We start from the raw sequence: 72,089 nt of genomic DNA on the forward strand, positions 1-72,089 counted from the left end.
AAAGATAAAATTTACATTTTTTATTATATCAAAGTTGTTAATAAGCTAAGATTTTAAAAATACCAGGTTTTTTTTACAATTTTTGTACAAAACTCCAGGTTTTTTGCAACCCATCTTGGTATATCTCAGGGTTGCCACTTTACCTGGAAAAACCTGGATTTTGACAATTTAAGCAAAAATAACCTGGAAAAACCTGAAATTTTTATTAATTTTAACATTTTCAGTAGTAAAGTTTCGATTTGCCACGAAAAATCTATCATATGAATAAGATTTTTTTGTCATACTCAAAAATGTTTTATATTAAAAAAATATTTTGAGTAACTTTACAGTATCTTTTCAATGTTTTTATACTATTTAAGACAGTTTCTTATAAAGAAATTAACTTTAAACTAAAAATAGACCCAAAAACGTTTACTTTTAAGCCTGGAAAATTTTTTGAAAAAACTAATGGCAACCCTGATATCCGCTTTAATACTAGTTACTTAATAGAGAGTTTGTACTTACTGTTAACTAGTAAGTTGCCGAATTTGACTATCAGGGTACAATAATAGTAAGGCAGCTAGTTTTAATAAATGAAAAGAAAGCGTTTATTAAAATGAACTTGGGAAACCCTGCTATAAAAAATATTTTAAAAGCTTTATTGATTAATTTCAGTAAAGAAGAAGAGTTTTGATTTCAGATATTTTTATCTGAATCCAATATAAGATTTTAAGATGTTAGAAGATAAAATTCAAGAAAGTTAATTAAATTCGCCTCAAATGGGTTCTTGTAACCTGACTTTACACGACATTCAAAACAATGGAAATGCAAGTTAAAAAGTAATTTTATTATGTAATTTTTTTACAATTTTTGTACAAAATTCCAGGTTTTTTTGCCACCCTATTATCTTGGTATATCCGCTTTAATACTAGTTACTTAATACTGAGTTTGTATTTACGGTTAACTAGTAATTAAAGACGAACTTTTTGAACAACAAAAAAGATAAGAAACACTTATGTATAAGAACCGGATGTTTAAAATAACTTAAAACTATTGTAAAAGTGTGAATGTGAGAAAACATGCTCAGTGTAAAAATATTTTAACAGAGATAATAACGTCCTCGGGTGGGCTGGAACAGAGATGTTAAAATGCTAAAAGTTACTATGGTAATTCAGCAATGAAGTGTTTTATTTTTGGTTTGTTTTAAGTTAGTAATTTCACGCTTGAGTAAACAAAGCAGAGCTTTTTAACATGTCTGGGCTGGAACCACCAACCTTTCGATTAACAGTCGAACGCGCTAACCGATTGCGCCACGAAGACCTGTTGAGCCGGCTCATTATTAACGTTTTTATACCTAAAAACTCTTTTTAGTCTAACACTTGTTAGAAAACTAGATAAAATATTTTATATACCTTATGTTATCAAAATTGTTGTTGAAAAAAATAAATAGATAACAATACCAACTTTGATAATATTAGTATGCAAAAATCTCCCCGTCGGGGAATCGAACCCCGGTCGCCCGCGTGACAGGCGGGAATACTCACCACTATACTAACGAGGAAGAGATGTGGCCAGTACGGGGATCGAACCCGCGACATTCGCGTTATTAGCACGACGCTCTAACCAACTGAGCTAACCGGCCACACGTTAAAGCTGAATTCCTCAGCAGTATATATCTGACTAGCGTTTTATGACGTAACAATACCAAAAATATTTATTTTGATAAAACTCAGTTTATCATACAACTTTGAAGTCTTAAGGTTAAGTTAGTTTTATCAAACTTATGCTTTGGTTTAAACTTAATGTTTCACAACCCGTTTTCTTGTAGAATTATTTAATATAAGATTAAGTTTTAATAATGCTTTTGTCTATTTATATATACAAGTTTATATAAATAATATAATATTTATATATATAGTGCAAGTTATTTACCTTTTTTATATAGTAAAACTTACATTTAAAAAATTTTTATGGCTGTTTACAATTAATTGCGCTTATATTTAATTTGATAAAAATTTAAAAATACTAAAATCTAGTAGACTTTTGTTCTAAAACAATTCATTCAAAACTTTGTGTGATAAGTTGAAAATTAAATGTTTTAAAAATAATTGTATCATCACTTTACTAAACAAAAAATACTTTCCTTTTAGATATTCATATTGATTAGTTCTTATAGAGATTTATATTGTAACTATATGTGAAAAAAAAAGTTAGCAACAAATAGTAAGGTAGTAATTTAAACCAGCTAAACTAATTTAACTAGAGTTAAAAGTTAAAGTTATTGCTTTCTTGATTAGTTTGTAGTTACAGCTAAATGGTTTAATATGTACTTATTGCATTTTGTTTTATAAGTTATTTCCAATGTAGAATGATATTCAAAAAAAAAAGATTTCTTTTAATAAATCTAATTTTTAAAACAAATGGATAATTTTTCATAAGTTATCAAATAAATATATACCAGTTAAGTTTACTTTAATTACAAAATTTGTATTTTATTATTATTTTATTGATCCTATAAGTTTATTAAAATTATACTGATCATCATGAATTAAATACAAGTAGAGCTAACTAAGACATTATATTTTTGTTTATTTAAAAACTACAATATTATTTGAATAAAAATCTTAATTTAATAATTTTTATAAAACAAAAGAAGCCTGACAGGGGACTTGAACCCCTGACCGTTGGATTAAAAGTCCAACGCTCTACCGACTGAGCTAGCCAGGCTCTTGCTAATAGTTTGATTATTGTGAATATATAACTGATTATCACGTCATAATGCAGAACTGTCGACTTATGAGTTTATAAAAGCTGAAATCTTAACTGATGTACCATTAAACTAAGTATACCAATTTGTTGATAGTTTTGTAAGTTAATATAACTTATCTTTAACTCTTTTTTTTTTCCATTCTAAAATAGTTCAACACTATATTTCAACATTAAACTTGGTACTCGATTATAAACACTCAAAATAACAACTACTTTACTACTTAAAATATGGGGACGAGTTAAAGGTGCACGAAGACCTTTTTGCACGAGTGACATTTTTGCACGATCTTAAATAAAAATAACAAAAATAGAAAAACGACCAAGGGTAATAGTTATGGGTAATATTAAAGTAAAAAATAATAAAAAATTATAATAAGATGACTAAAAAAAAAGTGACTGACTAAGGGTAAGGGTTGGGGGTAACAGTGATAATTTCAAAGAAATGAGAAATAAATAAATAAATAATTTAAGTTATCGACCATGAGTAAGGATTTGGGGTAAAAGTGATAGTAAAAAAAAAGAAGAAAACTCATTTATATAAAAAAAAACGACCCTTGCAAAAAAGTCTCTTCGTGCATTTTAGATAACAAAGTTAATTTTAAAATTCACTGGAAAATATTAACAAGAACGAAAAACAAATACAGTTTAAAAAATAGATTCAAATTATGCAATGCGGAAAAATCTAAATTTTAAACTTTGAAAAATCAGAATCTTTAAACAAAAGAAATAAATTACAAACTGGCTGCATACATCACAAAAAACAATTTGTTTAAAAACTATGTTAATAACTTTGTTTGAAATCAACTATTCTGCTATGATGTAATACGTAATTTTGTATAATTTCATTGCTGTTATGTTTAATTTAACTTACTATTAACCATAAGACACAAAAAGCAGTTTTTGAATATATTAGTTTATGACTAAAACGTATTCAAAACTGCTTCTAAATTAGTTTTAAGAGTAATTAAAATGATTTTTCCTTTAAAAATATTTAATCTTTTAACACTAGTGTGTCATTTTCCCAAACAAAATCCATTGAATACAGTTTTAATGGTTAATATGTTATTCAATTTTAAAAGCAAAAATTCTTATTAGATAAATTCAGTAACAAGTAAATGTATTGCTACAAAAATCAACCAAAAAACAATTTTAGAGCTATTATTAAATGATAAAAAGGTGCGCCCAACGTGGGGCTCGAACCCACGACCGTTGGATTAAGAATACAACGCTCTACCGACTGAGCTAGCCGGGCACGTTTGAAAGTGACTGAATACATTTTATCAAACCTCTGTGACGATGTACTGACGTAATAATGCTTTCACTGCCTTCAAAAAGGGCTCGCCCGGGAATAGAACCCGGGACCTTTCGCATACAGAGCGAGAATCATACACCTAGACCAGGGGTCGGCAGGCAGTTGGTGCTCGCGGGCCAAATTTCAAGTTTCCAAAGTCTTCGCGGGCCGCAGTTTTATTTTTAGTGACATTTGAAAAATCTTTTGGTTTTAGTTATAGTTACATTGAAGAAATTTTTACTTTTTTTCACTTTATTAGTTTTAAATATATTTAGCTACACATAGAATACCTACTTTAATTTTAAATATTTATAGGAGTAAAATTTACATTGACAAATATACTTAAGTCTTAATTAACTGTGTACTTTTTTTAACATAATTAATGCTCAAATACTCTAATAAAGTACCTTATTAGTAACTAAATAGCTTTTAACATGGTTTCCACTTAAGAAAAAAGTGCAAACACTTGCAATTAATCAAGCTCAGATACCTAACTAAAATATCATCAGTATAAAAAGTACAAAATGTATAGATAGACCAGAAAAAATTACAGTTAGTAAACTACACTATAGTCATAAAAAATGTTCTGAGAATTCGAAGATTTATTTAAAGTGTTTGAAATAAAAGTTTACCTGAGTTTCTTTCAAATGTCTCAAACAGGTTTAACCTAGTTTCAATTTTTCAAATTTAACTAGACTGTATGTTTAGCAACACGTTTTAAAATAAAGTCACAAATAAAGAAATAACGAAGTTTATTAGCAGTGAATTAGATATATAGCAAAAATAGTATCATAAGTCAGTTTGAATGGACAATTACGTTTCTTAAACATTTTAAACAAAACTTTAAAATTTATTAAGCCATTAATAAAGTAGAAAAACTTAACTTTTTATTGAACATTATAGCAATTATTTATCTGCAATAAAGATGTTGTATTTAAAGAGTAAATGTGAAATATAAGACGAGCTATAAAAACTAAAAACGTTAATTAGGAGTTATTGCGAAAAAAAATTGAAAATAGCTATAGTCAGTTTCAACAAAGCAAATGATTATATTCAGTAACTACAGACTGATCAGAAAAAACTGCTAAGGCAAGTTATAAAGTAGCAAAACTAATTAATAAAAAGAAGATACCGTTTAGAGTTAAAAACTGTTTTTAAGAATTTATGTTGGCGGTAGTAAAATATTTTTGTTTATTTCTTCAATGACAAAAAGAAGTCGTGTTTAGTAAATCTCTAAAGATTATAAAGCAGCATAAATCAAATTAGAACTTTAATCAATCTGTTAAGATGAGAGAACTGGTACAACAAATATTGCTCATCTGAGAGTTTAAGCTACTTTTAATGTGTTCAAAAAAAGTATCTACATAGTAAATTTTTTGTGTGAAATGGAAATTTCATTACTTTACACGTAAAAATTGTTTAAAATTCGAGTTTTTTTCACAAATTCTCAAATTCAAGATTTTTCCAGAATGTTGAAGCATAAATTTTCAAATTCCAAGCTTTTCCGGAATTCAAGTTTTTTAGCATCAATAATTGTTCACACCTATATGTATACAACTAATATAAATAATACATATTTCAAATTTTATCAGCTGCAAGACTTAAAGTTTAACATATATCATAATTTAAACCAACACTGTAATTTGAACAAAACATACATCCCCATAAATTTAATTTGCCACTCATAAAGCAAAAAAAACAGCCTAAAAGACCAAAAACTAGCCTAATATTTTAGTATACAAATAATTTTTTAAACTAAAAACTGAGAAAATGACTAAACTGACTTAAGATTTGAAATCTAGAGGTAGTTATAATTTAAGTGTGTGACAATGTTTAGTTGTTTATTAGCTTGAATTTGAACTATTTTGATTAACAAAATACAAACCTTATAAATTTATCATCTCTAAATTTAGTTTGTTTTAAATAGCTAGTTCAAAAAAACAGTAACTGTGTATATTAGTGCATAAAAATCAACTTAGTTTGTCAAAAAAACATTGATTAAAAAATTAAAATGTATACCTATCAAGAAATATTTTAATTTATATCATGTATTGTTTTAAATGTGTCTTTACACACCAAGATACTACATGTATAAACAATAATTTTAGATAACTATGAATTAACTAAACTTAATCTAATTTAAGTATTGAATAAAACGTCGTTTTAAATGGGAACCGCTCATTTCCAACCCGCGATCATTTCCCACCCGATCAAATCCGAGAACCGCTTACCAACCAAAGGTTAGGGGTAACAGTGATAGTAAAACGTAAATTAATAATAAGTAAAAATAAAACAAAAATATTAGAAAATAAAGGAATGAATAAAGAAAGTTAAAAATATTTTTGAGTGGGAATTGAGCGCGGATGGGATTTGATCGGGTGGGAAATGATCGCGGATTCGGAATTGTCAGTATGCCGATTAAAATATGACCATCTTTGTACATTTGTGTGCATAGGAGTTAATTTAAAGTGCTAAATAAAACTTATAAAAAAATCAAAATGTGTAAAAATCAAAATTAACCTTTTTTCTTACTAAATTTTTTTTTACATGTTTTTGTGCACACTCAAACATAACTTTTAGTAATAAAACATCTATAAAAGAAACTGAGTTTTTAAAAACATGTAAAAAATACCTAAACTTGCTGTTGTAAGAAGAAAGTTATGATGAAACTGAGAAAAAACCTGGTGGAATGCTAATCTGTTTTTTTTTTACATTTTTAAGCTGTTACTGTAAAGTTTTTTATTGTTTTAAAATATTATACAGGGACATAAAACGAAATTATTAAATTAAACAAAAAAACAAAATAAGTTTAACTTAATTTTTTTTGCCCAGCGGGCCACGTTTACATGCTCGCGGGCCACAAAATTTTCTTCCGCGGGCCGCATTCCATTCAAAAATTAAACGTGCTCGCGGGTCGCAGATTTACCCTTCGAGGGCCGCATATGGCCCGCGGGCCGCAGTTTGCCGACCCCTGATCTACATAGTAAATTTTTTGTGTGAAATGGAAATTTCATTCATAAATACATGTTTAATGAATAGAATGCGAACAAGATATGGTCACATAAGTGGCTCGTTGGTCTAAGGGTATGATTCTCGCTCTGTATGCGAAAGGTCCCGGGTTCCATTCCCGGGCGAGCCCTTTTTGAAGGCAGTGAAAGCATTATTACGTCAGTACATCATCACAGAGGCTTCATAAAATGTATTCAGTTAATTTCGAACGTGCCCGGCTAGCTCAGTCGGTAGAGCGTTGGACTCTTAAACCAACGGCCGTGGGTTCGAGCCCCACGTTGGGCGCACCTTTTTATCATTTTATAACAGTCCTGAAAATTGTATTTTGGTTGAATTTTGTAGCAATACATTTACTTGTCACTGAATTTATTTAATAAGAATTTTTGCTTTTAAAATTGAAAAACATATTAACCATTAAAACTGTATTAAATGGATTTTGTTTGGGAAATTGACACATTAGTGTTAAAAGATTAAAATTTTTTTAAGAAAAAATCATTTTAATTATTCTTAAAACTAATTTAGAAGCAGTTTTGAATAAGTTTTAGTCATAAACTAATATGTTCAAAAATAACTTTTCATATTTTATGGTAAATAGTAACTTTAATTAACATAATTTTCCAAAAATTGCATCGTCCAGGAATCGAACCCGGGCCTCCCGCGTGGCAGGCGAGAATTCTACCACTGGACTAACAATGCTTGTGGCAATAAAGGCATTATTGCGTTTATAAACTTTAAGTACTTATAAAATTGGAATTCGTCCACGAAACGCTTCTAAATACATAAATAAATTTGTGATATAAAATTTCAAGTTTTCCAACAATGTATTATTTGTAAACATTTGTAATAGCTGGTGTACATTTCATTGTTAAATAATTTAAAACTTCTTCTATTTACTTAAGTTATAGTATTTAAATATATTTTTGATATACATTACATACAATCAGCCCACATGGTTAGAATTAAACAGCGGTACATCATGGCTGTGTCTGCTTAATGAGGACAAAACCAGGTCTAAGAATGTCACATAGACTGTTATTTTGATATTTGTCTGCTAAGTCTAGTGCTTAATAAATGATAGCAGCATCTTATTTTAAACAGCGGTTTTAAAGTTACTTTCACATTCTGATTTGATTTTTTATCTGTAAGCTTTCTTTTATTAAAGTATGCGTACAAGTAAAAAAATGTTACGTACAATTTAAAGCAAAAAACTCAAGTTCATCGAAAACTTGCAACTAATTTGCATACATCTAAACATAGCTTTTTTTAATTTGAATAACTAATTTTTAAGTCTATCAATCCCACAATCAATATCCCACAACACCCAAACATATAACAAATAGATCAAAAAAAATCAAACTTGATCATTGTAAACTTACATCTTGTTGTTATTAGTCTTGTAACAATATGTGCAAATTACTGGTTTTTAAATACACACAATTATCCAGTCAAGTGACCAAAAACTAACATAACAATAAGAAATGACTTGATTACAAAACTTAAAAATAAAGTATAAAGAGCCTAAAACTGAAAAAAGTTACTGTTAATAAAGCTGGAGTATGTAAAAATGTAATAATAATAGTAATAATAATAAAATAATCTACCAGATTTTAGTATTGGGATTCGAATCATAATTTTAAAATAAGATGTTTTATCTTATTCATTTATCCTCTAATTCTTATATTATCTAGTCTAATATATGTATGTAATATTAGTGATTGTAATATTAACTAAAACTTATTTAATTAAAAATACGCACCTTGGACCTAGAGAAAAATGCTTACCTTTACCAAAATAAACTATAGTAATTTTCACTTAGTTTCATTTCTTTTTTAATAGAAAATATCAAACTAATTTTTAGTCTATTTAAATTAATCAAGTAAAAGTTTGCTGTTCAACAAGTAATTGAATATTAATTGTAATTCTCCTTATATTGATTTGAAATACATTAAAAATTAACTATAACATTCCTTAAACTAAAACCAAGTTAAATAAAGTTCAAAGAACAACATTTGAAAGGTGAGAACAACTTTTAGTTTTTTTAAGAGTAAAATTGTTCTGTGTATTTCAAGTTCCATGTATTGTTTACAATAAATTTTAACTCATAGTTTTAATATATGTTTAAATTGATCAATGTTTTACTAAACTTTTTTAAGAAACTTAAAAAATATGACAAGTCTGATTTTTTTACGAATTAAACTTACACTTTATAACTTTTTGAAGCAGCATTTTCTTTTTGAAAGTCAAAATATTCATCATAAACAATTTATAAGTTAACAAAGAAAAATATTTCTAGAAACAAACATAAAATAACTAAATATTGGTTTACATCGGGTTTCATTTTCACAAAACAAAATACTTAATACAAATTTTTCAAGGTAATAGAATAAAAATCAACAACACTTTATTATTCGTTTTTGATTGTATTTAAAAAACTAATGAAAATAAATTTGTTAAAATATATGAGTGTTTTCAGATTAATATTAGTTAAACTGTTGACTTAAAAGAAGTACAAAAAGAGAATGTAAAATTTAATCATACATTTCTTGTAATACAGCAAACACTTATTTGCATTTTAATTAATTTGAAATTTACGTTTGCATTTTATACAGTCTGTGACTGAACTTCTATGATGAAAAGGATCAATATTTAAATTGCATCATAAATTCATAAACTTCTTTGTTTCAAGAACTACTTATCAATAGCTTAGTAATAAAAGTTGAGTAATATATAATTTTTTTTAATGGATATTTGCAGACTAAGGGCATAGGGAGGGGGGAAAAATAATTTTTATTGTTGTGTTATTTTTTATTTAAATAACTAAATTATCAGTTCCTTTTTTATTGTTTTGAAAATTTAATGTAACTTATGAGATAAAAGCTAGCAAAGTAAGAGAGATAAATAAATTCTTTATGAGAGGTGCAAACTAAAAGTACAAAATAGACTGTTTCACTATAAATTTAGCTCTTCCTATCTTTTTTTTGAGACGTACACATCAAATTTTCAGGAAATGTTTCTTGTAATATTAAAAAAATTTTCGTAAAGATATAAGTATAAAATTAAACTTAAAATTAAAACTTTACAAAAAAAGATCAAGTTGTAAAATAATTAAATTACCACCATATGACTTAATAATTCTACTGATAAATCAGTACTAGGGTGCATCTGTTGCCCCTCAATAAAAATGAAAATTTAGTAGTAAAACTTAGTCTAACTTTTTGTGCGTGGCAAACTTCATAAATAAACAACAGCAAAAAATCTAGCTTCCTAGCTTTTACCACCGATGAGCAATTTACATTTTTCTGAAAACAACCTTTATGTAAATTGTATGGGACCATAAAACTTTGGTTTCTTCAAAAGAACTTAAAATAATAAAAAATGATTAAAAAAACAGAAAACATAAAAATACCTCAATGAAACTTTTTTCAAATGGTCTGAAAACGCGTAGAATGTGTTTTTGTGATGATTGCTACATGTAAAAAAAATTTCAGTAAAATACACGAAGGTAAAAATTTTAAGATCCAATACAATCTATATAGAGGGGGTGGTTTTCAGAAAAATTTAAATAGCGTAGCGGTGGTAAAAGCTAGCAAGCTAGTTTTTTGCTGTCTATTTATGTGATTTCCCACCTACAAAAAATGGACTAAGCAAAATTCTAATGTCAGGGCAACAGATGCAACCTAACCAGCACACTTGTAACACCTAAGCTATTAAATTTATAAATTGATGCTTAAAAATAAACTTTTAAGTTATACCACATAATACAAATATTTTAATTATATTTAATAAGGTAACTACTGAACAAGACAAACTGTAAAAAAATCAGATGTCAAAAAATTTAATTATTGTCAAAATATTAAAATAAAGTTTTGAAAACAAAAACTGAGTGTTTTTTTATTAACTTTGGTCAAATATATTGTAGTAAAAAGTTTAATACATAAGTTTAAAAACTTTTCTAAATACTAAGAATTTTTTCTGTAGACTAAAAGACTAAAAATAAAAAAACTGTGGTCCATACATTTGTAATGTTGTATTTTTACAAAACTAAATATATCTCAAGAAATTATTTTAGTGTCTAAATTTTATAAAATTTTACTAATAGTTCATGTATTTATCTTTTGTACAAAAGTCAATGTTATTTTGGTTAATAAATTGTTTTGAACCTCCTATGGCTTTAATTTATTTGTTTATAGGTTTTTGAAGAGCTGTTTGAAAAATAATGTTGTGTACTTGTCAACTATTGCAGATTTAAGTATATTTTAAGGCTCTACTAGTTTAGTTTAATACATGGTTTCCTAAAATAATTTAACAAACATTTACTTCTAAGGAAAAAAAAAATAATTGCTCTTGATTAAACTTTTCTTATTTATACGCATCTGTATTGTTATCCTATTATAAGTTTTGTAATATTATTGTATATAAATAAATAGAAAATAATATGATTAGATAAACTAAAATCACCCTAAAAATATTTCGTATGAATTTGTTTTTAGATATAGAAGCTGTAATTTTAGTTAACCTAACTTGAATTGTCATGTTTACTGATTTTAACATATAGTCCTGTTACTGGGGCGAGGATAATACTAATAAAGTTTTTCTTTAACTCTATGTTTATAATGATTCCATATTTATAATTATAAAAAAGATAATTATAAAATGGGTCCATTATAAAAAATAGGCTTTAAAAATAGTTTTAAAACAAAACTAACTTTTGTTAATAACTTTTTATACTAGCTTTCAGAAAGTAGTTGATATGCTCATTTTAAACAAATTAAACTAAGATTTTGTTTTTTTACAGTTACCAAAAAAAAAGATACAACCTTATTTAATGGAAATTTTTAAAGACAATATTCTCTGAATTTTAAAAAACTCTCTAAAAATTTATCTTCTCCTTCAATTTTAAAGCAATTTACATCAAGCTATTAAAAAATGTTATTTTCAAAACTAGAAACAACTTGTAGAAAGTAAAATAAAAATGATAAAAATTTAAAAATCTATGACCAAATTTTTTTAACTATCACATTATTATATTGTTTATTGTGCAATGTTGGACTCAGGCATCAAAACTTGAACCACTAACCAAGGCAAAAAAGAAATAAAAAAAAACTCATACTCAACAATTTAAGATAAAAAAACAAAAAAAAAACAATTCAACAAATTTAAACTCATAAAGAATTAAATTATAAAATCTAAAGTTATTTGTTTAAAATAAAAGGCAAAGACATAGAATATACAAAAAAAAAATCATAGTAAATGCACATAAAAATGCTAAAAAACTAACAAACAACAACCTAATTTTGTAGTCGTAAGTTTTTATCAATGATGTTGTAATTTTTAGCATGTATTAGTCTTAAGTTTTACACATTATAAACGAACGCTGTACCTTCATATTTATTAACGTAAATGTTCAAAAGTTTTCTAAATATGGTAGAGGAAGAATGATAGAGTGTTGACAAAATCAAAGTTTTTAGTTTTTAGTAATAAAAGTAAAATAAAGCGTATAACTCTACTTTAATAATCAAAAGGTAATTTATATTTAAGTTTAATATCCGATGTGATTAAAGTGTCCTCGTTATAAGGAAAAAATTTAAACTATAAAAAATAATCTTACTGTATATAAAACTACTATTATAGGCAGTAAAATTGACTTTTTTGAACGTGATGTTCTTGAAAACATGTATAGTAGTGTAGCTTGTGGTATTTTTGCAAGTTTGGTTTTATTTATTTTTAAATTTTATAAAAGGCTCATAGTAGCTTTTCATAATTGTTTTTACTATGAGTAAATTTCATTTCTGCTCTAAACACTTATAAAGTTATAAGCTCATTCCAAAGTTTTTTAAATAAATTACTTTTGGGGAAGTTACAAACTGTAGAATTAATTAATTAAAGTGTATTGTACTGAAATTTCTACAATCATATAGAATTGCATGATTTTTACACTTTAAACTATACGTTTATAGAACAATAAATACTACCAGCTTCTCAAATTATTTAACTATTTATACTATATAAGAGATATAAAAAGCTTATAAACATAACAAATATAAAATTTGTTTAGTTTGTTTTTTTTTTCAAAACATTAATGAAACACCTTAAATTTTTTTAAATCAATTTATTTACAAAAAGTAAATAGAGCCATGATAATATTGCTTATTGTTTGACTTTCTTCTGACTAAGTCTACAAGTTTAATATTTTTATCGACTTCAAGACCATTATTTTAATTATATCATTTGAAGTAATTTAAAGAACTATAACATTTGCATCAAATTTTCAAGTATCTTAAGAGTTCATGTATCTGAGAATTCTATTACTAAGAGAAGTAAAATAAACGATTATTTCAATAAGTATATTTTTTTAAGATGATGCTTCGTAAACGTAAATATTTGTTACCTTGGTGTAAAAGTACAGTATATCTGTTTAAATGGAAACAATTTTTTAAGACTCTATTCTACAACTGTCAGGCTGTAATAATTAGTTTGTATTGAAAATACTAATGAAACTTGTATCATACTTTAATAAATAATTTTGACTTCTAACAACGATGAAGTTTGAATTATTTTTTACTAAACCTTATTTCATTAAATAACTATAATATTCTAATGGCATCATATATGATAAGAAGGTAAATTTCTGGCAAATAAAATTATCAATTTAAAATTTTAATACTTGAATAAATTACACACAAATGTTCGCTTATACAACTTTGTTTTAATTAATTTTTATATAGTTTATTTGAAAAAATTTACGTTTTAAAGTTTGTAGTTTCTTTAGATAAAAGTAATGAATTAAAAACAACACTTAAAGTAATAACAGATTTATTTATGGTATCACAATGCACCTATAGGCACTTTTTCACGAAGTGTACCTTTTTGCACGAAGACACTTTTTCACGGGTAAAAATTTTTTGATTTAGTTCTTATTCTATTTTTCTAATATCTCTTATGAATGAGAATTTTATAATTTTTTTTTAAATGCTACATTTAAAGTTCAAAAAATTTTTGTATTTTCTTGTTTTTTACAATATTTTATTAATTAGAATTCTATTTGAATAAGATTCAAATTGTAACTGAAGATCCCTTAAAGTTTTAACTGAGTTTTACAAATAAAATTTTGACTTATTAATTTTGTTCATTTGTCACCTTATTTTCATATAAGTTGAGTACTATTTCCGTTCATTTAAGAATCTCAAACATAAACCTATTAATTATAAAAGCTAAATTTGAGTAGTCCTTAAAGTTTGTAGCTGTTATTTAAATGAATTAGTTAGAGTTTTGTAAAATTTTTTAAACATGTTAACCAGTATAAACATAAATGTTATTTTAAAAGCCATTATTTGAGTATACATAACGTTATTTTGTTTGTTTAAAATTATTTTTTAACTTTAAAATTAAAATATTATATAAATATATTTTACAAAGTTAGTACAAATTGTGAGTAATTTTTTTTTATGATATACTATAGTTATACTTTTTAATTACAAAAAAAAAAAGTACGATTATCAATTTCAAAACTTTTGTTAAAAATAAATCGATCACTTAAAATATGCATGAATACAAACTAATTTGTAAATTACCAATCTTTTTTTCAAGCGCAGCATTTTTTGTATTGGATTTGTTTTTCTTAGTCGTAATTAAGTATTTTAGAAGTATATTTTTAAAACTATAAAAGAAATTAACAATACTTTTGCTTAAAAATCTACAACTAGTTTCGATAAGTCATTTTCAAGTAGATACTATAACTATAAAGACACTTATAGATCTATCAAATGACACACTTTAAAAAAATAGTATAAGATGTAATACACAATAAGTTTAAAAAAGATAGAAAGTACTAATAAATCAATCACTTTTTAGAAGCATTGTTTTTTAGAAATAACACATTTGTACAAACTTAATAAAAGTAAATTAATAGTCTGTCGGTGGAGATTTTAGAAAAAAATAGTATTATAAATAGAAAAAAAAGAATCAGTAATTAAATTAGGTGTGATAAAATTTTATAATTTACTTTTTTACTCTTGTTTTTAGTGAAAACTATTGAATTTCACTGAAACTTATTTAAACTAAATATTTTTAGTTTTAAAGGAAAATGTTCTACTTCCCAAACAATACCACATCTTGTGGTTCCAAATAGTTTATGGTCTGTGAAAAAATGTACCTTGCCTCTACTGTTGTTGAAATTATGTTTAAATTTTTATTTTCCTTCTTAATTGATATTTATATGAGAAAAACTGATTGAAAAAACCCTATATTTGACATGAATAATTTTATAAACAGTTTTAATAAATTAAATTCCCATCTTTTATATTTTATAGATATTGAGCCAAGTTTTATTAATTTATTATCATATCATGTATTAAATATGTTACAACAACTACATAAAATTCTAGAGAAAATCATAAAAAAAAATTAAAATTATCTGTTCTACAAATTGTTTAAAGTTCATTAAAGATAAGACTGAGAAAATTAAAAACAAAAAACTCAAAAAACCAAGCTTAAAAACTGAAGGAGGAGATACATTTTTAATTAAGTAGACTATTTTTGCCTTTTTAGTTTGCACCTCCCATAAAATTTGCACAAATTTATCTTAACTCTCAAACTTTGATTGCTTATATCTCAAAAGTTATTTTAAATTTTTGAAAACAATAAGAAACATCAGTTAGTTTAGTTTTTTATGTAAAAATGACTATTTTTAACATCTATTATGTCCAAAATTAGGTAAACTTACACTTTTTCAACCTCCATAAATTGTTTTATAATTTCTTACCTAAGGATAATTGTAGAATGAAAATCTAAATATGAACCTTATTTTGGCTTTGTTACTGCACATATAGTTATAAAAATTTATATTTATACTATTAAACATCTTTATAAAACACTTTATAAACTTATTTTAAACCAAGAAATCTTTTATTGTTATTGATCTACTGATATTGTATTTTCAATTAAAATATAAAAAATAGCTTGCTGGACCTTTTTCTTAGGTTTATACTAGATTAAAAGATTGTTTTAAAAACTTAATTAATAAAGTTGCTATATTTTATTAACTTTTTTAGTATATATCTAGTAATTTAAAAAGAATTATCTTTTTTGAAAAAGCTAAGAGAAAATTAACTATATAATTAAACTAACAACAATCTAAACTTACTTGTTAGATTTGGTTAAAACTTGTTATCCATTGATATTTTGTTTTATCATCTTTATTTCAACTCATATCATTGAAGAGCATAGTTGCCAGAATTTTTCTGCTATTTTTGCCCTCATTCAACTTGTATTGGAAAATTGACATATACAGATTTTTAACCGTTAAGTATCGCCCAAGAGCTAAGTTTGGCTTTTTTTGAATTTCAGTAAATGAATTAGTCTACAACTAAAACACTATACTATAGTGCTATTCTTATTAACTTTCAGTTTACGGAAAATAACTTCTTTATACTAAAATGCTAAAAGAATAATTCTTGCTAACTTAAAGTACAAATTCCGGTATCATTCTTTAGCTGATTTGAAAGTTGCTCGCAGTTTTTTGTTCATACTTAAAATTTTCAAATGCAGAAGTCTATCAGTTAGGTTCGTGTTTTTTGAGTTCGCACAGTCGCTTAAATTTGCAAAATTTGAGTTCGCACTGCTGTTTAAGTTTGGATTTTAAATTTAAAATATTTGTTTAGTATGTAACTTTTTCAATTTTAAGTTAAGTGAATTTGAGTTTAACATAAGCTTCAAAATATTATTTTTAATTGAGTAATTTTTCTCTAATGTATTTAAATAAATATATAAAAACTTTAAAAAAAACAAAACGTAAAACTTTTAAATGTACTTTAGGTTCTAATCAAGGAAATAAATTTAATTCAAAACTTAAATTTTATATTTCTGTAAACTCAGTCTGGAAATAACAGTAATAAACACTTTTATTTGAAAAAAAGTAAATTATAAGATTGTTTTTCAATTTTTACTAAAAGACGATTCTTTTAAAAATCTTTAAATGAAATTGTACTTAATGTTTAGAATATGATTTTTTTTATAATTTACAGTAACTTCAAAATATGTAACCTTTTTGTAATAAATGTTGGTTTAAATTTTAACGATAACAATGGATAAAATCATTTTTTATTATTAATAGATTAATTTATAAAATACAGTAATTAAGAATTGAACTCTAATATTTATATAGCTTTAGACTTTTAAACTGAACACAAAGTGAAATTTAGTAAGTGTATTTAAAAAAAAGGTTATTTATCAGTTTTATAATAAATATTATAAAAAGAAACTCTTTAGTTTATTAAGTTTGCATATATTCCTACAGTGAACAGGATTTTTGGATAACCTTAGAAAAACAAATGATATCATTTCTAATAATTGGACGTGTACAAATTCCGTGCATTTACCAATAGGATACAGAAAACTTTTAAATGTAAAAAAATCATTAGTTTAAAGTTTAGTTTTTAAAGCTAATTTAAGTATTTTTTCCAATACTTGAAATATATTAAGTTATTTGTTGAATAAATTTGCGATAAATTAGCTAAAAAGAATATATTAAAAACTAAAGCTTTATCATAGTCAACATATAAAAATTACAAACAATAAAAACAAATCAAAGCAATTGCAGAAATTATTAATTGCAGAAATTGTAAATGTTTCACTGTCTAAAATCCAGCAAAACTATTTACATAACTAAAAAACACCTTAAAAAACATCTTATAAACAGTAAAACTTATTTTACAATAACTTTACAATATAAAACACCTAGAAGAACTTATTTCAAATTTTATGCTGGTTTTTTAATCTTTTTTGTTCATCATAATAATGAAAAACAAATGGATTAAAGCTATTAGAACTAAATTGCTTCTATTGGTACTTCTTAAAACTAATTTATAAAAATAATAGGTATTAATTTAAGCCTCATAATTAATTGTTTTATGTCATTATTTTAGGTATTGATTTAGAAAATTCATAAGAAATAGGTCAAAAAACATCATATAATCTACTGTGAAATTAAAAAGACTAATCAAATAGATTTAAAATATTTTCTACACTATTTATTCTTAAAAGGTAGTTTTCACATAAAAAGTAGAGCTTACTTTTGTAGTTTCAAAATTTCGTTTCTATAAAAGCTTTTGTGATTAAATAATTATGAAAAACTTTAAATTTGGTATAAAGAAAATTGATAAAAAGATACAGCTTAAAGTGCATTCTAAGATCAAAAATACTGAATATCAAAATGTTCTATTAAAAACAAAACTTCCAAGGTACAAGGTAAAAATTTCACTTAGTTTTAAGCATCTGAACGAAAATATTGGTTTAATAAAAACACAAATTAAATTTAAAAATAATTTGAAATGTTACATAAGCTTGGTTTATACAACTAATTTGTTTAAGCATTTCTAAAAAACTAGTAAATCAGTAAATCAACAAGACAAATAAGTTTTAACAAAACCAACAATTCATAAGTTGACACACTGAATAAAAAACTGTTTACTATTTCTAAAATTTTTAATAAAGTTAGTATACTAAATTAGTAAATTTTTACATTTAAAGTAAAAAATAGACTAAATAGACTAAAACTAAATAAACTCTTATTTAATTAAAATAATCAGAAAAAAACATCAGTAATAATATTGTAGACTGTAAAGTTGGCTTAAAACATAAAGAAACTCTAAAGCAATTAAAACAAATTGCTTTAAACAGTAACTGTTTTTATTTTTAAGCCACGTAATTTTTTATTTCAGATTGAAAAATAACACTAAAATGGAACAAAACTACACAAAGGAGAAATTTTCTATTGAAACCATTAATTTTTAACATACATCACTTTAAAAAGTCAATTGCTACAGTATATAACTTTTAAAATGTTTGTTCTTTTAATAAACATGACTATAAATAATAACCAGAAATTTATGTTTTTGTTCAAAATTAAATAAATTTAAAAGATCTAATAAAACAAAAAATATTTTTTGAACACATTTTAATTAAAAAACAAGTAGTTTATATAATTACTAAAGTTGTTTTACAAAACAGTTAGTGATAAAACTATTAGTTCTATAACTTCAAAAAACACAAGAACAACATTTTGTGAACATATTTAACACAACTAAATTTACTTAAGTGCAAAATTTGTTACATAAAACTGTTAGTAATAAAAAAATAAATATACACTGAACTAATTAAAAATTAAAAGAGTTATATTTTTTTATTAATCTGAAAAAACATTTAGAACAAATTACTTCAAGTTACCCTAGCAGTGAAGTATGTTATTTTTAATGTATAACAATTAAAATTGCAAACAATTAGGAAATGAAATAACTGGCATATAACAAACATTTATTTATTTATAGTTACAGAACATATACCTTTTTATATATTTATTTAAAACTTATTTAAAACTTTTCTTCTAGTTCAAATGTTTATCTAAATCATTTAATTTTTTATCATTGTAAATTTAAATTTTTTTAATATTTTAAAAATTATTGTGCTCTCAATTTTAAACAGTTATATTTCAAAATTTGTTTAATAAATTAAATAAACAACATAAAATTTAGTTAAAAATCTACAAAGTAAGATCGAGCTATACATTGTTTTAAAATTCTTTAGAATCTATTAAACTTCAATTCAACTGATACAGTATTCATGAAGTAATACTTAAGTTAACCAAAAATAAAAATTACAGTTCTTTTGATCAGAAAGTTGTATTACATGACACAAAGCAAGAGCAAATTGTAACAAAAATAAAGCACTTTGAGTATTTTTAATCTCTAATGTTTACTTAAACTTGGATTAGCATTCTAATAAAAATCTTTATACAAAAGTTTTAAAATTTGTTGATTTTTGAGTAAATTTATATCTAAGTTTAATTGATAATTTTATGTTTTTCTTCATTGCAAAAAAAAAAAAAATAATTCAAGGTTTTTTGCTTAAGAACATAAGAAAATTTGTGTAAATTAGTTAAAACTTTTAAATATAACTACAAAAGCTTTGTTTTACATATGTTTGTATTTGAAACTTTTTATAGAGAAGTAGAATTTCAAAAACTTGTTTATCACTCAAAAATATTTTTTTAAATATTTGAAAATCCATTGTAGTTAAATATAATATTATTATACATTTTAAAACGAAGAGTTAGAAAAACAATATAGATATTATGAAGTGGAAAAATAGGAATCATACTTTTATTTAAGTTGAAAAAAAACTTTAGAAAGGTAAAAATCTTTTTTTTTTAACTAACTTAAAGACCAAAGTATCTTTTTAATTAGGGAAGATGGTCTAAAAATAAATAAATAGATAAATTACAAAAACTGATGAGTTATATAGAATAAATGAAATATTAAAACAAAAACTAACTTAAAGAGATGAGTGCTCCTGGGACAATTAAAATCCTACTTGTTTTACAACTTTGACAGGCACTATCAAATTGAAAAATTCTCTTGAAATCTTAACTAACTTTTTGCGGTTGGCTTTACTAAAATCAGTGCTTCAAGTGATATAAATTCCTGTTTAGTCAAAAAAATTTTCTCAAATAGGTTGAACTAGAACAAACACATTTAATACTAAACAAAAAATATAATTAAAACTAGAAAGCTATAAAATTTATTCAAGTATAAAACATTAAAAATTGATTAATTTGTACAAATATTTCAATTAAAAAGTTGAACAAAAAATAAAAAACAACTTTCATACAAATACACTTTATCAAACTTAATAGATTACTAGAAATAATTGAATATTTACTGATAATACTTTTATCATGTTTATAAAATGTTCGAATATAATTTAATTAGATTTAAATTGCTTTTATATGCAAAAAAATGTACGTGTAGTATATTATTCTTAATTACTTTTAATAATAAATTTTAAATTAAATTAAAAACTTAATATTAAACATTCTTATTAAATGAAAACTGTGGACTTAAATACTTTGGAAGAAACAATATCTCAGTAAAAAAAAAATTATAAAAGTATTGAATATATAAATATCTCATTTGTGGCCTGGGAATAAAATTAAATTATGTAAGCTTAAATGTAGCAAATTTTTCCTTTTTAAAAAAAGAAAAATAAGTTGAAAAAACCTAAAATTTTTATCAAAATTAAGGCCAAAATCAACTGCTAAAAAATACTTTAGAAGCTTTTATATAAAAACTTCTTTAGGTTTTTCGATTTCTTTGGTTTAGTGTTAAAAAATGTCAGAATTCTTTAAAAAATTGAAAAAAAAGTGTATATTTTCTCAATTTAAAACTTATAATCTTTTGAAAATTTCATTGATGATTTATGGTAATATACTACAAAGTATTTTTAAAAGAGAATATTTCAACTGCTTGGTGCTGAAATATCTTCATTTTTTTATGTTTAAGCAAATGTGATAAAAATTCTATGTACAATTTTACAAAATAAAGCAATCATTAGGAAATTAACTAATTTTAGGTTTATACAAGCAACATCCTGATGCCTATTTGCACTTTTTTTTTGAAAAAATATCAAATAAAAAAAATTAAGTTAAAAATTTTAAGTTTTTAAATAACTTATTGTATTTTCCAATACTATTTCAACAAAGTTTAAGAAAAACGCTAAAAAAGTTTCTCTAAATTAGTCTTACAGAAATTTTTCTCTAACATTCTGCAAGAAAATTTTGTCAAAACTATTAAGAATTCGGAGTAGTTTTCAAACTGTATAGGCAAAAACTAGTTGGATTTAAACTTACATAACTTCTTAAATACTTCAAGCAGAAAACAACAAAACCAATTTTAAAACAAAAAGAATCAAACTTTGTTAAACTGTGTTTAAAAATTTGTAGAATTTTTTTTTTAGCAAGATTATTTTATTATAACCAATGGCCGCTTTAACCCGTTTTCAGCTTACTGTGTTCCGGTAAAGTTTATACAAAATGATAATATTTTAGAAAACAAGCATGCATAATCTAGCCCATTTATGAAAAAAATAATGAATAAAACCTGTTATTGAAATTTTAATCATGAATATCTATGAAAACTACATGCTAATAGTAGAGCAGTATGAAAATTATTTTAGTTATTTTTAAAATCAAGAAATGCAAACAAATTTTAATAAAAGTATCAAGGGCATAAGAGGGTTAACACTTTTTTCACATTTTGATCTTATTTTATTGAGTTTTTAAGCTACAAGATGGTTTTTACTGGTTTTAATAATAAAAAAAAATTTGAGATATATCAGGTCAAAGTGGGAGGTAACAATAGGTTCCTTTAGGGAGGGGCAAACTAAAACAGCAAAAAAAAAACTACTTCACTAAAAATCTATATTCTCCTACGTTTTTTGAGATAAATACCTCAAACTTTCAGGATATGTTGTTTAAAGTACTTCAAAACTTTGTCAGAAAGAATGTTTTAAAAATTAAAAAAATAAAATTATAAAAAAAAAAAAAAAAAACTTTTTTTTTGTTTTTTTGTCACAAATTATCTATTTTTATTTGTTTAAATTCTCTTCCGACACAATTTTTTAAAAATTGCAAGGAGCATATTCTGAAAGTTTGTGGCATTTATCCTGAAAAACGTAGTAGAACATAGATTTTTAGTGAAGTAGTCTTTTTTTGCTGTTTTACTTTGCCCCTCCCAAAAGGAACCTATTGTTGCTGTCCAATATGACCTGCTATATCTCAAAAAGTAATTTTAATTTTTTAAATTTGTAAAAAGCAACTTGGAGCTTAGTTGAAATTCAATATTATAAGACTAAATTGTAAAAATGGTGATCACATCCCTATGCCCTTAATATGTTTTTAATTGTTATTCAAAATTTTTGGTAGGATGATTAATTAAAACTAACTTTTTTCAAATGTTGGCTAGTATTAGCATAGTATTTAAGACTTAAATCTCTTCTTAAAATATCTACACCATTACGTGGTATGAACTAGAAACATCAGGCATAATCCAGTCTATTAGTCAAATCATATTCTATATTTAATAGATAAGTCTTATTTATGTAAAGCAATAATCAACTAATTTACCTTTAAACTCAGGAACAGATTTCCATTTAGAAGTGTATTTTTGTTTATTCTTCCTAGTAGGTGCTTCAATTTTGACAGCTATCATTTTTAACCAGCTGTGACAAATAAATGTTTTAGTGCTTTATATTAAATAGGCTGTTATAAAGTTAACTATCACAAAATAACAAATAATATTTTTTTAGTATTTTGGATTAAATAAATATTTGGAATCATAATTGTAAATATTTTTTTAGTAATATTGTTACTTTTTTTAAATTAATCAATTTAAAGTTCTTGACTTAAATGCCTATTTCAATATTTTGTTTTTAAATTTTATTTTACTTCCATTTATTTGGTCAAACTTTTTTGTTCAAATTTGTTAACAACAACTGAGGATCTCCTATATGCAAATATAGGAGTAAAACATTGTTTTGTTAGTAATAAGCTATTAAAATAAATATTATTATTTTTTTTTTACTTAATACTTAATAAAAATTCATTAGTTAGTTAGATAGATGTTTTTCCTACTTTTTAAACAACTTACAAGTCTATACTTTGCTTTTAACTATTCTAACTACTAAGTTAATGTAATTATAATTTAGCTGAGTTAATAATAATCAGAATTGCCACTCTTTGAGACAAAATAGTCAGTCTGTGTTACCTCAGACTAGTTAGAGTTTATAATTAAATAGAAACAAAACGTTTTTGTTATAAAATTTTTGATTAAAAATAATACTAATTAAGTTTAAATACGAAAAGATACCTAAATAATTACAGAAGAATTTAAAAAATCAATATTTGTAAGAAATAAGAAATAATTAAGGCATAAAAACTAGTATGAGATACTTAAAGGATATCAGCACTAGCATGAGATTTCAAAAAAAGTTCATACTAGCCTAAGAGTGCCACACACAGTATGTATCTGAAACTTTTTTTAACTGAATATATCTTAAAAATTAATTGAAACTGTTTTTAGTTGTATAAAATATCTTAGTATAGACTTGATGGATGATACTATAAAAAAAACTAATCTACTGATGTTAAATTTTTACATGATACAAACAAACTTTAAAACTGAAACATCAATTCTTAGCACAAACATTTTATCTAAAGTCCACCACAAAAATTAAAGTACATTTTCATTGACTATTTGAATGCTTTAAAAGCCATAACTTTACTTGTTTGCTCATATATTGTAGGATATGGGAAATGTGAGCTGAAAACTTTTTTAATGAAGCAAATCCATCAAATTTTATAATGAATATTATATTAAAACTGTTCTTAATGATTCTTTTTTATAACAATTAGATGATTAAGATCAATTATTTAACTATTATTTTGTTATACTTATTACACAAAACTTATTTTTAATTTTTTTAGGATTATTTTACATAATACTTGATTAATTTTTTTTAGTGAATAAAAGACATTTTTTAGTTTTGATTTAAACACAGCTGTTTTTAGAAAAATTTGTACACTTCTAAACTTAAGCTATAACATCATAACTTCTAGAACTCTTGTAAAACATAATTTATCAAAACCAAAATTGTAACAAAACTATTTATCAAATAACAGAAGAACTTCTTTAAGAAATCAAAGAAGAGCTAAAAAGAGTAAATAAAATGATAAATATTAAAAAGAAAACATTACATAACTGTTAAGTTCTAAAATAATAGGTAAAGTGTTTTTTACTAGTCTAAAGTCATTTAGATAATTCTTGAATAATTAATAAGTATACAGTTAAAATATTTAGTTGTTACAAAAGGAGAGTCTTCAAAGATATTTTTAATAAGAGTTAGCTTATAAAACTGGACTAATTTAATAACACAGGTTAACCAATTTCATCATTTCAATGGTTAACACAATTATGCACATTTGTAGGCTACTTTGTATATGGCTCCTATACAAACAGTCCTGGACTTTATAATGCAAGACATAATTAAATTAAAATTTGCAGATAGATTGTTACAAGAAATCTTATTTACCTATTTCATTAAGACTCAATCTGTTGTTTTTTTTTTTGAGTAAAGAGTGACCAGCAAAAATGTGCAAAATTTAAGTCAAAGAGACATTTCTAAAAACTAAAAAAAAATGTTAAACCTTATTTTTGTTTTTGAAAAAATGATAAACTTATGTTTGAATAAATAGTAATTTGAATATAATAATGTTTTGGTTATAAACTATATTACTTGAATGAAATCATAAAATTTTAAATTTAAATAAGGCATTTGAAAATTCATTATAACATTCAACATATAAAAGAGAATACAAAAATTTAAATAAAAAGAAGACTTTTTGATAAAAATCTTTAAGTATTCTAAGACTTTAATCACAATTTATTATTTTATTTCTAGGATATTTTAATTTGTTATGATAGACAACAATCAGATTTATTCCACCCTCCTCTATTTTGCTTCTTAACATTAAATTGGAAACTTTGTAAATTTAAAAATTTGTATATTTAGTGTAATTAAGGATTTGGCAATGTTTCATAAACAACTTACTAAGCTTACTATTTTGCTGAAAGTCTTATTTCGTCTTATTTTTGTGAAACAATATAAAAAAGTTTAAATAAGTTTAAATTAACATTTAAATAAGTTATTTAATTTTCTATCTCAAAAAATGAAAAATATATATAACTAATTGAAATTTTAAAACATACTAAAAGTTGGCTTTTTAATACTGATGATTTTTTTTATAAAAGTTATGAGCATGAGCATTTTTTAAATATTTCCAAATTTACTTTATTTGAAGAGCAGTGTTCCTTTAGAACCTTTTACAATGATTTAACTTGTCACAGTTTAAATTTATTATTTTAAACCTTACAACTTGTAGTTACAAGCATTGTTACTACAGTTTATAAACTTTGATAAATTATTTTTCAAAATGTTTTGTATAACGGGATTCCCCTTTACGTGACGCCCCTCAAGGCCGTTCTGCTACAAAAATAAAAATTTAGGTTAAAAGAGGTTTATGCTAAGCTAACAGCTATTGTGGAAAATAGCTCATTTTTTAACCAATTTTCCGCGTTTCAGCTACATTTGGCTTCTCTGTTGAAGAGTTTTGAAGTTTTTGTAAAAAGATTGTCCATTTAGTATGCTTGTGTTTACATATTAGTTGTGCTTTTAGTATAAGAAACTGGTGTAATTGAAACAAAATGGGAGTGCTTCAAATAATTTTCTTAAACTTTAATCAAAAACATGTGATGAGCATTTGTTTTTACTTCAAAACTGAAGCTGGTAGTTTTTGCATTTTTAAGGAATTTTGAAAAAAAAATTATTTAACGAATATTTTTACTAACCCAACTAAATAAAGAATAACAAAAAACAATCTTTGTTAAAAAAAATCTATTAAAACATTTATTTTCTCAAACTTTAAGTTGTTTTCCAAAGTGTGGTCCCTTAAAAAAACCATTAGAATTAAATTTTTAAACAAAAGTTGTCGTCATTTTAATAGTCGTAACTTTAATTTTCATGTACACTGATTATTACACATAGTCATGTTACTGAGGCAAATACAATATTAATTAATCTGTATGCGATTTATTAAAATTTTTTTTTTCTTAATTCATGCTTACAATGATTACACTTATGAAATAATAATTATAATGTATTATAGATTTTTTACTAAATCAAATTAAATGCAAAAGTTGTAACAGTTTGAGAACGTTTTTAAAAATAGCGTTAGACTTTTTCTTCTAATTTACTGATTAATTTTTTGCTGATAAATTTTACCAGACGCTCACAAAACAACGTATTTTGAAGTAAAATTAGACTAATAAGCTTATTCTTTTAGCTAGTTTCAGAGAGAAAATGCTTTAATGTTTTCAAAAATTTACTTCATACGAACCCATCGAGTTTATCCTTTTTTTTAAAGTTTATTTAGAAGCTAACTTTACGGAAAATTAGATATCTAAAACCTAAAGTCATAAAGTATTATTTATCTGCCAATTGTTTTACTTTTTTTTATAAGTTTCCTAACTTAATCAATAACTAATAAAAAGTATAGTTTTAAGAATGTAACAGTCATTAGATGAAAGCATTTTTATGTTTTATAATAGATGTTTTAAATATAACAACTACATGTTTTATTTATGTTTATACAGCTATAGATTATTAGAAAAAATTACAAACTGATCTTTTTGCTGAAACTACTACTAAAATCAGTTTAAGGAGTGATGTTCTAATAGTTAAGTCATTTAGCTAATGATAACTATTAAAACACTTTTAAAATTTATCAGGGTTGCCACACACTAAGGATAACTCAGGATAATTTGAAATTTTTGTAAACCTCAGGTTGATTAAGGAACTAAGGGTTTTATGATTTTTTTAAACTCCGGCTGACTCAGAATACTTAAGTATTTTTGTAAAAAGCTCAGAAAAGTTTTAAGTTTTTGTTAATACCAAAATTAAACTTTTCTAAATTTTTAATGATATTTAATTGATCGAATTTCAATATTTTGTTATTTTATATAAGCAGTTTTGTTCAGGAATTTAATTTTAGTTGGCTTCGAAATTGTTAATTTAGATGAACAGTTTTAAATTTGTTAATTTAAGTTTTAATTTTGTGTTGTAAAATAAAAAAAAATATTAATGTTTTGTATAACGGTTTGTAAGTGTTAGACTTGACTAACCGATATACTGTTTTACTTTTTCTGCGTTCTAAACTTTTGTATACATATATATAATATTAAGAGGAACAAGTAAAACTTTTCAACTTCTATAGCTCTTTCAGTGTTTAAGCACATCCTTAGCAAGTATTTGTTTAAAGAGAACGAGACGTATATAACTAACATGCTTGTACATTTCAAAAACTATTTTCGATTATTACGTTTAACTCCATTAATTTTTTTTTCTATTCAATCAAGCTTTAAAATTTTTTCAATGTTTTCTTTATTTTTATCATATACTTAAACAGACGCTTTGTACTAAGTTTTTTTGAGTAGTTTTCATAACTTTAATGTTTTATATTTTAACAGCTCCATAGTGCACAAAAAGCATCAACTTTTCAAACTGTAATTTATAATATATTCATAAACATATCAGTTGTTGTATAATATGTTTGTAGCAAGGCCGATAAAAGATAACCCTGTTGATCCGATGTGTGTTTTAGTTATAATTTTATCAAAAAGTATTCTTATGTCCAAAAACATCTGCATTTACCTTTGTTTTTAACTACATTATCTGTGTGCGTTGATGATTTTTTTCATGTTTAGCATACGTAAGTACGTTATTTGTCTGTTAATCACTTTGTTATATGAATGATATTTTGTAATAATCTTGCAAACAGCCACTTGCTTATACTAATACAATCATTCAAAAAGGACAATTACGTATAATTCAGTTGATATCTTTCTTTTAATGTTTTTATGTCTGATAAAGTTATCAACTTTCTAGCATAATTATTCGGTATTGTTAATTGTTTCCTAGTAATTAAGTAAACTAGTATAAGCTAAGTATTTTAAGTTTAATCTGCATTATTTTTCTTTACGTATAAATAATTTTTAGGAAAAATATTTAGAAGTAGTATTCTTAAGTTTTTAAATTACGTAACAATGTATTTATAAGTATTTATATAGTGTATTTAGTAGTGTACATTATTTGTTTTTTTTTTGTATAACGCTTATATCATTGTTTAGTAAAGTTCTATTTATTTTAATCCTTACTAACTGAAGATTTAATTATAAAGCTAGGTTTGAAATGAGTTGGGCTTTGCTAAACAATGATACAAAAGCTATACTAAAAAAAAACGTATAACACTATGACGTAATTATTGAACATTGTAGATTATAAAAATTCAGTGCAAAAATAAAACCTATAGCTGATGATCTGAAAGATTTTTGTTATTTTTATGAAACGTATGTTCTGTTTTTTTTTTGCTTTTACAAAATATAAATGCTTGAACGAAAACATATAAAAGTGTAAAAAATGACTCTTATATAAAGAATTTTGAAGTGTATGTTTGTTTATTTGATTATAATCTATACGAATAAAAAAGAATGTACAATCGTGTTAACACAATTTAATATCTTGGATTTGGTGCGTTCCAAAGTGTGATATTTGCATCTTTAAACTTGGTCTTCATCACATCATCCAGATCTTTGCAGTCAGCATTGAATTTTTCTGTATATCCATTTCCTCCGTTGCACAGTGTCCCATTATTGATTGGTCTGAAGTAATATAGATAGTTTTTCAACGGTATTATCTAGTTATAATCTAAATAATGACTTTGTGAAAAACGTCATGTACTTGACTAGTATGATTAGATAAAACTATTTTTTAAGAAATTTAAAAAATATTTTAAGTAATCTGTAATTAAGGCTCTTAAGTGCAATAAAAATTAAAGTAAAAGCTTATAAATGACATTTAAAGTAAACACAATAATACTTTTGGATAACAGAAAAATAAGTAACATCTAGAAAATACACAAACGAAAATTTTACATAAATAATTTAGCAATCTTCCACCAAATCAATCTAACTCAACTAACAGTGGATTCATGCACAATCTGATGAAGTGAACTTTTTCGACTTTATCTCTCTCGCCATCACCACACTCATTCATCTGGAACCAGTCGGCCCATCCCCCGTTCAACGTGGTCTTCCTGTAATACCCGTCGTTGTCGAACGGCGCGGGCACGATGTACTTTCTCAACGGGGTCATCACCTTCCAGTAACTGTTGTCCCCATCGACGTCAGCAAATCCGTGCTGTGACGAGTTTGGAAACTATTTACTTTCTGAATTGCTTTGGAAGTGTTTTTGCAACCACATAAATTATTAAATTAAAAAAAAAAAAACGAGCACTTGAGTTAAATTGTTTGTTTATTGACTTTATTTAAGAAAAAGTTTTAAGAAGATAAGTTTAAGTTTGTTTAAAAGCGAAGTGTACATAAAATACAATTTGTTTTATTAAACACTTTCAAAAAAAAAACAGTTAAACACTAATAGCAAAGTTTAATAACGGAAATAATAAACTAGCTTGTTTATTACTAAATATTACTTTAATGAATTAAAGTGCGTAAACCTAGTTGTTTGTTAAAATAGTAATACTCTTTATTTCTTCTGTATATAAAAAGATAAACTTACAATTGTCACCCGCACCATTCCCACCCACGCACAATATCTTTGTGCTGTCACTGGTATTTCTAACCTTTAACCTTGGTTGGTAAGTGGATATCGGATTTGATCAGGTGGGATTCGTGCGGGTGGGAAATGATCGCGGGTTAGACTTAAGCGGTTCACATTTTAAATAATGTGTTCAGCAAATCAACTTACATGATCTATGTATCTGTACATGGAGTTTGTAACTTTCCGATAAGATTCAGCCGGTTTCCTAATGAAGCTGCGAATTTTATCTTCAAGTTCGAACTTTTCATGCCTCTTCCACGCTTCATTTTCAAGGATATTTTCAATAAATGACCATTTTACTTGTTTGTGAACAGGCTGCAATTTATTTAATGTATGTTTATTTATTTGTTTAAATTTATATGTTAAATACAAAAAAGAATCTAATCTTATCGGTAGGCGCAACTGCAGATGTAAAAGTTTAAAGAACTTAACATTTGTTCAAGTAAAAAAACTTTTAAGTATTATTTTTAAGATTCTTAATTTGTTTTATATCATCAAACGAAATTGTGTTTAGCATTTTTCGTTAAGTTTACGGTCCTCTGACTGTTAAAGTCAGAAAACTAATTTTTATAAACGCCCCTTTTTCAGTAAATAATAAAATTGAATACCCGCCCCACTCATTACAAACCCTAGAATGTGTAAATTTCTCGTTAATTATGCCTAAAAACCTTTTTTGCTCTTTAGTGTAATTTTGAATTTAATGTAAAACGTATCTCCAAGTTCCCTCTTGTTCACGGATCCCTTTGCAGCTTATCGCCCCTGACTTGCTAAGATGGCCCTAAGAGAGTTATATGGAGATTTTTGGTAAACCATAGTTTTAATTGTGGCATATCAAGGTTTTAAGACAATTTAACCAAGGAACTTTTTTAAATGCCCTTTCCATTTATACTTTATAACCACATCATTATGGCAATATAATGTTTCACAGTAGATTACAAAAATTATTAAAAGGTTGAATATCACTATCCTTTTTGAAAATACAACTATTGAGCTGTTAAGTAGGCTTCAAGTTATAATCAGTTATTTAACATACCAATCACAAAATCATACTTCGATCATTAAAATTTTAATGTAGCTCAAAGTTATTTGTTTTTTATAAACTTTGAAAAAGTTTTATTCTTATATTTTATAACATTGTGTTTGCAAGTACTACGTTATATCATAAAACAACAAAAACATCGGCGAAAGTCTGCAGAGCAGAAGCCTGGACTCTAGTATGCCTTGAGACAAGCTCAAGTTTACTGAGGACGAAACCGGTCTCAGCCTACCAAAGCTTGTGGTCTGATGATCGAATTCGTGTGATCAACCCTTTTATATCATAAAAGTTATCTTGTTTTAATGCCAGCTTTTATAGTTTCTACTTAAAGCTATAACTTTTTAAAAAAAAGTTTAAGCAACATTTTTATTAAAATTTATTTGAAAACTTCAAAATTTTTCATTTTTGTAAATTAGTTTGCTTACCAATTGAAATTTTGAATATATATCAAAAAAAACAGTCATAAAATCTTATTTAACAATACAATTTTCAAAATGAAAGTTAGGATTTTTGGGAAAGATTAAAGGCAGACTTTACAATACCACTACTTAAAGACTAAAAAACAGTAATTTAAAACCACTTTAACTTATTTAATTCAAAAGGTATGTTTGTATTTGAGGCTGTTTTACCAAATCTTTTTTCGAGATATAGTAAAAAAAATATTGAAAATGTACCCATTTTCAAAATGAAAAGAAAAATTTTCAACATTGAATAGTTATTGTACGCAACTCAACACAAACCCGAGAAACTCTTGAATTCCAGTTGTAAACATGATACGTCCAAAGTCTGTCTGATTTCACCGCCATTTCAAATTCATCAGTGTTGGTCGGGCAACAAGCTTCCCCAAAACTTCTGGTCATATTTCCGTCAACCACTTTGTACCGTAAAATATCGCGATGTCCCTTTATAAAGTTTGCTCGTAAAAGCACTAGATTTTTTAAGTTTTTTTAAAGCTTTTTCCGTTTAAACTATTTAAAATAAATGTAAAAATTAATCTAGTTTTGTAAAAAGTTTTAAAGTTCAATTTGTCAGTAGTTTTATAGCTTTTGATTTAAAGTTATCTTTTAATAATAATCTTATAAAAAACATTCAATGTGGTGTACGACTCGATAACCGAAAGGTTCCTTTGTAAACCAGGTCCTTAGATCAAACTTTTTAAGCGCTTTTTTTTTATCGTTCAATAAACAACATATATATTTAAAACACATAAAAATGTTGACCGCATTCAGATTGCATTTATTGGTTATTTTTTAAATCAAGTATAAAATAGAAAACAACTGTGTATATAAAAAATACGTTAATGTCTTTTTCAAGCTTAGACCACGCAGAATTTAGCAATTTTGGCCTGACATGCCCCGATTTGTATTTAAATTTTCCTTATTTGTTTTTTTAACAGGTAGCCTATAGAAAATTAGGCTTTTAAGCACATTTTTCATTTGTAAAGTTTGAAATTATTATTAAGAAATTATTTGTTCACTAAAAATTTGATAAGAATTCGAGTTTTTAGAACTTTAACCATTATGTAACACCTACATAAATACTTAATATTTTATCTTTAAAGAACTTAGTAACACACTCTTGAATTTCAAAATCTACTTCAACTACAGCCACACTAAAACGGTTACATGACAATTCAAATTCGGACAACTCAAATTCCGACATTTCAAATTCTTAAAAAAGTATTTAAAAAACTATATCCAAAAAAGTAATATAAAATTAGAAAAAATAAAAATAAATATGTACACCTTATTAAAATTTACAAGAAACTTTTTCATTTTTGCAAAACCTTTAATATTTTTAAAATATTTTAAATTTCCAAAACTAACTATGTTTTTTATTTTATTTAATAAATAATAATTATATTTGCAAAAAAAGAAAAAAAAAGACTCGTAGATATTAGTAGGAACTACATATGTAATTTTTATATTTGACAAATATACATTACTATCAATTATTTTAAGAATTTGAATTTTCGGGACTTGAATAGTCGTGCACCCCACTAAAAAACCATTAAATGATGCTCATCAACCCCTGAGTGTGAAAAATTAAAAGTACATTACTGGTAAAAAAAATTATATACATTACTGGTTTTTAAAGAAATTTAATCCTAATTAAGTCTGCAAAGCAAAAAAATAATAACATATTGTAAACAAAAAAATAACTTTCAACTTTATCCAATTTGCGTGTTTTACATTCTATAAAATTTACTTTTTTGTTGGTTCTAAGCATATAAGCTTACAAGTGTTTTATAAATACATAGTATCATCTAAAAAAGCAGTTTGTTAAAAAATTAACATTAAAAACAACTTAGTTTAAAATTTACTAGTTTTTATATAGAAAACCTGTGCAAATTTAACTTTTATTGTGCAAAACAGACTTTTCAAATCAATACGAAAGTTCATTAACAGTGCATTTAACAATTAGTTTCAATTAATATATTTATTGGCCGTTTAGTTACTTTTTTAAAAATTACAGGATTGTACGCAAAAATTTGTAACAATTTTGAATGTTGTGCAGTGCATTAATAATGGGTAGATTGAAAACTATTTTTTTTGTTGTGAGCATTTCAAACTAACTTTAAAGTAAAATTTAAAAAAAAGTATTCATTATAAATTAAACACCAGGTCCAAACATTTACATATACAGGGTGCACGACTACTTAAATTCGGACAAGAAACATTTCTTTTTTTATTAATTTTTAATAGCTTTTTTTTTATTTGTTATTACTGTTACCCTTAACCCTTACCCTCGATCGGTAGCTTTTTTCTTTTTCTTTTTTATTAATTTACCTTTTTGTTTTCTTATTTAAAATAATTTTTATTAGTAATTTTTATTATTATTTTTACTATCACTGTTACCCCTAACCCTTAATTCGATGGGTAGCCTTTTTTTATTAATTTATGTTTTAGTAATTTTTTCATTTGTTTTAGTTTTTTTTCTATTATTTTTACTTTTGTGCAAAAATGATCTATTGTGCAAAATTTTCACTCGTGAAATTTTGTCGGCGTGCAATTTTGACCCGTTCCTATTTTTTCTTATATATGTTTTAATTTTAAGTGTAGCTTATTTGATTGTAATATTTATATTAATTGAATAACTAAACAGAAGCAAAAATTATTCTTTTGAAATGATAAAAGCAGCTTTGTTCTGGCTGGCTTAATAAAAAAAAACCGAGTTTTGAATCCACCCTTAATGTTTATGCAAGTTTGAATAATGATGTTCGTTATTTAATTTGCTTTAGGACACTAATATCTTAAAATGATTTTTAACCAGAACTGCTTCGTTTGTTTTACAATCACAATAGTTACAGTTTCAATTTAAACAGTTTCAGTTATTATCCTACAAATTTGCTTTTTGAAATTCAAGAAACTTGAAGTTTGTACTGACAAACCCTGGTGTTTTGCCAACGTTGTTAAGTTTACTGATTAAGTACAATTTTACTGCGGCATGTACGCTCTATACATTTCTTTATTATAATAGATCAATTTTTAAAGCACTTTAGTATAAAAATTACTTATACAGTGTTCACAGCAGAGGCCAGCAAAGCAAAAATATGCAGTATACAAGGTACTTATCAGCTAAGAAAGTGATTTGTTAAGAAAATATTTTTTTTTCAATTACATATAGGTTTTTATTTAAATTTATTATTATTATTTACCAGTGCTGTTTTATTGCTTACTTTTTCATATTTTTGTTTTAAAGCAATTTTTATTACTACTATTATTATAACTTTTCATAGCACTGTTTTCAATTAAAATTAGCCTTTATTTCATTTAGATTTGCTGACCCTAGTATAGAGGATGGTTTCTAGTTTATCAATTCATAACATTATCAGTATAAGTATGGAACTAACATCAACTCCAATGACGTATTCATTGTGCCTTGGTGAGTCCCCACATCTTTCAGGAGCAAAATCTAAAATTATGTTAGTTTTTATTACTATAACTTGCTATTTTCAATTGAACAGAAAAAAGTATTTAATTTTTTTATGTCTATTTCACCTCATTAGAATAACTTTATATAAAATTATGAAATTATACTGATAATTTAAGATAAACTATTTGATAAAAAACACTGTTAAATTTAGTTTGTATGATTTTAAAGTAATCAATTTTGTTTGCATTTTTAGTTTCGTTTAATTTGATATAACTGTTGACAAAGTGAGAATGTTACTAAAAGATCTATATATACTCATATTTTGCAATTGCACAATGTTTTAAACATAAATACAACAAGCATATAGAAATGCTTGATTTAAAGCAGATTAAGAGGTTAATTTTGTGTGTCGCTTGAAGAAGATCATTGTTAAACAGAAACAAATTGCCAAAACAAAAGCAAAGCTATTAAACAACTAAAATAACAATAAACAACAAGCTAAGCAGCTTAAATGCATGAATTTACTTTTTATTAATTATATCAAAACATCTTAAACTGAAGTGCCATCGTTTAAATATATGTAATTCACTTTTGGATTACAGCTAGCATAATGATGAATAAAAATAATAAATAAATTCGTTTATGCAATTTTTATTTTTTTATTGCAGAACATATCTTATGTTTAAAGTTCTTCAAAATTTTTAGCACAAATTTTAAGCTAATACCTGGATTGTTAAAGGTAAACAAAAACTAATTTTTATATAGATTCATGATGTATAATAAAACATAAGCTTTGGTTAAGCAAACTTTTAGTTAAAAAATCAAGCCATACTGTATTTCAAACTATTTTTAGATTACTTTATCTGTTTTTAAAAAGAAATTATATTTAAGTTTTAAAGTTGAAATGTAGGCATACAAATATATATATATATTAGCTTAACAGTTTAAGAGTTACATAAAAAAAAACAATAAAATTTAATTAATAGTTGCAGTTGAAATTAAAAAACAATTCTAAAAATACTGATTTATTGATTTAAGATTAATATACAGTCTTAATGCCTTGCAGCTTAAGTAAATTTTGAAAACTAGGGTACAAAGTTTTTGCTGAAATAAACTTTTTTTCAATTATTTAATTGTTAAAGTACTATCTACTTACAAAAACAGACTTTTTTAAATATTAAATCAACATTTTTATACATTTATACTCAACTTATTAAAAAATACACTTACTGTTAACTACATAGTTTTCTGTTGCAAGACAAAATTCGGAAATAACTGTAGCAGCGGCTAGCAGAAAAAATTTAAGAAACCACATTTAAAAAATTAATTTAAGCTTTTTAACAATATCACATTAAATGAATTATCACCAAAAATGTATCTATAAAAATCGGTCAATAACGAAAAAATTGGCTTAACAAATACACTAACACATGAATTGTTGTCAATTATTAAAATATAGATATCAATCGTAATAACTATCAAACAAAAAACATTTTATATAAAATTACTTTCATTTAGAACTATTTAAAACTTATTTTACAACACCTACTTGTTCTAGCAACATTTAAACTAGCTGAAGGTCATTTTTATACTTTGTTACGCTTGTAATGCGCATGCGCGTTAAAAAGTCATAAAACAAAAAGTATCTTTTAGTAAACTATGTTTTCTACCAGCGATTTTGAAAAACTTCATTAAAACGAAGACTGATCATTTATATTTGTACAAAATGTAATACAGTTTCGGTTTGCTTTTATTACTAATTTTCTGTTTTTTTCTTTGAACATCTAAATATCAAAGGACATTTAAAGTATAGAATTTTTAATGATAAAAAAGAGAATGTTTATAAATTTTTACATTTATTTTATTACCAACACAAGAATATTTAAGTTTCAATATATTTCGCTTACTTGTCAAAGATATTTATAACAATTTGCATTAGTGATCTACCTTTTCCGGCCGGATAATACCTTTTTAGATTCGGATCGACCCAGATTATAATTTAGAAAAGTATATGGATTCAACCAGATACAAATTTTGTAGAGTCGGTAGATCACTAAATTTACTTTACTCTTTTCATATCCTTTTAGTTTCAATAAATAAGGTATTATTATATTGCTTAAAAAGTTTTAAGTGAAAAAGGGTTGGTAGTATTTGAGCGCCATAGTAACGAATCATTTCAAGTTAGTGTATGTAACCGTTTTAACTTTGAAAAGTTTATAATAACTTTTTATATTAGTACTGCACGACCATCTTCTGTGTATTTTAGAATAATATATTCTGAAGCTGATAACTTGTACAAGCAAAAGCGTAATCGATTTCTTTCAAAGACTGGTTAAAAGCTTTTACATCCAAAATTCAAAAAGAAAGAATAATTTTATCCGTAATTTAAGAGTTAAGATATGTCTGGCTTAATTGTAGTTTGTTTTATAATTTTTAAACAGTTCCAAAATTTAATATTCTGTTTAATTTTTTGTAACAGTAAAAATTCAATCTTAGGTTAAACGTAAAAAAATATCTTATTTTTATTTTGTTATCCAATTTAAGCATTTACTAAAGCGAAAACTTAAATTATTTTGATAATTGTTTTATTTACAAATACTAAAAATACAAGCTAATTGTAAATTTAACTTGTAAAAGTACGAAAAATCTTCAATTGAGACCTTATGTTTATAGCTTGAGCTATTTTATCTTTAGCGAGACGTATATACATATTTTTAATAAAATATTTAAACAATAACAAAAAACTTAAAAATTTTTTTAAAACCGTTATTATTAAGTTAGTAACAACATAATACGTAATACTTTTTTACACTACAAACAACTTATTAATTTTTTAGGATCCAGATCCGTCTGGATTCTAATTTTATAAAAATCGGATCCGGTAGCATACTAATTTAAACATTTTCTTTATTTAACTAACACACGTTTCTCTGTGTTAAACAACTAACACAGTTCAACGTAAATCTGTAAAAAATAAGTACTGCAAAAGAGAATAGAAAATTAAGAAGATAAATATGTGTATATACTAAAAGATAAGCATAAAAAACATATACCAGTAACTAGTAAAAAATATAATACTTGTTAATCATTCCAATAATAAAGGGCGTAAATCAATAGGCATTATTTAGATACTTTGAGCTGTAGTACTATGAAAAGTTTTACTATAATAAACAAATAATATAAATTTACATATAATTTTTTATAGTACTAAAGTTAAAACGTGTTAATTAAAGCTTATTGACTTACTTAATTTTACGTGGTGAGTGATTAACATATATTTTATGTACTATTGGTGTTTAATGTTTAATATTTATGCTTATAGTTTACTAAATACACGTATTAATGTTTTTTATCTTTGAACAACTTTTTATTACTTACTTTGTACAGAACTACGTGATATTGTGTTAGTTGTTTAAAGTAGAAGATAATGCATGAGTTAAATAATGAAAAGTAGTGTGCAAATGGATTTTATTATTTTACATTCCAACAAGCTTGTATCGTTAGCGTCTGTAATAAGAAACGTTTATCTAGTAATTTTAACATTATAATAAGAAGTTTATTCAACAACTAAAACTTTTTAAAAGCAAAACTTGTAGTAATTTCAATAATAACTTCTGCTTTACATTTCTACAAGTTTTAATTTTAAAATGGCTAGAATTATTATATTTTGCAAAACAAGTAAAAAATATTTTTTACTCTCGCTAGAGAAATATTATAGCCTTAATAATTCAATAACAACTACTGCTTATTAAGGCTTATAATACTCCTCTAGCGAGAGTAAAAAAAATCTTTTTTACTAGTTTTGCTTAATATAATTCATAAAGTTGCTTAATATAGTCCATACCGTAGATATTGTATTATCATTGTATTTGTTTACAAAGAATATTTTTTGGTGCGTTCCACGCAGCGTCCATCACAATCCTTGATGTTAAAACAACAATGTGTATCTGTGTTTGAGCTTCAAAACGGTTCTGGAGGTTTTGGTATCACATCTTTGCAAGTAGAAAATATACCGAAGTTTTATTTATTTTTTGCGTTGCATGTATAAATGGTGTAAAACATTATGTGACTGAGTAGAAACCATCTAATACCGTTATTGGAAACAATTGGTTTTGCACTTGTTAAAAATGATAAAGCTTTTGAGAAATGTAAATAAAGTTTAACTGATAAAAACTGTTGTAACCCTGATAATTTCCTCTTTTAAACTGTAGCTTCTAGTTTATTTCTGTTTTTTTATCTAAAGTGAGAAATTTTATATATATAGGAATTAGGAACAAACAAAAACGTGAGTGTTTTAAAACTACAAAATATTTGTAACAAACAATTTAAAGTTTTTTGTAATTCAATAAAATAAAGTAAAGTAAGTAATGTTTATATTTTTTGATTTAATTTAAACTTTTGTAAAAATTTTGCAATACTTTTTTTAACTTAAACTTTTCTAGTGCTTGAAAAATAACAAAAGGTTTGCAGAAAACATTATGGTATGTTTAATATTTTATATCAATATATTTTTTTGTAACAACATTTAATTTATATCTAGAGCAAAACAACATATTTAATTAACTTTATAATATATCCACTGAACAAACTTGTTCGAACTTATGTTTTTTTATTATTTAAAATTAGTTCTATAATTAACAAGGAGATTAAAAGTTTTATATATATCCTGTACGAGAAAAAATAAATTAATATACTAGATTAACAATAATTTTTTGTTCAAGACTACAATTGCATTCATTTTTTAATAATTTAAATAATTTTGAAGTAGAAGAATGATTAAAATGGAAGTTGCTTAAAAAAGTGATAAATATAAAACAGATTAACTATGTTTAACATTTTTTTGTTACTAATCGCTTATTTTTTTAAAGAAGCTATGTAAGTGTTAATTTTTTATACTTTTTAGTTACTTTTTTTTATACTACACGAAAAAAACTAACTGAGAGGTACATATTATGGATAAGCCAAGTATTTCAAAGCTATTTGTTTACTTCAAAAATAAACAATTGAAATATAGAAAACATAAACAGTTTAGAAAAGTTGTTTCACAGGATTGACCTTAACTAACCACAAATACAGCTGCTACTTATTGATGCAAAAAATAACTAGTAAAGTCATTTTTTATGAAAAAATAAAATTGTTTTATCAGTGGAATTTATTTTTAATTACAATAATGGAGAGCAAGTTTTTTGTAACCTCCAACTATAATAGCTTATTAAAATATTATATTGCTTTAGCAAACCTTACTTTGTATAAGTCTAAGTAGTATAGTTTTTTTTAAAAATTGATGGATGCGTGCAGATATATTTGTTTTTTTACGAGAAGTATAAGTTTGTAGATCTTTATTGATTTAATATGAAAAATTCAAATTTCGATCGGTCATTGGTAAACCTTTATTGTTTTTACAATGCAATTAAAGTTGCAAGCTGCGAACTTATAGTAAGTAATTTTTAATTGACCGGTTTTGTTTTTAACCAAGCTTAGTTAGTGTAAGTTTTGTTGCATTAAAGCAAAATTATAAAGTATTACAGAAAAGTTATATAGCTATAAAATATTTAAAAGTTTGCTTCAATTTATTTAAGCTAATTAGTTTTTAAAATTTGTGTACTATTATTTTCTAATCCTAATTTGGTATCTTAATTAAGTAGCTTGTGATATAAAAAGCTTATTTAAAACTTCTAATTTGCTTCTAAATAATTTGATATAATATTCAAAAACTTGTTACAACATTGTTAGTTTAGTTGACAAGAATTTTTCACAAATTATTTTTTTATATAAACTTCACTACTTAGTAGAAAACAAACGATGTCAAATAATTGTTAAAGTTTTTATGACAAGTTATTTATTATAAGCTAAGTTTGTTCGCATATATGAAACATAGACAACAAATTGTTACAAATCAGTAGAAGCTTTTAAAGCAAATTGATACACTTATTAATTAAAAAAAACATTAACTTACAAAAAATTTGTTTATCCATTTAGTCTTTATATAATATATTTATCGATTATGTTGCACTTTTTTGTCGATTTTATATTTGTTTTTCTTTGGGCTCAATAAGATTAGTTAGGACTATCGTGGTACTTCTACAACCAAGTTGAGACTATATATCAAATTAATATCTTGTTTTTGTGAAAAAAGAATTCTAGCTTTAAATAAAGTTCACTAAAATAATATCATTATTTTTGTAAACTTGTAAAAAACGAATTTTCGTAAAAAAAGCTTTTGAGTATATGTACAGCTTCGAATCTAAATGGTATTTTATCATACTTATACTTATATATCTTATTTATAAATATAATATTCTTCTGATAGTAAAAAATACGAATTGTTAGGTTTAAAAGGTTAAATATTCATTTTAGTTTCGCTTAAAAAGCATTAATAGTCAGTTCTCAAAAGTATTTAAGTTTGCAGTTGGACAAGAAAGTGTTTGTTGTTACAAATGTAGTAGAATGTGTTATTAACAATTTGTCGTATACTAATTTTTAAACTTACCCACAACTCTCCTTTAAAATGTATTTATACAAACTATTTTGGATTGCAACTTTCACAATTTATTTTGGATCGGGCTCAGCAGCAGAGAACTACGTTGTCAACAGTAAGTGAAATTCGTAGCAAAACAAATTTTAATATTAAATAACTTTTGCTATGTTTAAATTAAAAGAGCTTGTTTAATAGTATAATTTTTTGTTGCGTAAACTCTTTTGAACTGTAGTTATATTCTCAACTGTATGTTACATTGATCTCGTAATAATGTTGGCCAATTTACAACTGTAACTGCATATGACTCAATTTTAAATTTAAGTTATATTCTTATATACCTACATATTTACCCTAATAAATAACTATGAAATAAGAAACATAGCTTCCTTTCTAAAAAACTAAATACACAATATAAACAAAAATTAAAATTCAGGTTGTAAGTCAATACTTTTAGATTAGTCAAACAAATCAGCAATCATTAAGATTTCTAAAATATGCGTTTAACTTAAGATTTGGCATAAGTTTTCGCATTTTTTTTAGTTATAATTTTACAATGTTTTTTTTTCTGGTTTAATTAGGTACACATTGTTTTAAAAACGATTGTAAAATGTTAATCACGTTAGTTCGTTAAATTTTAAAATTTGTTTAAACTCTAGTAATGTTTTGTATTTTTGAATGGGACATTTGCATCACGTTTCATATTTTTTTGATGCTAACAAAAAATATTTTGCACCAAAACTTTATTAGTTCTAATAAGTTTTCGAACTAGCCTAACCCTTAAACAACTAAAAAATTTCATAAAACTTAAAATACACGAGCTTAGATAGTTTACATTTTTTATTCAGTAACTTAAAATCAAAACTTAGGTTTTTTAAATAAATTACATAAAAGCTAATTGACATTAACATCAAACTTCTAGATCGTGTGTTTAAACCGATATAAATGTATTTATAAAGGTTTGTATAGTTTACCTAATATTAATTTTTAGTTGACTAAAAAACGATTCGAAAAATAATTATTTCTTCGTATATTAAATTTCATTCAATACTTTTATTATTTTATCATCAAAGCTAAAACTTATTTTTTAATCTTAAAAAAAATTAGTCAATAGTTTACTAGTCTTGAAAACAGGTTTGGGAAGTCTTTTTAATTTTGTTTTGAAAATGCTAATACTTATTCTTACTTGAATTTTTTTAATTTAAGTGCATTATTACAAAGTAAAAAATAATAGTGTATAATTGATGTAAGAAAACAGTGTTAGTGCTCATAGAACACGCAAAACATAAAGTATTTTATAAAATTTATTTATATGTATAATTTATTATAAAGTTATCTTAATTTTTGTGCTTCTTAAAACTAACTTAGTTATATCTTTAGATTTCGCACCTGAAAGATGTGGAGACTCACCAAGACACAATAAGTACGTTATAGGAGTTAATGTTGGGACACGTTAAAAATCCATCCGCCATCAAAATCCACCCAGTCAAATTGAGATCCACTTACCGATCGAGGGTAAGGGTTAGGGGTAAGAGTTATAATGAAACATAGATAAAAAATAAATTAAAAAATTGAAAAAAATAAATAATAAGTTAAAAAAAAAATATGAAAAAAAATCGAGTAGATTTTGAACGCGGGTGGATTTTGAGAGTATACCGTTAAAGTTAGTCCCATACTCCCATATACATTTTTATAAAACTATTATCAGTCTAAAGGACACTACTTTTTTTAATTACTGTAGATGAATTAACTAAAACTTATATACTATAAAATATACTACAAAATAGATTTACTATTACGAAAAAAAAGAAACCCTCCAGTTTTTCTAGTTATGGTAATTTTTTAAAGTTGTTAGTTAACACATTTGTTAAAAAGTATTTTAAAAAAAGGTCTTTTCTCTAAAAGTGACTTTGATTAATACTTTTGATTGCAAAATTAAGTCCATTTTTGATTACGTGTCTAAACAGGGACATCGAGATGTTTTACGGTACAAAGTCATTAACGCCACAATGACCAGAAGTTTTGGAGGTGCTTCCTGTCCGATCAACTTAGATGAATATGAAATGGCGGTAAAATCAGACAGAGTTTGGACGTATTATGTTAGCAACTGGAAATCAAGAGTTTCTCGGGTTTGTCTTGAGTTGCGCATAATAATTATCTGTTGCTGGCAATATTATTTAGAATAATTTTTTCAAAGGCTGTTTTCAACACTTTTTATTTTTTAGGTCTTGTAAAAAAGTATAAATATAACATTCTAAAGTATTAACATATTCTTTAAATTATATATTGAAAATCAGATTGAATTGATGGTTTTTTTATTGAAGATAATTCATGAAGTCTATCATTATCCCTTGCTGAAAAACAAAACTTGCATTTTCAAAATTGTATTGTTTAATAAAAATTAATATACAGTTTTAAAAGTAAATTCTATAAGTACGAACTATTAATTCAAAACTCAGTTATATACTTGATAGGCAAAACGATACAAAAGTAGTAAACTTATTTTAAAATTTATTTAAAAAGTATCAAACAAAATAAACTTAAACTCTTATTTCGGAAACTTTAATTTTGAAAATAAAGTACTTAAATAAATACTACACATAGTAATTTTCTTTTATACAATGTAGGCACTTGCAAAAAAGTTGTTACGAAATCCTCCTGAAAAATTACAAAAAAACTAACAACTTGAAGTTACATTAAGACTTATATGACCTAAGTAGGACTATGCAACTATTTTATAAAGGTATGCTATCTCATTAATTTTAACCAGAAGCCTACTAAAAATCTCAGCAATTGTATAATCAAGAGTATTTTGTTACAGTTCCTAAGGTTTTTTGTGAAATATTGTTCTCCCAAAGTGTTATGGTGGTAAATGAAATTCACATAAGAGTTTATGTTTAAATTAACTGTAATATGCCTTGACTTAAGCAGTCACAATAACTTTATTAAACTAATTTTCACTAAACTAGAGTTGCTGAGCAAAAGTTTGTCAAAAAACAAAACTAGTTGGCAATTATGTATACAAAAAATATTTAGATAACTAATATTTAGTATTTATTATCGTATAAAAATTACAAAAACAAGTCTTTACAACAACAATGATTAACTCTTTGAATTTTTACGTCTACAGTTGTTTTACTAATGATTAATGAACACAACACTTTTTTATTATTTTTAGCTTAGTTAAGCTGTTTCATCATTATATTTTTTCATTGTTTTTACAACTATTTTTATAACAAACTTCCTTGAAATCGTTTACAGTGTAGTAGTACAGCATAAGAAATCTAAGTTTTAAAAAAATTAGCTACGTTATAAAGATAAAAATGTATAACAAGTCTGTGTTGAGAATGTAAATTTTAAATTAATTTGATTTTACCGATTTAAAATTATGTTTAAATAAAAAATATTCGAAAATTAAAAGTCAAGGTTGTAAAAAAAACTGTAAAGTTATACACAACACATACATTTTTTGTAGAATTTTGTCTTACGAGTTCCAATAGTAAGCGATTCTAAAATTGGGAGGTCGTAGGTATTTCTTGCTGTAGATCAAAATTTTAATCTGCTACCTAAGTGATTCTGTGTACAGTTAGAACTTAAAGGTGTTTTTGGATGACTGGTTGTTTTCTTTTAAGTTTTTTCTCGCTATCAAAAGTGAACCTTTAGCTTTTTAGTTTCATGCGGTTCTCACCTGACACGAAAAAGTTGAGATTTATGACCTACGCAGTAATTTCCGTAACGAAACCTAAATAAGTTTACTTACTACCTTGCTTAGTTCGTGAAAAAAAGCGTAACGTTTTAAAACAATCTAAGTGTACTTTTTATACACAACACGTAACGCGATTAAAGCTTAACTTAATGGTTAGTGAAGCTTGCTTAACCAATACTATTGAGTTTTAACCCATGTGAGAAAGGCGGGGGTCAATGGGTGAAGAGTTCCGATTGAGAGTATTCATATTGATGTTTCTTGAAATACTTGTCTGCGTTATATATATATTTTTTAAACTTTAATGTTTTTTTTCTAAATACTATTCAATTCTTTTTTCAGTCAGAAATTATAATCTGCACGGCTGACTGTTTGGATAACATTTATAAAAATTTAATTATATTAACCAAAAAATTGCATTCTTCCATGTACAAATGTTTTTCATATATTAGCATTTCATATGCTTAATACTTTGCAAAGAAGTAAAAAATTTAATAATAAAAAACATTGTACAATAGGGTAATTATAAAAAATGCGAGCTTCGAGTCTTAAGTTATTTCATTATATGTGACAAGTATCACAAAAACAGCTGTGCAAAATTTTAGCTGGTTTAAAAAAAACTTCCATGGTAGCAGTTTTCGATTTTCTGAAAGTAACCCCAGAGTAAACTGTATGAGATTCAAAAAATGTGACCATTTTAGTTTTTAAACGTATGTTTTTAGCTGAACATTGTTTAATATGTTGCAATTATCATAAAAACAAATTATGCGAAAAACGATTAGAAGAAAGTTTCACGGAGGCTTTTTTTTTATTTTTTTTTGTATTTTTGTTAAAAATACTGTTTAAAGATATAAAAAATTAAAAAGTTGATGAACAAAAAAATTTGAAAGTATAAGTAACCAATAGAAAGTCTTGAGTTTTTTAGACATTAAACATCCTTTTTAAACTTTATCAGTTTAAATTAAGTTTAATATTGTTCATTTTAAAACAACTTAACGAAAAAAAGTTCAACTAATTATTAACACGCCTTCCTTTTACTGCTTTCCAAAACTGAACAAAAACATAACTTTTAATTTTAAACTATGAATTTATGCATGCGCTTTCTAGACTATAACTTCAGAAAGGATTTGCTCAAGGTTAGAAAGAAAGCAATCTGTTCTCTGTAACTTCCCTCTGTACTTAACCCATCAAAAATTTATGAACAAGCCTGTGATTTAAGCTGTGATGGATGGAAACTATCTCCTCGGAAGGCAACAATTATAAATATTTCAAAATAAAAGCAACATTTTAAGCCATCAATTTCGACTTGTAATAGAGTTTTGTTAGTTATCTTATAAACAAATAAACAGCAAACTGAAGTTGGAAACACTACTTTTTATTAAAAACACGCAAAAAAAAGTTGATAATAAACAAGTTGCAGTATAAGTTCATGCTACTATATAAACACGGCTTCTTTTGGTAAAAAAGTTACTGTAGCGCTAGCTGAAAGTTTGAAAAGTTGATTGATGAAAGTTAACATTAAGCAAACATGACTTATGAAAAATAAAGTACAAAACAAAGTTGTAAATATAAAAAGTAAAATGGTGAATGCAAATTTAAATCGGTGCAAGCTTAGAGAACTTAAGTGAATTTCTTTAAACTTTTATATGAAAGTTTTGGTCGACATAAACCGAGATTGCTAACTAGTTTTCACAGAAAAAATAAAAGTTTAAAAAACTCTTGAGCATATTCTGCTTGAAGACTGCAAGATTTTTTCAGTCGGTACAAAAACGTTTATGCAAATTTTTGGAATAAAAAAAAAATCGGGACTTGAAGAAACGTTTTGCAAAAAAACTTTTACTCAAAGCATGCTCAAAAATTTAATATTACTTTTCAAACTTCAAAGCGTTCGCGGGCTGCACAAAGTTTTCAAAACTGGTAAAATGAAATGTATTGTCAAGCAGTGTACGCGTACTCAGCCTTGTTGTGCATTATCAGCTCGTTGTTGACGAAGTAGAAGCTGTCGGACTTCGTTTCGTACGGGTTGTCCACCATTTCTTTTACTGTTGAAAAAATAATTTAATAACTAAACAATAGTAAATGAATTACAGCTGATTGGCCTATCTTATGTACTAAAGTGAAACAGTTTTTATAAAACGGAATGAAATTGTTTATAACAAGTTTGTTAGATTTTAAGATGAAAAAGTTTATTACAATAAAAAAATTTTTTAAATCAAATTTTACTTTACACTTAGTTATTAAACATATAAATATATTTTTCCAGTTAAATAGTATTGAATCAAGAACACTGTAAATAATTAAACAAAGATGAAAAATAATACTGTAACCATGTATTTAGTAATAAACCGTTTATTGTCAAATGTAAAATTGACATACTTAGTTTCCAATACTTGTAAAAGTTCCGATGTTTATTGAAATTAATAGCTAATTAATGACTTCATACTATGTATTCATTGGATTTATAAAAACAAAAAGCTTAAGTACTAAATAAGTAATCAAGTTCACATATTTACAGATGTAAAGGTAAACAAACGATTGGATGTTTACCTAAATTTGTATTACATTAAAAAAAAAAAAAATTTATTTAAAAAAAATAGTATTAGTTTTACCAGTATAATAATCAAAACAATATGAGAGGTATTAGTACTAACCCAGAAAAAATAAATAAATTATATTGTGACTATATATTTAAACTAAAAACTTTTTATAACTATTAAATACCCATGGTTTTTTATATTTAAAATAAAAATACTTTAGAGAATTATAACAACTAACTCTTTCTATAACATCTAGTCTTTAAAGATGTAAAAACATTTTTAAATAAAAAAAAACGACCAGTCAAAACAAGTTCGAAAAACCAAACATTGTTTCCAAGGAGCGGCTTCAAAAACAAACAAAAAGTTTAATTGTTTTGCAGCGTGGTCGAAAACCAACATTAGAACTCTTAATTTTCATAATTCAAGTTTAATTCGTCTGATAAACGCACAGACCACTGCGAAACAGCTAAACACTGAAATAATATAATTTAAACACGTCTGGGGCGAAACTTTAGGGCTCAAAATAGAAAATCTTACACGCACTTTATTATATAAAACCACTTGTTTATTTCAATGGATTGAATTCAAGCACCAGATGATGGCATTGTTTCAAAAGGAGAAAATTTCCAATAATGTTTAATAAACACTTGATCAAGATGATGAATTGAACTTTATGGCGTTTGATATCTAACCAACAGTTTATACTGGTATTCATACAAAGTGTGGTAATTTGGCAGTTGTTTAATGTAGAAGTATAAGTATTTCAATTTATTTCTTAGAATAAAACAACTTAAAAAAACTGTAATCACAAATTAATCATATTCGTATTTGCAATGTGATAAATTAAACCGTCACACTCATATTAGTAAGTTTTAAAATTGAGTTTAGTCTTTGTACTTTTTTAAATACATATAAATAACAAAATTTAACCTTTTTTTTACTCTAGATGTACTTTTTTTTTAACTCAAACATTATCTAGAAAGTTTATTGTAGTAGTACAGCTTTAATAAACTAAAATCAAATAGACAATATTTTAAACCTAATCCACAGTATCTAAACTAAAAAATTACATTTTATACAAATATAATAAATTGAGAAAACTGGTAAAAAAAAATTTTAATTTAATAAAATGAACATAAAGTTCTTTTTGTTTATATAAACATTAAAAAAGTACTCTTTATGATTTAAATTGTTTTTTTAGTTGAAATACAGTGCTTCCTTGCTTATTGGCCATGTTGGGCAAGCTCTTTTTTTGTAGGTAAGGCCGGATAGGAAAAAGAATTTTTTTTCAATAATCTACCTCATTAATATTCTGCAATGCATATAACGTACACTTAATTATCTGTTATTTAATTTATTTTAACTTTCTTCAACGCACCAAAGAATTAAAACAGACAAAAAATAAAGGAATCAATAATTTGTTAAGTTTTAAATTAATTTTAGCAAAACAAATTAAATCGCGAAAAAAAAACTAATATTGGAACTCTTTCTGAAAAAAGAAAGAATGGAGGTTTGTTTGACATAGCCTTCTTGTTTCTTAGCATAAAAAATACAGAATTGGATAAGTTGTGAAAAACTTTCTGGTGTGGTTTCATTCGGCCGGTTAAGTACTAATGATAAGGTATGTCCTTGCAACATTCTTAAATAATACTCGATTTCATCAAAATAAATAATTTGATATTCGGAGTAGCTCTCAGTTTAATATTCTAATATTTGCATAGGGTGAATATTATAAACTATAACATCAAGTTTAATTTCTTAAGGACTATCATGTTACTATAACCGCTTGAAATCAAGTTAGGCATGTATTTTAAGTAAAGCGTTGGTTTTAACTGAATTAAATAAATCTACTTCTCGGCTAAAACCGACCGGATAAGTGAGAACCGGATAAGTGAGGAAGCAGTGTACTTGAATATGTTTTTATTCCTTCACACCTATAAATTTTTAGTATTTGTTTCTTGTCACACAATTGCTACTGATTACGGTGGAAAAAGCTTGGTTTAGTAAATTGCTTTTTGAATTCCTGTGTATCCTGTGTTGAGTTCCTGAACATCCTGTGCACTGCACAGTGGTAAGTAATTATATTGCAGTGCAGATAATGTTGACCAGAAACAAAAAATAATTTATTTAGCATTTATACAACCCGCAACCTTTCGTATGTATTTTTACTAGTTTTACAAGAGTCTAGCTACAAAACGCATCAATGCACATATGTAAACCACAAAAAACAAAGTTTCAAATAAATTATTGAATGATAAAAAAATTTGCATTATGTTCAAAAATGCCGTAAATCTGGGGTAAGAAAAGAAATTCAAGCAATTTATTATTTCAGACAGTCGTATAATTTTTAATTCAATTCAGAAGCTCATTAGAGCTTAAAACAAGCTGTCCATTGAAATAATAAAAAAAAGTTAACAAAAGTATCAAAACTTTTTTCATTAGGTAATGTTTCATTTACAAAACTAACAAACTTAAGACAGCTTCAGAACAATTACAGTCAGATTGCCAAACAATAACGAGCAAAGACTATTTTAAGTAAAAAAAATGTACACTATGTAGAAGTCATGGTCAACTAAAAATATGGTGTAAGTATTCAAGGTATGGTAGTAAAACTAAAATCAAATCTGAACTGCAAGAGTTTTGAGATTTACACAGCACTATGCACAAAGTGTGATGGTAATTACGTAGGACAAACAAAATCAGTTTTAGTAACAGATGGACAACTCATAAAATTAGTTGGAATAAATTAAAATTTAATACAAAAGATATTTCAAACAAATCTGCCTTATACAGACATTAATATTATAACTAAAAAAATAGTCTAAACTCTAAAGAGTCTATAGAATCTTAACATAATGACGCACACAGAGTTGTTTTTTTAGAACAACAAAGTTTTCAAAATTAAGACTATTAAAAGAACATTCTTGGATGGATAAACTCAAATTAAATATTAACTTAGCAAAAGAACCATACAGTTAACGTATTTGATTGGGTGAAAATTGGTCTCGGGTTGAAACTGAGCCGTTCCCTTATCGAAGCAAAAAAATTCTGTGTTAAGGTAAGTAAAGAAAACAGAATACCCACTTGTTTTGTTGTCCATTTGTTATTTTTTGTTGATTAATAATTAATTAGAAATGACTGTTTTTTTATCACCTAATATATCCTTTAGCGAAAAGTCTATATTTAGGTTACACAAAACAACACATAAATTACACCTACTTGTTTTGTCGTCCAGGGTGGGAAACTCGTATATCTGCTCGCAGGTGTTGCGCGATTTGGGAATGCAGAATCCGAAGTTGAAGTCGAAGCTCTTCAGCAACCTGTCTTTGTAGTAGTGGCGCTCGATCATGCGGAACTCCTTCACCGCCTTCCCGCCAACTTCAAACTCAACTCTGTGTGTTATGGTAATATATAATAAACTAAATTAATCTAAATTAAATTTCCTGATTTTAAACAGTATGAATTATTTGTTTAATTTTTTCCATTTTGTTTTATCATTATGTGTTTTTCAGGTTAAGTGGCCAAGGTTCTGATGCCTTTCTTCGTAGTAGGATAGAAAACTTGTAATAATAAATGAACAATTAAGTTGAATGTTTAACTAAGTATTATTAACAACAAAGAAAAACAGAGCAAATACAGGAAGATTTACTAAAAGTAAAAAGTAGATTTACTACTAGTTTATTTTTCAACTGTATCATACTGTATTTAATGAAAATGTTATCTATACCTTAATATCCACTCTCTGAAAAGTAATGACTTTACCAACTGAGTTTAAATTGAAAATTAACCTAATTAATAATTTTCTTTCGGCATCAATAAATAAGGTCATTGATTAAATCATTTATAAAATAATGAAATACATATAATTTTTTAGTATAACATAAAGAGCCATTAACAGCTAAATAAAAAAATGTAAATACCAATAAACCAATCTTAAACTCAAATAATCAAATTAACTTAACATATCAAAAAGTGTCAAGTGAAAGTTATAAAATTTAAATACACCTCTTACTCGCTAATTTTTAAATAAATAATGTATAATTAAATATTTATGACAAAGCTAAACCGTCAATGCTACAAATAAGATAAAAACATTAGAAACTACTGTTTTAATATATTTGTTTATTTATCATAAAAATATAACTTATTGCATATAAAAATTTTTTATCAAAACATCAGTTATAGCTACTTAAATTTTATAAAAAATAAAAGGACTACTGTAGAAAAAATCTAAATAGAAAATTGCAATAGTATTTTAACTTGCTGATCTAAACACTTATTTTAAAAAGATAAGAAAATTTAATGTTTCAAAACCAAATCTAAAGCTTCAGATTTACAAAAAAAACTCAAATTGAAAAGTTAAATTATACAACAAGATAAACAAGATACACAATTCAGTAAACTATCTCAACGTGTGCAAGTAGTTATTAATTTAAAACAATTTAAATTTATAGTGTTGTTTTTAATTTAGTTAAACTATAAGCTATTTGTATATTATTAGGGAAACTTTTTTTTATGTAAGCATAAATGTTTTTTTTACTGTTTAATTATTTTAGTAATACTTTATAATTTTTATTGTCATTACATCAATGTATAGTTTTACTATAGGTTAAATATAATTTAAGTAAATTTAAATGGTTTTAAATGTTTTTGTCTTATATTACTCATTTGATTACTTTATGACAAATTTGTTACTAGATAAGTTTGTAAAATCTTATCTCTTGTTAGCTTTGTACTTTACTGATGAGAATAGCCTGAAATATACTTAGTTTACTGAATTGTGTGTTTTGTTTTCCTTATTATATATGTAATTGTCAGTAACGATTCAATATAAAATTAAATTAAACATATACATCCTTATGTACTTACTTGTCAACGTATTGTAAAAATCCTAATTTAAAACAGAAAAAAAATTAAATATTTTCAGCTAAAGATTGCACTTAAACCGCATACCTGGCAAGTTAACAAAAATATGACACAGCACTTGGTAAGAACAAAATATTGATTCAATGTAGGTAAAAGGTATCAGTTATTTTTATACTTTGATTGATTGACTTTTATAAATAAGCTGCTAGATTAAACTTTGACAAAAAAGTTTGATCTTAGTACAGTTTTCTTAAACAGGATCTTGTAGTTTTTTGTAACTTTGTCATTACAAAAATGGAATCCAACAAACTCACTTCAACTGTTATTTTTTGTCTAAGTCAAAATATAAGTGTAAAAATGTTGGGATTTGTTATTTGTATTTAAATTGAAATGCAGAATGTGTGTGGCGTACTCATTTTTTACAAAGCTAAATTAGTGCTTTTCTACTTTTTTCAAACAGTATAAAACTAAAAGAAAAATTTTCGGCCTAAAAAACCCTATACAAATTCAATTTACAGAAGTATAACAAAATAATTTATGCTTAAACAAAGTATAACATAAAATTGATTCTATAAAAATAAATTGCAATGATTTATTTTTTCAAAGTTTTCAGATATGTTTATATTCATTATAAGATTAAGATGTTGTGATACTAATATTAATGCTAACTTTTTTTGAAATTTATGTAAAAATTTTGTTTCACGTTTCTTCTTAGAAATGTTTTTTACCTTACTTTTTTGATTTATTTATATTTTCAGTTTTCAAGAATTATTCCTAAAATAGTTTAAAAGCTTTTACAATTCGGACATTTGAAAATCTTAAAAACAACAAACAGATTTTAAATCTGTAAAAAAGGTAGTTTATTAGTGTAGTAAATTTTTCAATTTCTTTTCTCAGGTATTAGTTTTTTACTAAATGTAAAAACTAAACTATATTGGTTGAAAACTAAAGAAGAAAAAAAAACTTAGTAACTTTTGTACCCTACTTTGCGCTTTGATTAAGGAACTGATTGAATTTATCAAATTTGATACCTTAATGTCAAAAGTTACATTTAATTGACACAGTAGACTCACAAGTACAATATAAATTATTAAGTTAGAGCTTTTTTTTTGAAAATTAGAGATCAAAATGCAAAGGTTCCAAAGCATTTATAGCTTCAAACCAAATTTAATAAAAACCTAAAACTGAACGTATTACAGTTAGTGGAAGGCAATTTAAAGAGATTTTACAAAAATTAAATATTATCATAAAGCAGTTAAAATTGTATAGTAATTAAAATAGATAAATTAAAAATAAGATCAAAAAAGATTAACCATATGACCCTAGTTAGCCAACTAAACCTAGAGCAAACTAATTAATAAACAACATCATTAAAACATTGAAAACAACATCATTAAAAATATTTTTATAAAAAGGAAAAAAAGTTTGTTAATAGTTATTTTACTTAATATTTGACCTATCTAACTTAGTTAAAACAGATTCATACAAATAAACCAGGTTTTTCCAAACTTTTTTTTTTAAATTGCCCCTTTGAAGAAATAAAAAAGACTATTGCCCCTTCCAACATGACTACCAAAACACTTAAGACCTTTTTTTTTGCTCTTCAACTGCAACTCAAGAATATCTAGTGTAAGTTTTAAAATTTTAAAATTGCACCCTTTTGCTCCTTTACTAATTATTGTCCCACAACTTAATAAATCGCCCCCAGGGAAACCCTGCAATAAACTAAAAATAAGTTAATTGGACAAGAGAAAGTAAAAAGTAATGCATACTATAAATAATAAATTTACTCAGCTTTCAAACTTGAATAAAAAATGATAGCAAAAAGTACTAACACCAAATATTTATAGGATACAGTTTTACAAGTTTTAACTATTGTTACTACTATACCAAACTAAATATAAACAAATAAGAAAACTAAAACATTTTTATATATTCCAATAAAACTATACTGCATTAACTAACGTGGCACCGACGTTCTTCATTTTGAGAAATTCAGGTTGGAAATTGTACCTGACAAATCGCTGAGTGTCGGGATCAATTGGTCCTTGCGAAAGTATTTCGGCCATTTCCTCTGTGTTAATACATTAGCATAAGAAAAATTATCAGACTCATTGCAAAATTTTTTCAGTAACCATTAGCTGACAATTAAAAGAAAGTTATTATTTCTTTTTACAAAGCAAGTACTTATGAAAAAATATTTCTGAAAATATTGTGACCAAAATTTTTTAAGCTTAAACATAAGATTAATACTTACAATTACTTAAAACTTTACTCGAATTACTTAGATATATTTTTAAACATATATACCTTTTATTATAATATCATTTAAATATCTTAACCGTCTATACAGTTAGCTTTGCTTAAAAAATCTTGTTTACTCAATTTTGTTAACTTCTTAGCCATACTGTATTTATTTCAAACACTAAATTTAAACTCATTTTGAAGTATAATTATAAAACTTTCAATATGTTGACATTATAATGTTAGCTCAGTTGTATACAGAAGTTGTTGATAAGTAAACACTGAAAATTTTTCTACTAAGCTTGGTTAAATGGAATAAAGCATTTGACTTAATCTTTTAAATAAAATAATTTTTATATTTTCAATTTTATATTCATCAAATTATTTAATTAAGGTATTCTAAAAATTAAGTAATACAAAATTAATACTTAACTAAAAAAAATTAAAACAATTTAGGTGCAATAAGTGTATAATTAATTTAGTTAGAACAAAACAAAGCTAAATCTTAACACATTTTAATTTTTACAAAAAAAAACTATGCTTAATATTATGCAGATCAGAATTACAATCAACTCAAAGACTTATATTTAAACGTAAACCATAATAATAAAGAGCAATTTAACAGTAACACTTAATATATATTACTCTATCTTTATTTTGATAACAAATAGCTACCAATAAAATTAAAGAAAAAAAAAGTTAACTACAAATCTTCTACAGAAAAAAATATAAATATTTATTGTTTAAATTTTACTAATTGGCGTTCTCTGTTTGTATATAATTAAAGTTATAAAACACATATACTGTATGTAATTGTGCTTAAAGCTTAAGTCAAATTCAAAAAGCATTGAATGTTTCCAACCTGGAGTAGGTTTGTTTATTTCAAACAAAGTGAAATCTGTTTCTATATTTCTTATTCTGAACCGAGTGAATTCAATCCCGTACGTGTTGTCCTCAACAGCGCATAAGTATTCTGTTTAATATAATTTATATCAGTGAAGTTTGTATTATATATAAATAAAATAAACACATGCAAAAAGACATTTAAATTAAAGTATAATCTGCACTTCATGTACAAAATTTTGAAAACACTTCAATAGCTCTTTCACAGTCATTTGTTAAAACTTTTTTGTCTTTAGCTTGTTTGTGAAAAAACTCAAAAGTTTTTACCCTAAAAAGTCATTTACTAAAAACTGAAACATTTTTTGCTAACTTTGCACCATTGTATTTATTTAATTTTAATCAACTACCAAGGAGGCTAGAAGGAACATTTTAGTTTGGTTGTTTTTATCTTTATTAGTAAATAAACTATTACAAAAACACATATAAATCAAAAAGTAGTTCACTAGTGTTTTGAACTTGATGTTTTATGCATTAACTAAACTAAATAAGATAAAAAAATTATTAAGTCACTAAAAGAGTAAATTTGTATTTGTTTCATATCTTTTGTATGTTACTCTACTTTTTTAGTAAGAAAGAATTTTTTACTAAATTAAAAAAAGAACATATCATAAATAAGTTTATATGTATAGGCATTTTTGTAGATATGAAATTGTACTATAACAAGGTACTCTTTTAGTCTAAAAATCTTCCCTGAGTAACCTTAAACTTCCCTGAGTTTTTTTTCCAGTCATTAAAAATTTTATTAGTTATTAAAAAATTACAATGTTAATTCTAAGAATATAGAAGAACTAGCCGCAAGGCTAAACTTTTTAAAATAAGCACTTGAAAATAGATAAAATTAACACTGTTTACCCAAAATATTGAAATTAAGTTAACTAAATCTCATTCTAGATCCAGAAAAAAATTTCTTTGAGACATTTTTAATAATCTTAAAACTTCCCTGAAATAAAAAAAAATAAAACTGCCTTGAGTTTCCTTGAGTTTAAGAAAAAAGTCAAAATTCCCTGATTTTCCCTGAGTGTGTGGCAACCCTGCTATAAAAACTATATTGTTAACAACAAAGGATAGATTATACAAAAAGCTGTTTTGCTTTTAAAATTTATATCTTCATTTACTATATATTTAAAATTACTACAACTAACATATTTTTAAAACAAATAGACAACAATAAAGGTAAAAAAATCTTTATTAATCCATATAGTTTTTAAGTTAAGTATTTTTCTTATTTTCTTATTTGTAAAGACTAAACAAAGCTTACTTGATGTAGCTTTTTTAAGATGAAGTACATCTTCAGGCAATATATTAGTCTTTTTGAATAAATCTTCTTCAGTGATTTCACTTTTTGATTTACCTTTAGCTCTACTTAAAAATGAACTGACTCCCTTGGACTTTTTGTTTGAGTTGTTGGCATTACTTGAACTTTTTCTTGTGCTAGCCATATGTAATATCTAAAAAAACTTCTAGTTTACTTAAAATATTAAATTTACACATTTAACTATTTTAAGTATTTTAAAAAAATATTAAATGTATAAATAAACTTTTCTTAATTATTACCAGGTTTCATTTATAAAAAAAATCTGACCTTTTCAAATACTAATAAAATATAAAATTTAATTATTTAGTATTATTTATATTATTTAGTATTATTATGTTTACAAAAACAAAATATGACCAGTTTAATGTAGGCTATAATGGGCAAAATCTGGAAAGTCTTGGCAAAAAAAAAAATGAAGTATAAAAATATGTCAACCAAAACTAAAATTAAGGGGGTGAATTAGATTAATGAAACTTTATATCAAAGTTGCAAAAGTATATTTTACACAAATTCTAGGAATATTTAATAAAAAATGCTTACTAACTTATTCAAATGCTGTTTTTATTTTAGAAAGTAAAAAACTGGTTTGTTTAAATTCTTCTAAATTAATAGGTAAAGAAGAAATATTTTTAAATTTCTGTTGGTAGTTAAATAAATGTTATTTTATATTTACTAAATATGATCCCGCTTATTGTTTATAATTTTGAAAATAAAAAAGTGCAAATTAAATATTTTATCTACAACCAAGTTTTGGTGGCAAAAAAATGTAACTTTTTCATTGAAATTAAATATTAAATTAATATTGAAAATTTAAATTCGTGATAAACTTTAGTAAACTACTTATAAAAAAAATAGATTTTTAGTAGTTGTTTTTGGTTACATAACAATTTAAATTTGGACAACTCGAATTTGGACAACTTAAATTCTTAAATAAATATTTAAAAGACTATATCTCAATAAGTGTTATAAATTTGAAAAAATAAAAAATACATATGTAAATCTTATTAGTATCTACAAGCCACTTTTTTATTTTTTGCTAAATCTTAAATATTTTTCAAGATTTTTAAAAATTACTTATAATAACTATATTTTTTATTTAATTCAAGCCATATCCCAAAAAATATTTAATGTTTTGCAAAAATAAAAAATTGGTTTGCAGATATTAATAAGATCTACATGTATATATTTTATATTTTACAAGTATACATTACTTTTTTAGTTGTGGCCTTTTCAATTTTTCTAAGAATTTGAATTGTCCAAATTTAAATAGTCCTGCAACTGTTTTTTTTATCCAAAAAAAAACTGCCATGACAAGTTTGTACAGCTTTTACACAACTGGTTATATCTCATAATTAGATTTTTTTGTTCTTTAAAAAATATCTTTTAGTAAACATTTAAATAATTCAAATAAAAGCCTGAATCAATGTTTAAAAAATAAATTTTGGACCTCTATTGTGACCTTAAGGAAAGGTGGGCACATTGGGTTTCCAACTGGAAGTAGTATAAAAAAAATCTTTTGAAAATTTTTGGCTTGAAAGCCAAGATTCTAGGGCATTAAGAGCTTCAAAAAAACTAAAATATCAATCTATAATTTAGGTGGTCAATGTTTTTAGTCAGCAGGCCACAAAACAATTTAATTCTTGGCATGGCCGTAATATTTCAAAATCATTTAAGTCACAAAAATTATTTAATTATCCATTTTAGTAGGGGTAGGGAGTACTTGGGTGATGTTTGCTAGACACATGAGGAGTCTTGATTTGGATGTGTTTTGGTCTAATTAAGAAGAATTAAAAAAAAATTTACAAAATTCTTAAAAAAAAAAACTGCACCCCAAAAAACTGATCTTGACCCCAAAAATCACATAATTTTTGATTTTTTGACTTAAATAGTAATATAGTCACTCATACATGTCCTAGACTTATATATTATAACTTAAATGAAAGCTAATAATTATAGGCATACCTTTAATGACATTTCAACTGCTTTTGATATATTATGACGTCATAATTACACAAAATATGCAAATTTTGTCTGTAAAATGGAATTTTTTCTATTATAAAAAGCAAATTCTTCTGCTGGTTTTACTTTTAGTTTCTATGATTTTGAATGACGAATTCTGAAGTCAATCAACCAGAAAGATATTACTAAGTCATTTCAATTGTTTGTTGATAAAGATATAAAAAACACTCTAAACCACTTTTAGATATTATGTTTATTGAGAGATGTGTCTCCATGCCGCTCAAGTTTTTGATCGCCAAACAGGTAGAGACTATTGTTTTGGAAAGTTTTGTTTGTCAAATCCACCACGTGCTACTCAGCTCAACCTACTAAGTAATGAAGAACTGGTTGGACTCCCAACAAACAACTTGGAATCTGAAAGACACCTTGCTAGTTTTGGAAGGCGAGCAGCAGTGGCAAAGTTTAGGAACCAACGATTCACAGCAAAAGCAATAAGAAATGACTGTACATTACTTATATCTGATTCTTTTCAAACTAAACGTGAAAAAAAATTTAATAAAGTTGTTCAATTTCTGAATGAGATTGAGCAAAGTTGGGTAGCAGATCAAAAAAGTTTAAAGCTGAAACAGATAAAGGAAAAAATTGAAAAAGGGAAAAAAAGGGATCAATATGTGCAGAAACTCAAACAGTGTACAAGTTGGTGTGGGCCTGTAGTGAGCGTGGAAGAGCTGCGTTCTATTTTAAAGTCTCATCCTGATCAAAATGAAGTTATTGTTCGTAATAAGTTAATTTACTTTAGAGAGTCTCACAAATCTGAAGTGTTATACAATCCAGAACTTTTTAAAGTTAATGGTAATACTCACGAAGAAAGACTTCTAAACTTATGTGCTCTTGTTGCAGAAGATGATGAGTGCTCTCTATGTTCTTTACCAACAAACACTGATGCATTATTAATTGTAGGGGGTTCTTCCCCCAATATACAGAAAGAAAAAAATGAAGATATTATGGAAGGGAATTTATATGTCACATTAATTAGTGAAGGGTCATCAGACACATGGTATATTGCTATGTGTGAAGGTAGAAATGATGAAGGGACTTATAAGATGGACCACCTCATGAGAGTTCAAGACAGAAGAAATTCGAGTGGAAACACCCACCTAAACGTGATTTGCTAAACTTGCATTTAGATTCTATTCTTGATTGTAAAGTTGATGGGGAATGGGATGTTTCTAATGAAAGATCTATTACTTTTTCACTGAGAAACCATGTCCAAATAGATTTAATAGTAGAACAGATGTCTTTTACATAAAGTTAAAAAGTAGTTTTTATGTATTTTTATGAGTATTATGTACAAATAGTCAGTTAGATTTTTATCAATCATTTGACAGTTATTATATACTAGTATTTTTAAAAGTATCAGTCATTTTGCAGTAATCTTAGGTGTTAATACTAAATGATACAGTGCAATGTTCGTTTAATTATGCAATGTTCTTTATTTCTTTATTATACTAGTCTCTATTTATTTTGCAATCATTAACTTAATGTTAAATGCCATACAACATTATGTTGCCTATAATAAATCATAACTTTTTTGTATTTCGTTATGTTGTTGTAATGCAAATTGAATAACATTCTTGGGTTATTTTTAAATACTTATAGCTAAATGAATTATGACATCAAATATCCCATTAATACACATACAACATCACCTAAATTTTAAAGGTAAGTACGTATATCTACAAAGTATTATTTAAAAATATTTTGTTTTAATTAGATTAGACAACTAGCTATGCTTCTTAATTTTTCAAAACGCAACATTTTACAGATAAAATTTACATATTTTGTGTGATTATGACGTCATAATATTCCAAAAGCAGTTGAAATGTCATTAAGTGTATGCCTATAATTATTAGCTTTAATTTAAGATATAAAATATAAGTCTAGGACGTGTATGAGTGACTTTATTACTATTTAAGTCAAAAAATCAAAAATTATGTGGTTTTTGGGTTCCAGATCAGTCTTTTGGGGTGCAGTTTTTTTTTAGGAATTTATTTATTTTTTTTTGTAATTCTTCTTAATGATACTAAAACACATCCAAATCAAGACTCCTCATATGGATTTTACAACATGACCAAAAAAATGTGCTGTACTCCCTAACCCTAATTTTAGTTCCAAAATAATATAATTCAATGTGAAGTTTTTTCTACTTTACTTAGTGCAAGTTTCAAATCTCCAGTAACTTATTTTTAAGACCTTACTTTTTCTGTTCATTTTAACTCCCAGAACATCTAGTGCAGGGTTGCCTTAATTTTTTCCTAATGCAACCTTTTAAAAAATTAAAAAAACAATTGCCCCTTCAATATCATTTTTCAAAATAACTACCTTTAAATACTTGAAATATCTTTTTTTTGGCTCTTCATTATTTGGTACAGAAAATCTAGTGTAAGTTTTTTAATATGGCCCTAATTACCGCTTTACTAGTCACACCATTTTGGTTAATTGCAGCTTATGGCCCTCAATAGGGTCTTAACATTTGTGGGCCATTTTGCAGGCTACATGTTGCCCACTCCTAATCTACAAGAAAAGTTATGCCAGTTGGCACAAGGCACTTTGAAAGATTTTTGCTTAGTTCAAAATTTGATGTTCTTAAAAATTGAAAACCAAAGGTAATATGCAAAAATACTAAGAACTACTATAAAATAAAAAGATTTTATTGATTTTTTCATAGTTTAAAAAAGGTATTGTAAAGCTTAGTTAATAAACTTATTAAATTGTTTTATCAAAACTTTTTTTTTTGTAAAATTATAAAATAAAGATATGACTTTATGTATTTTTCATGGTTTTTATCAACACTGTAGTAAACTATTTAGATGTATTTTAAGCATGCGGAAACCATATATATGTATTTATTTCAAAAATTATCAGAATTGGTAAACTAAAAAAAACATTAGCGATGTATGTTGTTTTTATTAAGTGTACAGTTTTTACTCAGTTTTAACAAACATATTTTACAAAATTACCCTATTGAACCTTTTTTTTTTTTTCAGATAATAATTTTAGTAGAAAGAGTTATTTTTATTATTACAACTTTTCATTTAATGTCTACTGAACATCTAAAGGTTGTTTAATATAAATTTAATATTAAAAAGCAAAGAGTAAAAAATGTAGCAACTATTTAAAGTCTGTTAGCTTTTTAGTATTAAAAACATACTTATTTGGGAAAATTCATTAGGTACAACTTTAGAATACATTAAAAGTATATACTTTAAAGATTTTAAAATTTAGGTTTTATAAATTTCATCCTTTTTTCCAGTCAAAAACGACTTGGACCCACTGTGAGGGGGGAGGAGGATAAAATACTTACTTTTTTAGTCTTTCTTTAGATATCTTAAATACTAATTGTGCTTTACATACAACTTTTAAAACTTCAAAGCAACTTTTGAAGCTATAAGTTTGAAAGTTTCATAGGTTTCTTATGGTAGGCAAAAACTAAAAAGACGCAAAAATATGTTTTTATTAAGTATTTTTATTCTAATACAAATTTTATTCAATCATTTTCAAACACTTTAACAGTCTAATTTTTTTTTTTTAGTATGTCAAATAATTTTTTTTGATAAATATATTTTTATCAAAAATAAGCAATAAAATGAATAGTTAAAAATTTACTGTTTAAATTTATAAAAACTTTTTAACAGATTTTTGTAAAAATTGCAAGAAAAATTGCTGAAAATTTGAGGACTCAAGCTTGAAAAGTAAAAAAAGATAGATTTTAAACTTATAAGAAAATATTGTGGTGCATCAATATAAATCAGAAACTTTTTACAAGGATGAATATATACAAAACAGTACTTCTTTTATTATGCTAACATATGTTTATGTGTGTTAACGGATTAACACATTTCAACTATGTTCTTTAAAAAAATAACTACTGTAAGGAAAGAATAGAAACTAAAGTAGGTGTATACAGTATGAGTGTGTTAATCGCTTAATACACAGAAACATATGTCGGTATAATAAAAGAAGTACTGTATAATTTGTTTTTATTATCTATTCCAGTGAACTTGTTTCACTAGGATCTTTTATTAATAAAAACTTAAACTTAAATTTTGAATAGTTATATATGAAAAATTATTTTATTTTATTTAATCTATAAAAGTTTATTTCTAGTTCACACTTCAAGATTTTTTCAGGATTTCAAAAGGATTTTGAAAGTTATTTTTAAGGCTTTCTGAACTTTTTCTAGTTGTTTTATTGAATTAGTTTTTTGGTTTGATTTTATTATAAAATTAAATTTAAGGTAAAATTTGACTAAAATAGAACAACAAGATTGACACTGCATATTTGTTTTAAAAATAATAATAATGATACAGAGAAATTATAAATAAAATAATTTTAGTAATGCAAGTGAAATTTCATGTAAAAATTTAAATGTATAATTAAATTTTAATGTAAATTTTAAATGTAAAAGAAGTTTAAAATTCAAGGTTTTATAGTTATTTTGTTTAAAAATCTAGTTTTTTTCCTCGTTTTTTAAAATATCTCAAATTCCTGTTTTTTATCATGATTCCAAGTTTTTAACAATCTTCTTTTTTTTAAGGTCAATTTTAATTTAAGTAGAAAAAATATTCAACCCCTTTGAGGCCTTTAATATAAGAAAACTTCTAAAACACTTGTATTCAGCTATCAGCAACATTTCTAAAGTTTATAAAATTGCAAATGAGTGATACCTAATTATTTTTATTTAAAAGTTTTTTTATAACTGAACTTAAAAACCATGATTTATAATAATTTTAAAACAATGACAGTTGATATAAGATAACAACAATAAAAATACAAGTAATAAAAAAATTTTTGATTTATAGTTAGTATTTTGTATTACAAATAAACAATTTTTATCATAAACAAGTGTGTATACAATTAAAAATTGGTACAGTACTAAGAAAAAAAGTAAAATTTGTAACTTTTATAGGTTTTTAAAATTTTATCCAGGGAGATGCAGTATTTTTTTTTTTTAATTTTAATTTTCCAATGAAATCTATTGTGTGTAGAAACCATTTAATGTTTTGTCTTTTGTCCCATTTGACATTAGTTTTAAGCTTAAAGATCAATCAATTAACTAAAAAGATACAGATAAACTGGTTTGTATCACAAACTAGATGTGACAATAATTTAATTTTAACTGTATCTTAAGCAATACATCTTTTACTTTCTGAGTATTTTATACATTTGGTTGAGGTTTAAAATATATAGTTCTCAAAATAAAAATGAAATTATAAAACTTTTATGTTACAATTTTAGTTGATATTTATATTATCTGAGAACTCAGTTGTATTTTTAAGAATGTATTTTGTGATTTAGTTTGTTATGGTGTTTACTTTAGAGTCATTTTTACAACAGCCCCTGAATAAAAACCTACTTTAAATTTAAACTAAAGTAGTCTTTACTTCAAAATCTGTAGCTGAATTTTTGTAAGTGTCATGAATTGTCTCAGAGGGTCGGCTGAAGTTGTTACTGTATGGGGAACGGGTCACTTTTGCACAAGCATCACTTTAGTACGATGTTTAATTTTTGCACGAAGACACTTTTGCATGTAGGGTCACTTTTGTACTATTGGACATTTTAGCACGGCAACTCTTTTGCACGAGTGTAACTTTAGCACAAGGGGACATTTTTGTAAGGCGTCACTTTTGCACACAGGGTCACTTTTTTATGGCCAATTTTTTGCACGCAGGGTCACTTGTCAAGATGTTACATTTGCACGAAGGCATTTGCCGTGAAAAAGTGAAGCACCGTTCAAAATTGACTTTGCTTCTAAAAGTGGTGCATAAATATTATGTAACTCCATGCAAAATAGACGGCGTGCAAAAATGTTGCTGTGCAAAATTGTTACCGGACAAAATGTTGCTAGGGAAAGAAGTAGCAATGCAAATCTAAGGCCATGCAAATCTAACGCCGTGCAAAATTGAATCTTCGTGCAAAAGAGTCGCCGTGCAAAAGTGTCCCCTCGTGCAAAAGTGATACCCAGTATTACCCACCCAATAGTAAGGTTTTTTTTCATTCATAATGTAATGCAAATGAGGTAGAGTGTTAATACAGTGTTATACACCAGTATATTAAAAACATCTAGTCTAGACAATTATCCCTGAGTGACCCTAACCCACCTTAATAAAAATATTTTATTTATACCCACACAGCCACAATTTTTGCCCATCTTATTCAAATATATAACAAAAATACCAAAAAAATATTTTTTTTATATTAAAACTTAAAGTTTAAAATTAAAACTTATAATAAAAATATCGAATCAGAAGCACTAGTTAAAAATTATCCAATCAGAAGCATTATTTACTTGCAGCCGACGCGTCTCGGATTCTGCTGTTGTTTATTATTTAGTATTTATTTATTCCACTAATTAAACACATTTTTGTAATTTTTTCTTTATTATTCTTTAAAAAATGTGTAAGAAATAGATTATTATTTGTTAGATAAGATATATACTATATGGGAACGGGACGGGTCAAAACTGCACGAGGTTACTAAATTGAACGAAGACATTTTTTGCACGAGTTGAAATTTTGCACGGAGGGTCATTTTTGCACGAAAGTATAAAAAAACACCAAAGTATAAATTAATAAAAATCAAAAAGAAAAAAAAGCTACTGACCGAGGGTAAGGGTTAGGGGTAAAAGTGGCAGTATAGATAAATAAAAAAAATGACTAATAAAACTTGATATAAAGAAAGTAAATAAATGAATAAAAATAAATTAACTACAAAATAATAAAAAGCTACCAACCGAGGGTAAGGGTTAGGTGTAAGAATGATAGTGAAAAAAAATTAATTAAGAAAAAATAATAAAAATACTAAAATTAAAAAATGTAAAAAAAATGTTTAAACTAAAACTAAAGTAATAGTAAAAAAAAAATTCAACCTGTGCAAAATTGTCTGCTCATGCATAAGTGTATTCGTGCAGTTTTATCTCCTCGTGCAAAAGTATTTTCGTGCAAAATTTTGTATGCTCGCGCAAATTTGACAACTGCCCATATCATATAGTATACAAACTCTACTAAATTTTGCTATTTTATGATTTATTTTAAGTTCTTTAATTTTTCTTATTAACTAAAAAATACATTAAGTTGTTTTTATATTTTACTTTTTAACTCTAAATAGATTTATGAAAATTATATATTTTATTCGCTACCGGTTTCGGTGGCAAGAGATTGCGACCTTTTCAAGCAAAAAAATATTAAATTGCATATAATAATGTTAGTTATTTATATATACTGTTATTTAAAAACTTATTCATGCGTGAAGAATATAGACAAAAACTAAAATGTTGCATATTCGAAAATTCAACCAGGTCAGAGTATAATTAGGTAACTAATTAGGCAATTGGTACTAGTTTAAAAAATAACGAATTGATTTAATATTAATATAATGAGTCGAAGGAAAAAAAAGAATTCAGAGCTTTTTTTTCAAATTATACCTTGCAATTTATCTAAATGAAATTAAGAATTGTCTAAAATTTTGGTTTTAAGCCAAGAGTCAATAAAACATTAATAAAACTCTAAGTCGCTGAAGATTTTAAAATCTATTTTTTGTTAAGTTAATAAACAGTCAAAATGTAAACGGATTTAAAAACTATCTAAAAAAATTCTAAAAATTCATCTAAGTTGAATTAAGGACTATCTAAAAAAACTTTATTTTTAAATTTAAGCAAAATGTCAGCAAAAACTCAATAAAAAAATCAAGAAAAATAACCTATTTTGTAGTATAATTATAACTTGGTTTAAGTTTTGTCTGCTTTCCAGTTTATTAAAAAAAATTTGTTTTTGTGTCTGCATGAGTTCATTAATTCCGTTCTTTTGTTGACGCAATTTGTACCAGATTCAAGTATTAATAAAGCTTCTTTTAAGCACAATCTGCATGTCATAACTCCTGGTTTAGACATTTTTTCCGTTTGTAATACTTTCCAACTTATTTTGTATTTCTTATTTTCATTTTTTAATTTATGGGTTAATTTTGAGAGTTCATTTGCTTGTTTATACTGGAGGTAGTTTTTGTCATTTGGATAGGTCGCAATCTCTTGCCATAGAAACTGGTCATGAAAAAAATATAATTTGCATAAATCTATTTAAATAAGCTCTTGACATCCCAGTAAATTGAGAATTCTTTTTTAGTTGAGGCAAATAACTATAATTTTTAACTCTAAAAATAAATGGTCTCTAGTTTGAAGTTAAAAAACTTTGAATAAAAATTAAATTATGTTATATTTTTAGCAAAACAAAAAGCAACGGTTCATTATATTGCAAAAGTCGATTATTAGAGTTTGTTGAACGACAAAAAAAAGCCGCTCAAAATATTTAGTTCTAGGAACTGGTGAATGAATAAACCCTCCGCTTGTCGAGTCGTATAACACGTATACCTTTTAACGTCTTGTCCAGGACAAATGATTTTAGTTTAATAAATACTATAAGACTTTAAATCTTAAAATTTTTTAATTTCTTATTCTTAAAAACTTTTAGTACTATAGTATAATTTACATTAATTCAAAATTTTTCTTAAATAAAAAATCTAAATTCAATAGTTTTTAGTTTTAGTGTAAATAACTACATATAACTTATACTTTACTTGTTTTAGTAATTTTTTTTTACTTTTCTTTTACGTTTTTTTTTAATGTTAAAAACACTTGCTTTCATAAAGTAATTCGACTTGAATAAAGTTTTTCTAAGCTAATTTTTTCAATGTTTAATTACTTGTTGAGGTTTTTCATAAATAAACTTATATCTAAAAGTTAAAAAGTATAAAATTTATTGTTTAACAAACTAGTTTAAATTACTTGTATCGTCGATTTATCTTGACTAGATAATAAAACATTTTTAGTAAGAATCCAATTTTTTTTTCTTTAACGTTTTTATTATTTTATAGGCTAATATCTATAAAAAATTTCTACTCAGTCTTGAATAACTGTTTAAATTTTTTTAAATGCACTCTTAAAATTTAAAAAAAGCACATCAGAAAATTTAAAAAGAAAGAATAAAAAAATGAATTGTAAAGGAAGGTTCTTAACAAAATAATACAAATTAAAAAAACCATTATGTTACTAAATTTGTTATTATTTTCAAAGTATGTTCTAACCTAGTGAAACTTTTATCTACAGATCTGTTACGAACTATATTTACTATTGATAAGCAATTTAAACTTAAAAACATAACTTTAGCAACAGTAAATTATCTTTTTTAAAAAACAAAAGTTCATTACATCTACGGTTTTCGTTTTCTTCAAATTAGTTTTTACTTTAGAGATTGTAGGAACTGGTACTTAAGAAAACTTTTACATTGATTTATAAAATGTAGAATATCAGAAATCTGTTTGTATGAAAAGTTTATAAAAAAATGCTAGATAGATTTAGTTTTTTACAGTTTTAATTGTTTTAGGTATTCTTTCTCATTTTAATTATAAAATCTTTTCTTAACTTTTGTTTTTGTCAGAGACGTAGCTTTTAAAATTCCACAACACTTATATTATATTGAATTATGATTTTTATGTAAAGATTAAAAGTTTATAAAGTTTAATTCAATCAGGAATTTAGAAATAAATTTTCTACAACGTAATTGCAGTTTTATAAAATAACCAGCTGACAAAAAACCAAATAGAAACACAGTTGTCTTCAATATTTATAATGTTTCAAACCTAGTCTATTCTAAGAGCTAACCGTACTAACTTTTAAAAACTTGATAAAATTTTATAAAAATACGACTAAAAAGATATTCTTTAACTACGAAGTTTAAAGTACAATAAAAAGAGAATGGTTTTTGATAAAAAAGTGCTGATTTAATTATTCAAATATCATCTAAAACTTGAATAAAAAATTTAATCGTTGTCATTGAAAAAAGCTTTAACGAAGCAATGCGTCAAGCAATTGTTGAACGCAGGTATTTTTAACTAACAAAACTGTTATTCGTCTAGTTTCTGTAAATAAAACACTTTAATAACAGTATAATGTCTACATAGAACTTTTAAAAAATAATTCATTAAGTTAATTTTACCAATTTTACAACAGTACTTCTACATAAACAAAAAAACATTTAAATTTGCTTGAGTTTGAGTAAAAAACTAATCTTTTTAATAAAACAAACTTGTAAAAGTCTGACGACTAACTATACTTTATACAATTCTTATTTTATTTATTGATTATAATAAGAGAAAACTTAGCTTAAATAAATTCAGGTTTGTTATACGTAAAATATATTGCTTATTGCCCGAAAAAAAATATGCTCAAAAAGTTTGGTCTAAGAACTTTGTGTACGACTAAACCTTTCGGTTGTCGAGTTATACTACACATATAAAATTTAATGTCTTGTCCACTACATTTATAGAGGTATATAAAAATATTAATAAATATATAAATGGTTTATTCAAAAACATTACACATCATAACGTTAATTAAAAAAAGTTTAAAAAAAACAAAAGTAAATAAAATAATTAAACTTAATTTATTAATAAAAGTTACCACTAAAACTGAGTCAGTTACTTAGTTACAAACATACATTTAATGAAGTTTTTTAATATAGTAAAAAGTTTTGATTAACTAATTCAAATTAAGTTGCAATTTGATACAAGTTTTTTAAACTTTTTTCTTTGAATGTTGAGAATGTTTATTTTAAACTGTGGTAGTTAGCAAAGTAAACATAACATTTAGTAGTTGTATATTTTTAAATAAACTTACTGACAACTTATTTTTTTATTTCAAACAGCTCGAAAAAAAGTGGTTTGTGTATGATTTTAAAAAAGTAAAAACTTGTTAACAATCATTAAAAACTATATATACAATGGTGTGTTAAAAAACTGAATTAATGGGTTTTTTACTTTATGAAGAACATAGTAGTTATTTTTAAACTATCCATATTCTTTACTTAAAAAAGTTAGTAATTATAAAGTTTGTCTTATACATTAAACAATATTTAACAAATATGTTGTGTATATCTTTAAAAAATTAGCGAAAAATTGTTTATATATATTAAATAACTGTTTTAGTACATATTCTACTACAAACTTAAAAAACTCACAACTAAAAATTAATCAAACTTTGAAAAAAGTAACCACGTGCTTCCAATATTAATTTGGTTTAAAACAATTACTTCAAACTTTTTTTTTTGTTGAATTCAAGTAACAGAACGGGTGTTGTGTTACTTGAAAATATTTTAAACCCGTTGAACGCAATAGGTGTCACGAAACTCGAGTAAATTTGACACCCGTTTCCGCGCTCACAACGTCTCGAGTTAAAATTTTGACAACTTTGTTGAGCGCGTCATTTTAATATTCACATTTTGTTGAAGGAAGAATGTTTGTTTCAAAAATTTTTGGTTTTTATGAAAACTATAATTTTTAGTTTTTAGTTGATTAACAACAAAATTAACTTCTTAATTTAAATTTCATACACATAGTTAAGTTTACATAACTTTTATATGCTTAATATATTTAGTTAATTTTTTTTTATTACCAGCACATCATTTTTATATTAACAACGGTTTTTTTTAAGAAAGATTCTTTTTTCAAAATCTATTAATTAAAAAGCCTTTTTTTTGCTGTTATTATTAGTATTTAATAGAACATAATCAAGGTTAACTAGTAGATTGTAGTTAGTACAACACTTTACTGTAAACGCATTTACAAAATTTATTTCACATTGGTTTTAATCAAACTTTATTTCTAAAATTGTGAACCAAAGTATATTGATCAGAATTCTTTACCGTACATAAAGAAAATCGTTAAACTATGTTTATTAGACATCTTTGTTTTTGTAGTTCAGTCTTTGTTGACTACGTCAATTTTTTTACCAGAACTAACTAAAGTTAAAAAATTTAAAAACTAATGTTTTTTGAGTAAAAATGATTATAACAACTTCATTTAAAACTTTTTAAGTTTGTTAAAACAACAAAATTACCGGATCTTATACAAATTTTTATATCTTGACTTCAAAATTGAAATAGTATTTTTTTTTTAAATATAAGTATTTTTGACATTTAAACAGTTAAATTTTTGTTATGCTGTTTATATAACTTAAGCTTAAAAACCAAAAGCAATAATTTTTGATTAATTAAGTTACTAGGTATACTTCAATTACCTAACTACTATAATTGTTATTAAATTTGCTTTAAAGTCCTTGTAATCACAATTTATAGTCAATTGATTTAAATTTGATTTTAAAACAAGTTTATATGGTTTTGAGTTGATTTATTTGGAAAGTAGTTTCAGACTGAGTGATGATAAAAATACTGCATTGTTAATATGTTATTCACCAAAAGAATTCTAAACTTTTTATCTAGTTACAAAATCAAAACGGTTTGTCAAAGTGTTTAGTTCGAGTTAAATATGTTTAATGTATTCGAATTCAGTGTAGTTTACAGTTATCTAGATAGATTTTAAAAAATAAAGTATATAAATTGTGGACAAAGTTTAACATGGTTGTATTCTTTTGTTTTTTTGTTCATTGTTAATTTCTTCATGTAGGACAGTTATTATATATAAAATGAGCTTACCATAATTTATGATAGTGTTTTTTTAAACTTTCTCTAAAAAAATTAATGACTTTGTTTTGAGTACAAGCAGTAAACTCGCTTATTATGGTTGAAAGTATTCATTTATTTAAAACACTTAACCTAAAAGCGATACACTAAAAAGCCAACTTTATTTTAGACTATTTAAGATTATGTTGAACTTTTATTTAATAAAAAAAGTTTAAAAAAAATGTTTTCTAAATTAGGTTCAAATAAATTTTATCTATGTTGTAAGTTTAAACAATATTCTAAGTTGTTTTGATTTTAAATAATAATAAGGGTCTTGTAACATGACTTTGTAACAAAAAGTTCACAAAAAATGTTTATTGTATTAACTTAGGAAAAATACGACAAAAAAAAGTGATTCCTTTTTTTAAACATTAAGCTAAATTCGGTTTTAAGAAAATTTGGTGATTGTAAAAAGTACTTGTGAATCATAGAACGATTTTATGAATACAGTCTTACTTGCGACGGCTTATTTCAAAATTTCTTTATCATTCACATGAGAA

General features: G+C 24.9%; 2 protein-coding genes and 3 non-coding genes across 6 annotated transcripts; all 5 read right to left on the reverse strand.

Annotated features, from left to right (window-relative positions):
* Nucleotides 1–1,468: 1,468 nt before the first annotated feature.
* Nucleotides 1,469–1,540, reverse strand: Trnad-guc (transfer RNA aspartic acid (anticodon GUC)). The gene has a single exon. It is a non-coding gene; the product is annotated as a tRNA-Asp (tRNA).
* Nucleotides 1,541–1,547: 7 nt separating this feature from the next.
* On the reverse strand, nt 1,548–1,621 carry Trnai-aau (transfer RNA isoleucine (anticodon AAU)). Its single transcript has one exon. It is a non-coding gene; the product is annotated as a tRNA-Ile (tRNA).
* A 1,012-nt stretch (nt 1,622–2,633) lies between these two features.
* On the reverse strand, nt 2,634–2,706 carry Trnak-uuu (transfer RNA lysine (anticodon UUU)). The gene has a single exon. It is a non-coding gene; the product is annotated as a tRNA-Lys (tRNA).
* A 26,297-nt stretch (nt 2,707–29,003) lies between these two features.
* On the reverse strand, nt 29,004–35,340 carry LOC145843074 (uncharacterized). Its single transcript, XM_082950538.1, has 6 exons — nt 35,337–35,340; nt 34,999–35,060; nt 31,886–32,047; nt 30,257–30,424; nt 29,472–29,689; nt 29,004–29,151 (listed from the first exon to the last, which is right to left on the reverse strand). Exons 1-6 carry the CDS (start codon nt 35,338–35,340, stop codon nt 29,004–29,006), a joined length of 762 nt encoding a protein of 253 aa, XP_082806664.1.
* Nucleotides 35,341–46,576: 11,236 nt separating this feature from the next.
* Nucleotides 46,577–57,193, reverse strand: LOC145842054 (protein unc-119 homolog B-A-like). Of its 2 annotated transcripts, none has more exons than XM_082949415.1 (5): nt 57,008–57,193; nt 55,709–55,819; nt 54,568–54,676; nt 50,956–51,128; nt 46,577–47,241 (listed from the first exon to the last, which is right to left on the reverse strand). In XM_082949415.1, the coding sequence occupies exons 1-5, from the start codon at nt 57,186–57,188 to the stop codon at nt 47,135–47,137; spliced, it is 681 nt and encodes a 226-aa protein (XP_082805541.1). In that variant the 5' UTR covers nt 57,189–57,193; the 3' UTR covers nt 46,577–47,134. The 2 variants fall into 2 exon arrangements, with proteins under 2 accessions (XP_082805541.1, XP_082805542.1); XM_082949416.1 differs by having other exon boundaries at nt 50,952–51,128.
* Nucleotides 57,194–72,089: the final 14,896 nt, after the last annotated feature.

Source organism: Thalia democratica, chromosome 8 (assembly GCF_965202585.1).
Source record: "Thalia democratica chromosome 8, ktThaDemo2.hap1.1, whole genome shotgun sequence".
NCBI classification, from domain to species: domain Eukaryota; kingdom Metazoa; phylum Chordata; class Thaliacea; order Salpida; family Salpidae; genus Thalia; species Thalia democratica.

Bases quoted from the DNA above. Each gene is read 5' to 3' on its own strand.
- LOC145843074 (XM_082950538.1), bottom strand. The intron at 32,048-34,998 runs GTTAGTTCCATA...AACTTTATAAAG, and splicing joins AATACGTCATTGGAGTTGAT to GGACATCGCGATATTTTACG. The intron at 29,152-29,471 runs GTTAGTTGAGTT...ATATTACTTCAG, and splicing joins AGATTGTGCATGAATCCACT to ACCAATCAATAATGGGACAC.
- LOC145842054 (XM_082949415.1), bottom strand. From the start codon at position 57,188: ATGGCTAGCACAAGAAAAAGTTCAAGTAATGCCAACAACTCAAACAAA. The intron at 54,677-55,708 runs GTTGGAAACATT...GTATTAACACAG, and splicing joins AATAAACAAACCTACTCCAG to AGGAAATGGCCGAAATACTT. The intron at 47,242-50,955 runs GTAGGTGTAATT...TTTTTTCAACAG, and splicing joins CACCCTGGACGACAAAACAA to TAAAAGAAATGGTGGACAAC.